The sequence below is a fragment of the Apium graveolens genome, chromosome 7 (genome assembly GCF_009905375.1).
Source record: "Apium graveolens cultivar Ventura chromosome 7, ASM990537v1, whole genome shotgun sequence".
Lineage (NCBI taxonomy): Eukaryota > Viridiplantae > Streptophyta > Magnoliopsida > Apiales > Apiaceae > Apium > Apium graveolens.
This window is the reverse complement of record NC_133653.1, coordinates 172243498-172315586: the sequence shown is the minus strand read 5'-3', so window position 1 is coordinate 172315586 and position 72089 is coordinate 172243498. Positions and strand designations below refer to the sequence as shown.

Below are 72089 nucleotides of genomic sequence, written 5' to 3'. Positions count from 1 at the left end.
TCTACTATAGTCCAACCAATTGCCGATTTGAACTCTCTAAAAATTCTCAAAAGCTTCTCCTCATCGGTACCTGAAAGGTCAGATGTAACAATAACAGGCAAAGTAGATGCATCACCTAAAAATGCATACCTCAAATGTTCAGGTAAAGGTTTAAGCTCGAGAGTAGGAGCTTCCTCAATAGATGGCTTGAGGCGTTTCGGAGAACTTTTCAACTCCTCCAATCCAAGAGATTCAAAAGGCATATCCATCTTTCACTTCTGAGGAGAAGCATTCAAATATTGCAAGTTCTCATCACCCTCGTCATCTTCACTATCAGAATTCCCCAATAAGGCCTTCTCTAAGGCATCGGACCTTAGCAATCGATCGAGTTCAGAATTAACCACAGTATCGACCATTTCTACCTTAAAACACTCATCATTTTCTGTAGGGAATTTCATGGCATTGAACACATTAAAAGTCACATCTGATCCATCACTCGCATGGTAAGCTCACATTTCTGCACATCTATCAAGGTTCATCCAGTAGCCAAGAAAGGTCTTCCCAAGAATATGGGAATTTTCTTATCCTCCTCGAAATCAAGAATTACAAAATCTGCAGGGAAAATGAGTTTATCCACCTTGACCAAGACATCCTCCACAATACCTCGCGGATATGTAATAAAACGATCGTCCAACTACAAAGTCATGTATGTAGGCTTTGGATCAGTCAAGTCCAACTTTTTGAAGATTGACAATGGCATCAGATTGATGCTAGCTCCCAAGTCACATAGACACTTATCAAATGACACATTTCCAATGGTACAAGGAATAGTGAAGCTTTCAGGATCTTTAAGCTTCGGAGGAAATTTCTGTTGCAGCACAGCACTGCATTCCTCCGTGAGAGCAACCGTCTCTAAGTCATCAAGCTTCACCTTCCTAGAGAGAATACCTTCCATGAACTTTGCGTAACTAGGCATTTGCTCAAGAGCTTCAGCGAAAGGTATGTTGATGTGAAGTTTCTTGAACACCTCTAGAAACTTCGTAAACTGCTTATCCAGTTTCTTCTTTTGTGTCCTCTTAGGAAAAGGAGGTGGAGGATAGATCTGTTTCTCCCCTGTATTATCCTCAGGAGGAGTGTGCTCAATAGTAGTCTTCCTTGGTTCCACTTCGGCTTCCTTCTGCACATCTTCTTCATCAGCCTCCACTTCAACATCTGGAGTCTTAGTTTCTTCAGGATTCGCAACCTTACCAGACCTCAATGTGATTGTTTTAACATGCTCCCGAGCTTCCTTCTTGCCTGGCACTTCAGTATCACTCGGAAGCGTGCCAGGTTGACGATTCAGTAATGCATTAGCAATTTTCCCAATCTGATTTTCCAAGGTCTTGATAGAGACAGCTTAGCTCTTGCACATGAGTCTCAACTCCTCCAATTCAGATTTTTCATTGGCTTGAGGTAACTGCTGCAGTTGAAGTTGTTGCTTCGGGGCATATTGCGGTTGCTGAAAATCGGGAGGGTTATACTGCCTTGATGTATATGGTTGATAAGATTATTGCACCGCATTCTGATTGTTTCTCTAGCTGAAGTTAGAATGATTGCGGTTGTTCGGATGATAGGTGGTTGGAGCTTGTTGTTGTGATCTCTGAAAGTTGCTCACAAATTGAGTTGATTCGGTTAAAATAGCACACTTCTTAGTTTCATGTGCTTCCGCACGAAGCTCAAAAACACTAGTGATCTGATTAACTCCATAATTAGCCAAAGAGTCCACTTTCATCGTCAAAGCTTAAAGTTGAGCAGCTATAGAAGTAGCTTGATCCACTTCCAGAATTCCTGCTACCTTTCCTTGCAACATTATTTGCGTAGGATTCTGGTATTCATTGGCTGCCATTAGCTCAATCAACTCATAAGCTTCATTGTAGCTTTTAGCCCATAACGCTCCACCAGATGTTGTATCGAGCATAGGTCTATATTGTGCACCTAAATAATTGTAGAAACAGTTTATAATCATCCAATCAGGCATGCCGTGGTGTGGGCATTTCCTTAGCATCTCCTTGTATTGATCCCAAGCCTCACACTGAGATTCACCAGTTTGCTGAGCAAACTGAGTAAGAGCATTCATGATTGCAGCAGTCTTCTCCATAGGAAAGAACTTAGCAAGAAACTTTTGAGCAAGATCCTCCCATTTGGTGATAGACCCTGGTGGTAGAGAATGTAACCAACACTTCGCTTTATCCCTCAAAGAGAATGGGAATAATCGCAGCTTGATAGCATCTTCAGACACATCGTTGAACTTGAAAGTGTCGCAGATCTCGATGAAATCCTTGATGTGCATGTTTGGGTCTTCAATAGGAGAACCCCCAAACTGAACTGAGTTATGTATCATCTGAATCATGCTCGACTTAATCTCAAAAGTGTTAGCCGCGATGGCTGGCTTGATGATGCTTGACTGAATATCATTGATCTTAGGATTAGAATAGTCCATCAACGCCTTAGTATTATATGCTTGATCCCCATCTCTAATAAAGGCGGTTCTTCGATCTTCTCTTCTTCAACTACTTTCTCTTCGTCCTCAAAATCTTCCCTACGATCCTCTATAACTTCTTCCTCGTCCTTTTCCATAATTCTCCTACGAACTCGTGAACACGTTTGCATAAACGATCGCTAGATTACCTGAAATATGACAAGAAAAATAGTAGGGAAGTAACAATGTCTGAGTCAATGAACTTTAATGATCACTAATGACAAACACATAAACTAAAAGTTAACACTACAGTCCCTGGAAACGGCGCCAAAAACTTGTTAGGGCTAAACATGCGCTAATAATTCACACAAGTATACGTGTTCGCAAGTAATATAAAATTTTTTCTAGTTCATTCCCACAGAGACTTTCTTTGGTTAACTATGTAATTTATGCACTTATGCACCGATGATATGGTTATTATCTAATGATAAGACGATAACAACTTGGGTTGATTCTAACTATGAATTAAACTAACAATTATAACTAAGAGAGTAAAGGGTTGTATATTATATGAGGCAAACATGGGATTCTACCTTCATTAAATACTTCATTCAATAGCCTTATTGTTCTTAACCTTAGCATGCAATGGTGATGACACTAATCAGATAACACGAAACTGCTAAACGCCAACTTTCGTTGCATGAATAACATACTACCAGACATCCACAAAAGAGATAGAAGCTGAATAGACACCAATTATATTGAGACCCTATATGTCTATAAAATTTGACAACATAAAGGTTTAAAGCACAAGTTATCTATCATGATTACATAGGGCAAGTAAGATGGTTAAAATTACCTACGAATCATGCATAACAATAACACATGAACCTATGCTAGCATGGCAAGTTCTAAATCCTTAAATTCATTATCGTTTCATTAAAGATTAACACGCTATCTTATAAGTTTGCGACTCTTATAAGATGAATAAGCACAACCAATACTAGGTTATCATACAATCACCACATAATAAGTCATCGAAACAATTTAACTAAAGAAATCCATAAGTAAATCCGCTAAAACCCCACCCTAACGATTAGCCCATAATCGGACTCATCATCAATATGGGTTCCGATGAAAGCATGGTATAATAAACGTAGTCTTTATACTGAATTAACAAAACCAAGTACAAAACAAGAGTAAGGTTCATAAATAAGAAAACTAGCATCCAAGTTACAACTTAAAATAAAGATTCACAAGTAAAAACAAGATCTTCTTTGTCTTCGTTGAATCGTGCTAACACGGTCTTCTTACGGCTCTCCTTGCGCTCTGGTACGTCTCTCTCTTGAAAATGTCCTTTATTTGAATATATATAGCATCCCATGCAATCTAGAATTCTTCCAATTATACTTAGAATAGAATCAGGATTTTACAATCCCGACCAAGCACAACCGCGCGCTTGACCAGCGTGGTCGCGCTGCCTTTTTGGCAAACTGGCGCGGCCGCTCGCTTGACCAGTGGGGACGCGCCGTACCTCTGGAAAAAATTTCTGAATTCTTCTTTTTCTTGCTACTTCGAGCCAGCTTTCCTCGAGATTTTATTCCAACAACACCTTAACACCAAATTAGCACCAAAATAATGTTAATTCACCTGATTACCTAGATAATGCCTGAAATGCAAAAACACTAGAAAACACGTTAAAACACTTAACAACTTGTGTACACATGCATCAATTCAAAGCTTAATAGAGCATTATAAAGTGTCGTAAATGCCACTCAACATTATTTAATTACTTTGTGATTTTATTTCTTTACTACTTCCATTCCGAACCATTTCCAAATCAAACACATTTATATGTTCATAGTAGAATTGTTCTTAAAATTTAAAAGAAGCCAGAATTACATTTAACCCCCCCCCTTATGTAATTCTTTGTTAGATTGTTTGGGAATAACAACACTCTATGGACTGAAGCAAGCTCCAAGGGCCTGGTATGAAACACTTACTCTATTTCTGCTAGAAAGTGGTTTTACAAGAGGTTCAATTGATAAAACTCTCTTTTATAAATACCATGGTAAGGACTTGTTATTAGTACAGATATATGTTGATGATATCATTTTTGAATCTACTAATGATAAACTCTGTGAGAGATTTGTAAAGCTAATGCAGTCTAGGTATCAAATGAGTATGATGGGAGAATTGAGTTATTTTCTGGGGTTAGAAGTTAAACAGACTGATGGAGGGATCTTCATAAATCAATCCAAATATACCAGGAATTTACTCAAAAGATTTGGAATGTAAGACTGCTCAACTGCGTCAACTCCCATGGCCACTGTAACCAAGTTAGATTTAAATACTAGTTCTTCAGTGGATATAACTAACTACAGAGGTATGATTGGCTCACTCCTATATCTGACTGCTAGTAGACCTGATATCATGTATACTACCTGTCTCTGTGTAAGGTTCCAAGTTGTTCCTAGAGAACCTCATCTATTAGCTGTGAAAAGAATTTTTAAGTATCTCAAAGGCACCATGAATCTGGGATTATGGTATCCTAGAGATTCAGACTTTAAGCTAATTGGATCTTCATAAATCAATCCAAATATACCAGGAATTTACTCAAAAGATTTGGAATGTAAGACTGCTCAACTGCGTCAACTCCCATGGCCACTGTAACCAAGTTAGATTTAAATACTAGTTCTTCAGTGGATATAACTAACTACAGAGGTATGATTGGCTCACTCCTATATCTGACTGCTAGTAGACCTGATATCATGTATACTACCTGTCTCTGTGTAAGGTTCCAAGCTGTTCCTAGAGAACCTCATCTATTAGCTGTGAAAAGAATTTTTAAGTATCTCAAAGGCACCATGAATCTGGGATTATAGTATCCTAGAGATTCAGACTTTAAGCTAATTGGATATTCAGATGCTGATTTTGCAGATCCTAGGCACTTTTATCTGTCAATCCAAGTATACCAGAAATTTACTGAAGAAATTTGGAATGCAAGATTGTTCAACTGCATCCACTCCCATGGCCACCGCAACCAAGTTAGATAAGAATACTGATAAATCAGTAGATATTACTAACTACAGAGGTATGATTGGCTTATTACTCTATCTAACTGCAAGTAGACCTGATATCATGTATGCTACCTGTCTTTGTGTAAGATTTCAGGCTGATCCAAGAGAACCTCACTTATTAGCTGTGAAAAGAATTTTCAAGTACCTTAAGGGTACAACTGATCTAGGATTGTGGTATCCTAGGGAATCAGATTTTAAGCTAATTGGTTACTCAGATGCAGATTTTGCAGGATGCAAAATAGACAGGAAAAGCACTTCTGGAAGCTGCCAATTCCTTGGTGGCAGATTGGTTTCTTGGTATAGCAAGAAACAAAAGTCAATTTCCACATCAACTGCAGAAGCAGAATACATTGCTGCAGGAAGCTGTTGTGCTCAGATTCTATGAATGAGGAATCAGCTGCGGGATTATGGGTTAGACTATTCTTCTATTCCTATATATTGTGATAATCAAAGTGCTATTGCAATGACAGGAAATCCAGTGCAGCATTCAATGACTAAACAAATCAACATCAGGTACCATTTCATAAGGTAACATGTGGAAGCTGGTATAGTGGAATTGGTCTTTGTTTCAACTGATCAACAAGTAGCAGATATATTCACCAAGCCTCTCTGTGAAGCTACATTCACAAGATTGATGAATAAATTTGGAACAATATCAGGACAATTCTCAAACTCTAATAATTAAGTCTGCTGATATTTTTGAATCATGGTATCTTATTATATGTCATTACTTGTTAGATACTGATTATTATGCTAAATGTTGATTCCATAATAACATGCAAATTATGTTAAATGATCTTATGTGAAAACTGTATGTTGAACTACTGAATATGCTTACATGCTCTGTTATCAGTTAAACTTTCTTTGACTAATAGGTTCTATCAGTAGTTGATACATTCTGATATTGGTCAACCCAGTTTTGACTGATAAGTCCTGATGGTTGTGATTACATGATGATAATGGTCAAACTTTGATTGACTATTTTTTTTGAAGATATTGTTTAAGTCAGTATTGTAATTACAAGGTTGAAGTTCGCCACATATGAGAAATTTTTCATGGTTACGGATGTTTACTCGTTGAGTAAGGACTTGGAACACGTTCGTTTAATGCATAACTTTATTCTCGAGAACTGTGCATGCAGTAACACGCGTTTACATGACTACTTTTAAAGTCAATCGTATATTGCCACGTGTCCTATTAAACTGAATATGACTAAATTAGTGGAGAAAAGTGTTGTATAATATCAATTTTTTATTTTAAATAATACTTTACTTATCTTCACTATCTTCTCTCCGCTACTTTACCCTTCTCAAAATCGTAAACTCTGAAACCCTAAATACTGTTCGTAAATCTTTCTTGAAAATTTAACCATGACTTTATCTCCTGCTTCTAAACCATTTGATTATGGTGGTGCAAAGTTTGTGACTAACAACCATTCAGCTATCCTGACTAACAACGGCGTGAAAGTTGATTTTCACATTTTTTAAGACTTTCTTAGATCCAGTGAGATTGGGTTTGCTCTCACAGCTCCACTACAATCTTTATTGACCAGGTGCTTGCTGTAATATCCCATATTTTCAAATATTATTATTATAATTATTTGGATTTGTTTATATGATTTTTATGTGAATTTTGGTGAATTAGCTGATAATTGGAACTGATGTTTGGGTATTTATAGGTGACATTATTTGAATATTTGAATTTTATATGTCCAGAATAAAATATAGATAATTGTGATATTTTCTGGTAATTTTTGGACGGTTAGATGATTTTATAATGATTTATGTATTATTAATTATTTTCTGAATAATTACCAAAATTATTTTATAAAGTCGGGAATCATCCGACTTCAACCGTTTTTGCATTTTTACAACCCGAAACTCTTCCGAAAACTCCTTCCTAACCAAATCTGATAATTCTGGACATTTTCCATGTTTTGACTTTTTCAATCCGGATTACGGTTTGACCCGTGCGCGGCCCGTCGCAAGATTTTCGATACGATAGTTATTTCGGTAATCAATAAAACCCGTATTCTCGAGAGATGGGATATTTTTACGTTATTTTCTTATATAGTGTTTTATAAAAAGCTCGGTTTTGATAATTATCCAATTCTGGTATTGAATTGTATCATTTTTGTAGTTACTTAGCGGCTAAGCAACTAATTTAACGATCCAAAACGATCCAGAACGATCCAATATTTCATAAATATAAATAGCCTATTTCTTATTTCTTTTATTCCGTTTATTCATTTGCAACCAGTTAAAACACCGTAAATACAGAGAAAAACCTGAGAAACCGATACGTTCCCGAGAATCAAACACACGAACGAAGGCGTTATCGAACTCCGATTCGGGCGTGCAACATATCAAAACGAAGCTCTCGAAATCTTCTTTCTGAATCAATCATCAGTTTCTGCCCAGAAATCATGATGCGAGTCTTTCAAGATGATCAGAACCAGAGGGCATGGATGAGGACTAGAGTTGAACAGTGTGGAATATTAGGTTGCAGCACTGCATGAGCAGCAGACCAAAGAATTAGTAGAAGAAAGATGGTGATGCTTTGAGACAGAATGTCAGAATAGATGCGTGTTTACGAGTGTGACTAACTGCTAAATCTCAAAGGCAAGTATCCCTGACTTCACTTATCGTTCAAGTGACGTTTATTTCAAATCATATTATGCAAGTATCCCTATCATCACTTATTGTTCAAGTGATATTTATTTTAAATCTTTTGATGCAAGTATTGCGTTCCCCATTCTCAGTTTAGAATCGATAAATGTTTTACATATCGCTGAATTAAATAATTCTGTTATGCAAATACTCGTCTGCTGTTCTATGTTAAGAATGGTCAAGTGATTTTACTTATCCAATTATCGGATTTATAAATGTTTTGGATTTTGAGAAAAGTGATTTGGTTGCGAATATTCCTACCCAAGAATTGGGAGAAATAAAATTATTTCGGGTGTCGAGTATCATGACCCCATTTCAATAAAAGGTTTTAAGATTGGATCATAATTGCGTAAGTGACCGGGACGGACGGTCCAGCGGAGGGCTATTTCTAAGTGCCATATGAATATTATGACACCATTTTGCCACAGGCTAGTTATGCCTTTTTATTTGAGTACTCGTGTTTTTGGGGTCACGTTTCTAAGAATCATGACCTTGTGCTATCACACGGGCTGATCAGCATGTGATAGTACTTCCGTCGGAGAATGATCCTAATCTAAATTATCATATCATTTCTGATAATCATAAAATAATGATTTATCAACTGATTCTGTTTTGGATTAAAAGTATTGATTCTGTTTTGGATTAAAAGTGAATTGTGGCTTTGATTCAGTTTCTGATTTTGAGAATACTTAGTTTGTTGTTAAATATCAAAGGTGGTATTAGTATAGATGACTGATGTTGACTTTAGTATGGGTGTTGTGAGCATCAGAGTTCGTATTGATATCTAATTTGATATGATAGCAAAGTAAGTATTAATTTGAAGAGTTCGGTTTTGACTGGGTTTATGATCCACTCTATAATCATTGTTTCATGTTAGCATTGTTTACGATATTTCCGTAACCACTGTTTTACGAGTTTGATTCTTATCAAGATTCAAAGTATTGCTGAAGCCTTTCGCTTGAAAATATTAAGAAGAGTTTTCTGGTTCAGCAATTATGATTTTAAATGTTCTGCTCTAATGTAGATGTCGGTTTTATATCAAACGACCTTATATTTACTATAATGAACTTGCTGAGCATTTCTTCCGCTCATACTTGCCTGTTTTTAAATTTAACCTCCAGTGAGGATTAGTTTGCGCTATTTAGCTGCGTAATTCGAGGAAGCAAGAGGAAGCTTTTCGAAGGTGGTTGGTCCAGGGTTTGCGGACTAGTGTAAGTTTTATTATGTAAAGTTGTTTATATTATATTATATTATAATTGTGTATTGTATTTGGGCCTAGTATACTTGTTTTCGAAGTTATACTAGCGGGTTAAGTTGTAAGGTTGAGAATTATTAAAAGAGTTTTAAGAGAAAGTGAAAAATTTATTTGTGGAATTTGGAATTCTTGTTTCTAGAACTGTAACCTTAAAAGATCTTGGATTAGTTGGGGTCATTTATGTTAATTATCTTCCGCTGGCATTTATTTAACGATTAAACAGGTTGTTTTGGATTGAGGTTTCTTCGTGACGACCAAATCCTCTGACCCCGGATTTGGGGGCGTTACGGGTTGGTATCAGAGCTGAGGTTATAGTAAACTAGAAACGAGAGTGTGTAGGAGTGTGTATAGTTATGTGAGGACGCTTGAGCTCATATCGAGTTCCTGTTGGACTATTGGATATAGTACCAACGAATAAGTTAAGATAGGCGCATTCGTTTGAGATGGTTGTGTTGAGCTGGATGGAACTCCGGGAAGCTGCAAACTTCTATGGTGGAATTTTCCGAGGCTACTACAATTCGACGATGATAAAGATTATCGATATCCTTGGAACGTGGAGAAGTGTCTAGAAGTGGGTGACGATTCAACTGGAGAGTTCAAATTGAAGATAAATATTAAGACTTTGGCAATACCTTCTCTTTCTATAATTTCTTTTGACCTCTCTCAAAAGAGGTATCTGTTAGAGGATATATTCCCTAACACTCGTTTAATCATTTTGTGCCAGAATCTTGTTTTCTTGATTTCATTTCTTTCATAAATATCATCTTTGAAATCTTTTCAGTTTTATTCATTTGATTTTGGATTCCTTTGATATTATTTATTCTGACTGAGATGAACAACCCTAACTATAGGGGACACAAGGTATACCTGTCAGTGTGATAGGAGTTGGATGGGACGCCATCACTTGTGTGTGTTGTGAATACATGAAGGTTAACAACCTTTAGTAGTGTCTTAATTTGGACACGCAATACCAAGTTCGTTTGGTCATATTGATATCTCAGTTATTCTTTTATTTCAACAATATCTTTCTTAAATTCAGATTTTGGTTCTGTTATGGTATCAAAATTCTTTTCTTTTTGAAATTTCATGATTTTATCATTCCAAACATTCGAAGGTATGCCAATCAAGTTAAGTTGAGTTATCCAGGTCAAGTCAAAGCAGGGTTATGTGATGGGATTATCAAGAGCAACAGTGGATTGCAATATGATTAAAATATCAGGGGTGTATAGCGAAGTCAATCTGTTCCTTTATTTCTCTATCTTTCTTTTTCTTTTCTTCCCTCTATCTTTTTCTCTATTCTTCTTTCTCGCGATCAGTAAAAGCGATTCTATTGAGAAATTGGTCAAAAGATGTGGATGGAACAAGATACAAAGTGAAGCTTTCATGATAACCGTGTGGTATAAGGAATTGCAGTATTAATGAAAATTTTGAGAAAAGTTAAGTATGCAAGAATGGAAAGTTGGTTAGAAAACCTTTAGTGCTTTCTTCTGCAGATTCCGAGGACGGAATCCTTATAAGGGGGGTAGATTGTAATATCCCATATTTTCAAATATTATTATTATAATTATTTGGATTTGTTTATGTGATTTTTATGTGAATTTTGGTGAATTAGCTGATAATTGGAACTGATGTTTGGGTGTTTATAGGTGACATTATTTGAATATTTGAATTTTATATGTCCAGAATAAAATATAGATAATTGTGATATTTTCTGGTAATTTTTGGACGGTTAGATGATTTTATAATGATTTATGTATTATTAATTATTTTCTGAATAATTACCAAAATTATTTTATAAAGTCGGGAATCATCCGACTTCAACCGTTTTTGCATTTTTACAACCCGAAACTCTTCCGAAAACTCCTTCCTAACCAAATCTGATAATTCCGGACATTTTCCGTGTTTTGACTTTTTCAATCCGGATTACGGTTTGATCCGTGCGCGGCCCGTCGCAAGATTTTCTATACGATAGTTATTTCGGTAATCAATAAAACCCGTATTCTCGAGAGACGGGATATTTTTACGTTATTTTCGTATATAGTGTTTTATAAAAAGCTCGGTTTTGATAATTATCCAATTCTGGTATTGAATTGTATCATTTTTGTAGTTACTTAGCGGCTAAGCAACTAATTTAACGATCCAAAACGATCCAGAACGATCCAATATTTCAAAAATATAAATAGCCTATTTCTTATTTCTTTTATTCCGTTTATTCATTTGCAACCAGTTAAAACACCGTAAATACAGAGAAAAACCTGAGAAACCGATACGTTCCCGAGAATCAAACACACGAACGAAGGCGTTATCGAACTCCGATTCGGGCGTGCAACATATCAAAACGAAGCTCTCGAAATCTTCTTTCTGAATCAATCATCAGTTTCTGCCCAGAAATCATGATGCGAGTCTTTCAAGATGATCAGAACCAGAGGGCATGGATGAGGACTAGAGTTGAACAGTGTGGAATATTAGGTTGCAGCACTGCATGAGCAGCAGACCAAAGAATTAGTAGAAGAAAGATGGTGATGCTTTGAGACAGAATGTCAGAATAGATGCCTGTTTGCGAGTGTGACTAACTGCTAAATCTCAAAGGCAAGTATCCCTGGCCTCACTTATCGTTCAAGTGACGTTTATTTCAAATCATATTATGCAAGTATCCCTATCATCACTTATTGTTCAAGTGATATTTATTTTAAATCTTTTGATGCAAGTATTGCGTTCCCCATTCTCAGTTTAGAATTGATAAATGTTTTACATATCGCTGAATTAAATAATTCTGTTATGCAAATACTCGTCTGTTGTTCTATGTTAAGAATGGTCAAGTGATTTTACTTATCCAATTATCGGATTTATAAATGTTTTGGATTTTGAGAAAAGTGATTTGGTTGCGAATATTCCTACCCAAGAATTGGGGGAAATAAAATTATTTCGGGTGTCGAGTATCATGACCCCATTTGAATAAAAGGTTTTAAGATTGGATCATAATTGCGTAAGTGACCGGGACGGACGGTCCAGCGGAGGGCTATTTCTAAGTGCCATATGAATATTATGACACCATTTTGCCACAGGCTAGTTATGCCTTTTTATTTGAGTACTCGTGTTTTTGGGGTCATGTTTCTAAGAATCATGACCTTGTGCTATCACACGGGCTGATCAGCATGTGATAGTACTTCCGTCGGAGAATGATCCTAATCTAAATTATCATATCATTTCTGATAATCATAAAATAATGATTTATCAACTGATTCTGTTTTGGATTAAAAGTATTGATTCTGTTTTGGATTAAAAGTGAATTGTGGCTTTGATTCAGTTTCTGATTTTGAGAATACTTAGTTTGTTGTTAAATATCAAAGGTGGTATTAGTATAGATGACTGATGTTGACTTTAGTATGGGTGTTGTGAGCATCAGAGTTCGTATTGATATCTAATTTGATATGATAGCAAAGTAAGTATTAATTTGAAGAGTTCGGTTTTGACTGGGTTTATGATCCACTCTATAATCATTGTTTCATGTTAGCATTGTTTACGATATTTCTGTAACCACTGTTTTACGAGTTTGATTCTTATCAAGATTCAAAGTATTGCTGAAGCCTTTCGCTTGAAAATATTAAGAAGAGTTTTCTGGTTCAGCAATTATGATTTTAAATGTTCTGCTCTAAGGTAGATGTCGGTTTTATATCAAACGACCCTATATTTACTATAATGAACTTGCTGAGCATTTCTTCCGCTCATACTTGCCTATTTTTAAATTTAACCTCCAGTGAGGATTAGTTTGCGCTGTTTAGCTGCGTAATTCGAGGAAGCAAGAGGAAGCTTTTCGAAGGTGGTTGGTCCAGGGTTTGCGGACTAGTGTAAGTTTTATTATGTAAAGTTGTTTATATTATATTATATTATAATTGTGTATTGTATTTGGGCCTAGTATACTTCTTTTTGAAGTTATACTAGCGGGTTAAGTTGTAAGGTTGAGAATTATTAAAAGAGTTTTAAGAGAAAGTGAAAAATTTATTTGTGGAATTTGGAATTCTTGTTTCTAGAACTGTAACCTTAAAAGATCTTGGATTAGTTGGGGTCATTTATGTTAATTATCTTCCGCTGGCATTTATTTAACGATTAAACAGGTTGTTTTGGATTGAGGTTTCTTCGTGACGACCAAATCCTCTGACCCCGGATTTGGGGGCGTTACACTTGCTATCTGGAGGATTGGAGTATTTGATGATGGAGGAGCTAATGGATCTCCAAGCCTTGTTGTTAGACCCAAAGTATCGTTGGAGGGGGGTTGAATACGATACCTACAATCTTTTCGATTCGTTTACAAGTTCTCCGTTAAAAGTACGGATTCAAATTAGATACAAACAATTCGAGGAATATATTATTTTATTAATATAATCTTTGAGGTTGTTACAATCTAATCAATAAATTGATTAGCTACAATAAATTCAGCAGCATAATAATATGTTTACAAGCTTAATAAATGAGGGGCTTTAATGGAGCTCTCGTAAACTAAACTGTATTGTTGAAGAAGATGACATAAATGAATTCAATTCATTTATCTGCTAATGTAGTCTTTCAAATTCATTGGACAGGTGGCATTACTGTGTCCACACAAACCTTTGTATTTGTTGCATTTGATTCACTGAATATCACAACAGTTCTATGGCGACTTGAACATTCTCTGTTTACTCTTCTATGGCGCCCAGTAGCTTGTGTTGCTCTATAGCGACTGGTTAAGCTCTATGGCGACTGATTGAACTCTATGGAGACCACTGGTTCCTTAGAGTGATTCTCTATGGTGACCACTATGGTGCTTTAGAGTAATTCTCTATGGCGACCAGTTGTTGCCTTGGAGTAATTCTTTATGGCGGCCAGTTGATGCCTTAAAGTAATTCTCTATGGTGACTGCTCTGTGGCGACCATAGAGATTACTTGTAGTAGTACTTACACTTCTATGGCGACCAGAATGAAGAGTATTCTGCCTTAGAATGTTTTTGCTTCTGTTTTGCCATCCTTCACTGTATCAACGTTTTCTTATGTAACTGAATCAAAATTCCTTCTTGAATACTGATGTTTGGTGCACTGGTCTGATTCACAAACAACTAGTATTGAGAGAACCTAATTCAATTTGTCTTGTGTGTCTTAGCTGATACAGATTGGTAATTATCTATTGCTTCTTCCACTGAACCCTTGATCTATAACACTTGAAATCAATTCATGTAACTGATGCTTAAAGTCCCTTGATGTCTTATTCTTCATGGCTGCTTGAATATGAAAATGACCTTCTTCCCATGATCTATTTGAGGACTTAAAGAGTCAATTGCATCTTTTGGTTCTTGGTGTTTATCCTGTCTTCATCTGTAGGGTTCTTGTGCTTCACAGTTTAATATTTTTTATCTGTTTATGTTTTCATGTTGAGTTATAATTCCTCGATTACATGTTACATTACATTATGCTTTACGATCTCCCTTATTTGATTGTTAGAGTTCGACAAGCAAATCCCTAAGGATAACTCAACTGATAATAAGAAAAAGTACAATCTCAAAACAGATAAAGATATTAAATACATTCCGGATTACATATTCAATTCCAGATATCTTAAGTGATTAAGTGGTGTGTGGCGACCAGTGTGTTAGGGTTATCCTGTGGTGACCAGGGAATAGAGTATACTCATATGGCGACCACGGGAGAGACACAGAATTTACGAAGACCCTCTGTGGCGACCACAGGAGAGTCACTTAGAATTTTCTAAGTCAAAACTCTCTGTGGCGACCACAGGAGAGACACTTAGAGTTTTCTAAGTCCAAGCTCTCTGTGGTGACCACAGGAGAGTTACTTTGAATTTTCAAGTCAAAACTGTATGTGGAGACCACAGGAGAGTCACTTAGAATTTTCTAAGTCAAAACCCTCTGTGGCGACCATAACACTCTTTCATTTCAGATTTGTCACAGAATTCATTTTATTTTCGAGGAAATAAATTTTGTGCTGATATTATTACAAATTTAACATATTCTTTTAAATATTTGTAAATTTAAAAGATGTTAAAATTAATAAATCATAATTATTTTTCACCACTTATACAATTATTATCATTACAATGATAATACCATATTTTTGTGAAAAATGATTATGCTGCAAATTAAAATTAATTTCAATGGACCGCTTTAAATATTAATTATTTAAAGTCCATTGAAATTAAATTTCATAGCTTTATCAATATGAATGAGCTAAAACATATATATATTATTGGATGTAAGCACATAAATGATTGAATTACGAGAAATAATTACTGGCATGTAAATTCAGATGTCCTTGAAATATTGAAATTTAATAACAAGTGAATTCAACCAATACAAATTACAGTTTCTGACTTCTAATATATTAATTAGAAAGATTTAACATCCCAAGTTCAGTAACCAACTTAGAGAAAGTATTTTCATCAAGTGGTTTTGTGAAGATGTCTGCAATTTGATCCTCTGTGGGTACAAAATGTAACTCCACAGTGCCATTTGTGACATGCTCTCTGATAAAGTGATACCTGATATCAATGTGCTTTGTTCTTGAGTGATGAACTGGGTTGTTTGAGATTGCTATTACACTTATATTGTCATAGAGTATTAGAATCTTCGATACCAACAGACCATAATCCCGGAGTTGGTTCCTCATCCACGAGATTTGGGCACAACAGCTTCCAGCAGCTATGTATTTAACTTCAACAGTTGATGTGGATATTGAGTGCTGCTTCTTGCCATGGCAGGATACCAATCTTCTCCCAAGAAACTGACAGCTTCCTGATGTACTTTTCCGGTCAATCTTATAACCTGCAAAATCTGAATCTGTATAGCCAATTAGGTCAAAACCTGTACCTTCAGGGTACCGAATACCAAGATTTCGAGTTCCCTTATGATACCTAAATATTCTTTTAACAGTTATAAGATGAGACTCTTTTGGTTCATCTTGAAATCTAGCACATAAGCATGTTGCAAACATAATATCTGGCCTACTTGTTGTGAGATGAAGTAAAGAGCCTATCATACCTCTGTAGCTTATGATGTCAACTTTCTTACCAGTTTTGTCCTGATCAAGCTTAGAGGTTGTTGGCATGGGAGTCTTTGCTGGAGTTGAATCTTCCAGATTATACTTCTTGAGAAGTTCTCTGATATACTTGGATTGACAAATGAATATACCATTTTTTCTTTGACTTACTTGTAATCCAAGAAAGTAGTTCAACTCTCCCATCATGCTCATTTTGTACTTACTCTTCATTAGCTTAGAGAATCTCTTGCAAAGATCATCATTAGTAGAACCAAATATAATGTCGTCAACATATACTTGAACTAATATCATATCAGATTTATACATTTTATGAAACAAAGTTGTAAAGCATAATGTAATGTAATATGTAATCGAGGATTTATAACTCAACATGAAAACAGAAACAGATAAACAATATTAAACTGTAAAGCACAGGAACCCTACAGATGAAGACAGGATAAACACAAAGAACGAAATGATGTGATTGACTTATTAAGTCATCCAACAGATCATGGGAAGAAGCTTATTGTCATGTTCAAGAAGCCATGAAGAATAAGACATCAGGGGACTTTAAGCATCGGTTACATTTATTGATTTCAAGTGTTACAGATCAAGGGTTCAGTGAGAGAAGCAATGGATAAACATCAGTCTGTATCAACTCAGAAACATAAGACAAATTGAATTAGGATCCTCTCAATGCTACCTGTTTGTGAACCAGACCAGTGCACCAAACTTTAGTATTCAAGAAAGTATTTTGATTTAATTACAGAGGAAAAATGATTGATATATTGAAGAATGGTTTGACAAAGAGTTAAAATACTCTAAATCATGAAAGCTCTATATATCTAGTCGCCACAGGAGTACTTGTCGCCACAGAGCTGTTATTAGAGTTATGCACAAGACAACTGTCGTCATAGAGCTGTCGCCACAGAGCTGTGACCACAGGGATATGCACAAGACAACTTTGTCACCACAGAGCTGTCGCCACAGAGAAGGCACAGGGGATGCTATCGCCACAGAGCTGTCGCCATAGATGTGTTGTTCAATGTTTTGAAGTACAACAAATTTAATGAAATGAGTGGACAAGAATTGGCCACCTGTCCATTGAATTTTAAAAGACTATAGAAGCAAATTGAATGTATTTTCATTCAGTTAGTTATCTTCTTCAGCAAACACAGAAAGTTTACGAGAGCTCCATTAAAGCTTCACATTTATTATCTTTGTAAATATACTGTTATGCTGCTGAATTTATTGTAGCTAATCAATACATTGATTAGATTGTAGCAACCTCAAGGTTTATAATAATAAAACAATATATTCCTCGAATTATTCTATGTTGTTTTTTATTCTGTACTTTTAATGAAGAACTTGAAAAGAATCGAAAAAGATTGTAGGTATCGTATTCAACCCCCCCTTCTACGATACTTTGGGACTAATAATTGGTATCAGAGCTTGTTGATTGACATACAAATCAAGATCCGGAGAAAGAAACAAGTTCTTGAAAAATTTCTTGAATTATTTAATTTTCAAAAAATCTCATTTCTTGAAATTTTTGAACTTTAAATAATTTAATTCCCCCAAGATGATGAACAACCAAAGAATTGGAAGTATAAAGGTTCCCCCATTCTATAGAGATAATTATAACCTATGGAAGAAAAAGATGATGTTGTTTATGAAAGCTTCGAATCCACTTTACATTGGGATATTACCGAATGGACCTTATGTTCCGATGGAAGTAGTTGCTGAATCCACAACCACAACTGGTGTGAGAATTCCTTCCTCATCCACTCTCAGGGATCCATCTAAATATACGGAAACCGATATGGAGTTGATAAATCTGGACACAAGCCTTCAACTCATAATTATGGAATCGACCGATAATGATATGAGTCATCAACTTCTAGGATGTAACAGTGCAAAAGATATGTGGGATACCATTGAGCTTTTGATGGAAGGAACAGAAGAAGTCAAAGAAAACAGGATGGATATTCTGACGACTCAGTATGAGGCATTCAAACTTCAACCCGGAGAAGCACTGTCTTCACTCTTTGAGAGATATACAAGACTGTTAAGTGAATTAAAGATGTAAGGGAAAGTTTACCCTATACGAGAGTCTAACAGAAAGTTTATGTTGACGCTCCCAGTTCACCTGGAACAAAAGAACACATCAATCAGGGAATGAGCAGATTTTATTACTGTCCCTGGATGTGATCTATGGTAAGCTAAGAACACAAGAACTGGAGCAAGAGCAGAGAGTTATAATCTATGGACCTGGTTCTATTGATAGTAAGAGTACGCCACTTGCAAAAACCACTGCACTTGTAGTTCGTGAACCTGAATCTCAAGAAAATAAGGTTGCACCCTCCTCAACAATTAAAGAAATTGTCGTAGCTGAAATTGCTCATGATGAGCCAGAAGATGAAAGTGAGTTTTATACTCAAGAGGAACTTGAACAGTTGGAGGACAAATCTATGGCATACATGGCTGCAAAATTTAGTCATGTTTGATTCAGAAGAAAGCCCAACTACAAGCCAAGGGGTTCATCAGGGAGATTTCAGAAAGGAAGCTACTCGCCAGGGTCAAGCTCCAGAGGAGGCTACAAGTCAAGTTGGATAGATAAGAGAAAAACCAGATGCTACAACTGCAATGAGTTAGGGTACTTTGCATCTGATTGCAGAAAGCCCAAGGCAATTAAATCAAATAATTCTTATGAAAAGAAGGAAACTTATGAAGATCTGAAAAGAAAGAATGAGATGCTGAAACAGAAGCTGAATGCTTAAGTGGTAAAGGAAAAGGGAAGAGCGTACATTGCTGAAGGAAAAATCTAGGATGATACTGATTCGGATGAAGAGGAAGAGTATGTAAATCTGGCTCTTATGGCAGACTCTGCAGAGGAATCACCGCAATCATCTCAGGTTCCTGAACTTACCACTATAGATATGTCTGTATCTGAACACAAATCTACTGTGCATGAACTTACTTTAGAATTGTATAATGTTCATACTAGCATGCTTGCATATAAAATGGAAAATGATAAGTTAGTTCTTAAATCTGAGAGTTTAACCTCTAGAAATGAAGAACTAGAATTGCTAGTAGTTGGACTAGAAGACCTTAAGAAAAAGAATGAATATCTAGAAAATAAGGTTAAGTGTAATGCAGACATAGAAGCCATTCTTAGAACCCAAATTGTTGACCTAGAGAAGAAGTTACAGGCGTTTAAGAATGCAGCTTTGACTCAGAAGGAGATAATAGATAGTCAAAGATTTAAATCTAAGACTACAATAGGACTTGACTATTCTAAGATGAATAGTAAGAAACATAGTGCTATATCTGAGATAAACATGTTTGTCTCAGAAAAGGTTTCATATGTTATTAAGGATACTGTATCTCCGTTATCAAATGAGTCTATTTCAGAACCTTTGGATGAAGTAAGTTTGCTAATCAATGAGGAATTGATTGCTGAAGATAGAGAGAAGGTAGAGGAATCCCCTAAGACTCCTAAGGCTCCAGTTAGTAAAGCCAAACCCATAACTGACCTAGGTGCTAAGGTGGATAGAAAGGAACCTGATACACTTAAGAAACCAGAACCAATAGTCAACCCTAAGGCTGGTGAGAGTGCTAAGGTTAAGACTAAAAAGAACAAGAATGGAAAGGTAGGTGTTAATAAGAAATCTGATTTTGCATCTTCCTCATCTGTATCTAGGAAGCTTTGTAATAATTGCAATTCTGCTACACACCTTACACATGCATGCACTAAAGATAAAGTAGAATCTATTGCAACTTCCAATATGCCTGCCATGCCTAACATGCCTAGTTTTCATGAATCTTGTGGTATAGTTGGATGTATGCCATGTGCATTTCTTACCATGTCTGAATACTTTAAAGATTTTCATGCAACTGCTAGCACTTGCATCAACACTAAGACAAGCATGAGTAATAAGCACACACAAAACAAGACTGTTACTCCTATTTCTAAGTCTGACAACTCTTTTGAGACTAACACTGAGAAGGAGCCAGTCAAAGTGAAAGCTAAGCCTGTTAAGGTTTCAATTATTGATTCTGTTTCTACTCCTAAACCTTCAGGACCCAAGAAAGCTTGGGTACCAAAGTCTTCTTAATCAATCTATGTTTACAGGGTAAGGTAAGAAAAGAAAAGATCATGTGGATTCTGGACAGTGGGTGTTCTAGGCACATGACAGGCTTAGCTTTGGAGATGAAAAACTAAGGGATCATGTGGATCATCCATGCTTTGGAGATGACAGCAAAGGATTTACTAAGGGATATGGCAATTTGAAAATTGGCAATCTCATCATTGAAAACATCTCTCTTGTGGAAGGATTAAAACATAATTTTCTGAGCATGAGTCAGTTTTATGACAGGGGATACAATGTTGATTTTAGAACAGAAAGATGTTTGATCTCTCACAGGATAGATGAGAAGCTTTCTTTACAGGGGGTAAGGAAAGGTAATCTGTACGTAGCTGACTTGAAGCCTACCTGTGATGGAGTAAATAGATGTTTCTACAGCAAAGCTTCATCAGAACTAAGTTGGGTATGGCACAAGAAACTCTCGCACTTGAACTTCAAGACAATAAACTCTCTGACCAAGAGAGAACTAGTGAGAGGACTACCATATATGGAATTATGTCAAGAAGGACTCTGTGAAGCATGTGAAAAAGGGAAATCAATGAAAGCATCACACAGAAGCAAGGAAATGACAAGTATAACTAAACCTCTTTAGTTGATTCATATGGATTTATTTGGTCAAGTGAACGTATTATCACTATCAAGGAAAAGATATGCTTTAGTGATGGTCGATGATTTTCCAAGTACACATGGGTGTTGTTTATACAATCCAAAGATGAAGCACCTCAGTTGATAGTGGATCATATAAAGAAGAATGAGTTAGAAGCGAAAGTACTTGTTAGAAAGTTCAGATCAGATAATGGGACAGAATTCAAGAATGCATTTCTAAATGAATTTTGTACGGAGAAAGGTATTTCGAGATATTATTCAGCTCCAAGGACTCCACAATAAAAGGGGGTGGTAGAAAGGAAGAATCGTACCTTGGTTGAAGCAGCAAGGACTATGCTAAGTGAATCAAGACTTCCTACCTACTTCTGGGCTGAAGCTGTCAACACAACATGTTATACTCAAAATCGTACCCTGATTAATAAAGATCATGACAAGACTCCTTATGAGATAATGGCTGACAAGAAACCAACACTGAAATACTTTCATGTGTTTGGTGCTAAATGCTTTGTGCGGAAGGAAGGAAATGAACATCTAGGAAAGTTTGATGCTAAAGCAGAAGAAGGCATATTTCTTGGCTATTCTCTGGAATCTAAAGCTTACAGGGTTTATATGATTGCTAATCAGAAGGTAAATGAAAGCCTTAATGTAACATTCGAGGACACCAAATTGGCAAGCCTGCAGAGAGAAAAGGATTCTGAATCTCTGGAATTTCAAAATCTATCAGATGAACCTTTGGATATAATAGAACCTGAGATTGATAGAACAGTGCTTGTAGTACATGACAATGCTGATTCAGGATCAAGTGGTATTAATGGTGGAAACATTGATCATGATAATCATTCAGGAACCCCATCAAGAACCACTACAAACAGATTAGAATCATCCAGTCATGGTGACAGCAACTCAGGGGGAGCTGGAAGAGGATCTACAGTTCACACTCAACATCAGACTAAACAAGGGGAAACATCAAGATCATATCTTCCTCGTCAAAGAGTTTGGAATAGAGACCATCCCTTTGAATAGATCATTGGTGATCCTGACACAGGAGTGAGAACTAGACATACCACTCAGAATGAATGTAGCTTTTCAGGGTTTCTTTCAGAAATGGAACCTAAGAAAGTGGATGAGGCACTGGAAGATCCAGATTGGGTTATTGCCATGCAAGAAGAACTCAATTAATTTCAGAGGCAGAAGGTATGGAAGCTGGTACCCCGACCAAAGGACAAGTCAGTGATAGGCACTAAATGGGTATTCAGGAACAAGCTAGATGAAGATGGCATTGTAACGAGAAATAAATCCAGACTGGTAGCTAAAGATTACTCTCAATAAGAGGATATAGATTATGATGATACCTATGCACCAGTGGCTAGACTTGAGGCAATCCAGGATGTTTCTGGAATTCGCAGCACATTCAGAATTCAAAGTTTATCAAATGGACGTGAAGAGTGCATTCCTGAATGGGGAGCTAGAAGAAGAAGTGTATGTTCAACAACCACCAGGTTTTGAAGATCCAAATCCGGCTGATTTTGTATACTCTCTATTCAAAACTCTTTATGGTCTTAAGCAAGCTCCAAGGACATGGTATAACACTCTCTCTGAGTTTTTACTTGAAAATAGTTTTACTAGAGGTGTCATAGATAAACTCTGTTTCATAAAATGCATAAATCTGATATGATATTAGTTCAAGTATATGTTGACGATATTATATTTGGTTCTACTAATGATGATCTTTGCAAAAGATTTTCTAAGCTAATGCAGAGTAAGTACGAGATGAGTATGATGGGAGAGTTGAACTACTTTCTTGGTTTACAAGTGAGTCAAAGGAAAGATGGAATATTCATTTATCAATCCAAGTATATCAGAAAACTTCTCAAGAAGTATAATCTGGAAGATTCAACTCCAGCAAAGACTCCCATGCCAACAGCCTTCAAGCTTGATCAGGACAAAACTGGTAAGAAAGTTGACATAACAAGCTACAGAGGTATGATAGGCTCATTACTTTATCTCACAGCAAGTAGACCAGATATTATGTTTGCAACATGCTTATGTGCTAGATTTCAAGCTGAACCAAAAGAATCTCATCTTATAGCTGTTAAAAGAATATTTAGGTACCTTAAGGGAACTCCAAATCTTGGAATTTGGTACCCTAAAGGTACAGGTTTTGACCTAGTTGGCTATACAGATTCAGATTTTGCAGGTTGTAAGATTGACTGGAAAAGTACATCCGGAAGTTGTCAGTTTCTTGGAAGAAGATTGGTATCCTGGCATAGCAAGAAGCAGCACTCATTATCCATATCAACTGCTGAAGATGAATACATAGCTATTGGGAGTTGTTGTGCTCAAATCTTGTGGATGAGGAACCAACTCCGGGATTATGGTCTGTTGGTGTCAAAGATCCCAATATTTGGTGACAATACAAGTGTAAAAGCAATCTCAAACAATCTAGTTCAGCACTCAAGAATAAAGCACATTGATATCAGGTATCACTTTATCAGAGAGCAAGTCACAAATGGCACTGTGGAGTTACACTTTGTACCCACAGAGGATCAAATTGTAGACATCTTCACCAAACCATTTAATGAAAACACTTTCTCTAAGTTGGTTAGTGAACTTGGGATGTTAAATATTTCTAATTAATTTTAGAAGTCAGTAACTGCAATTTATCCTGGTTAAATTCACTTGTTGTTTAATTTCAATATCTTAAGGACATCTGAATTTACATGCCATTGATTATTTCTCGTAATACAATTATTTATGTGCTTGCATACTATTTATATATATATGTTTGAGCACATTCATATTGATAAACCAATTTAATTTAATTTCAGTGGATTTAAGTAATTAATATTTAAAGGGGTTCATTGAAATTAATATTAATATTGCAGCATAATTATTTTTCACAAAAATTAGAGTGTTATCAATAAAATGATAATATTTGTAAAAATAGTGAAATATAATTGTGATTTATTATTTTTTTTAAACATTCTTTTCATTGAAACTATTTTAAAAAAATGGGGGTGTTTAAAATAAATTTCAAGCTGGGTCGCAAGAAAGAAAGACTTAGAATTTTTTTTAAGTAAAATCCCACTGTGTCGCCACAGAGAGTTTGTACTTGGAATATTTCTAAGTGTGACTCTCCTGTGTCGCCACAGAGTGTGTCTCCACAGAGAGTTTGTACTTAGACTATTTCTAAGTGTGACTCTCCTGTGTCGCCACAGAGACACCACAGTGCTCTGTGGTCGCCACAGAGAGATATCGCCACACAGCACTTGGTGCGTGTGTCTTTGTTATTTGTGTTACGAATATATATACATACATTGCATTATAAAAATTTATATACACACAACATCATAAATCACAGGAGAATAGAAATTTTATTTTGATCAAATCAGTAACAGAACTCTGCCAAATTTTATATTTTTTATAGATTCTGAAAGCCCATAACCTAAGGATCATTTTAAGACCAGTCTCAAAAAATTCCACCGGCTATTTGTTGAAATCGACTTGCACATTATTTTGTGTGTTTAAGGTTTTGTTTGGCTTGTTAACTAATTGATTTGATTTTAACCTAATTTCAATTTAAGGCCTTGTTTGGTTAATCTTTTAAAAAAAGTGTGTTTTAAAGAGTGGTCAATTTATCTCATCTAATAATTTGAAGGGCAAAATTAAATTTGTTTTAAATCTAAATTTTATTCTCATTTTAATTAAATGGCGACACAGGTAGACTTCAAGTCAGCTATGTACAAATTACCTTTCCTCACTCCCTTAAAGCAAGCTTCTCATCTTTCCTGTGAGTGATCAAACATCTTTCTGATCTGAAATCAACATTGTATCCTTTGTCACAAAACTGACTTATGCTCAGAAGATTATGCTTCAATCCTTCCACAAGAGAGATGTTTTGAATGATGACATTGACAATTTCCAAATTGCCTTATCCCTTAGTAAATCCTTTGATGTCATCTCCAAAGGTAACTATAGGGCCAGCTTTCTCAACCACACCTGTGAGCAGGGACTTTTCTCCCGTCATGTGCCTAGAACACCCACTGTCCAGAATCCACATGATCTTTTCCTTTCTTACCTTACCCTGCAAACACAGATTGATTAAGAAGACTTTGGTACCCAAGTTTTCTTGGGTCCTGAAGGTTTAGGAGTAGAAACAAAATCAACAAATGAAACCTTAACAGGCTTAGCTTTCACTTTGACTGGCTCTTTCTTAGTGTTAATCTCAACAGAGTTGTCAGACTTAGAAATAGGAGGAACAGTATTGACATGTGTGTGTTCATTACTCATGTATGTCTTAGTGTTAATGCAAGTGCTAGAAGTTGCATGAAAAGATTTGAAATATTCAAACATGGTAACAAATGAACATGGCATACATCCAACTACACCACAGGATTCATGAAAACTAGGCATGTTAGGCATGACAGGCATACTGAAAGCTGTAACAGATTCTACTTTAGCTTTAGTGCATGCATGTGTAAGGTGTGCACCAGAATTGCAATTATTACATAACTTCCTAGATGCAGATGAGGAGGATGCAAAATCAGATTTCTTATTTACACCTACCTTGCCATTCATGTTCTTCTTAGTCTTAATATAAGCACTCTCACCAGTCTTAGGGTTAACTATAAGTTCTGGTTTCTTAAGTGTGTCAGGTTCCGTACTATCCACCTTATTACCTAGATCAGCTATGGATTTGGCTTTACTAGCTGGAGCCTTAGGAGTATTAGGGGATTCCTCTTCCTTCTTTCTATCTTCAACAATCAATTCCTCATTGATTAGCATACTTACTTCATCCAAAGGTTCTGAAACAGACTCAGTGAATAACGGAGATACAGTATCCTTAATAACATATGGAACCTTTTCTTAGACAAACATATTTATCTCAGATGTACCACTATGTTTCTTACTGTTCAGCTTAGAATAGTCAAGTCCTATTGAAGTTTTAGATTTAAATCTTTGACTATCTATTATCTCCTTCTGAGTCAAAGCTGCATTCTTAAACGCCTGTAATTTCTTTTCTAAGTCAGCAATTTGGGTTCTAAGAATGGCTTCTATTTCTGCATTGCACTTAACCTTATTCTCTAGATATTCATTCTTTTGCTTAAGGTCTTCTATTCCAGCTACAAGCAATTCTAGTTCTTCATTCCTAGAGATTAGACTCTCAGATTTAAGAACTAACTTATCATTTTCAAGTTTATATGCAATCATGCTTTTATGAACATTATACAATTCTAAAGTAAGTTCATGCACAGTAGATTTGTATTTAGACACAGAATTATAGTGGTAAGTTCAGGAACCTGAGATGATTGTGATGATTCCTCGGCAGAGTCTGCCATAAGAGCCAGATTTACATACTCTTTCTCTTCATCCGAATCAATATCATCCCAGCTTTTTCCTTCAGCAATGTATGTTCTTCCTTTTTCCTTCACCACATAAGCATTCAGCTTTTGTTTCAGCTTCTCATTCTTCATTTTCAAATCTTCATAAGTTTCCTTCATTTCATAGGAGTCATTTGATTTTGCTGCCTTGGGCTTTCTGCAATCAGATGCAAAGTGCCCTAACTCTTTGCAGTTATAACATCTTGTTTTGCTCTTGTCTACCCAACTTGACTTGTAGCCTCCTCTGGAGCTTGACCCTGATGAGTAGATTCCTTTCTGAAATCTCCCTAAAGAACCCCTTGGTTTATAGTTGGGCATTCTTCTGAATCTAACATAACTAAATTTTGCAGCCATGTATGCCATAGATTTGTCCTCCAACTATTCAAGTTCTTCTTGAGTGTAAAACTCACTTTCATCCTTTGGCTCACCATGAGCAATTTCAACTACGACAATTTCTTTAATTATTGAGGAGGGTGCAACCTTATTTTCTTGGGTTTCAGGTTCATGAACTACAAGTGCAGTAATTTTTGCAAGTGTCGTACTCTTACTGTCAATAGAACCAGGTCCATAGATAATAGCTCTCTGCTCTTGCTCCAGCTGATGTGTTCTTAGCTTTCCATATATCACATCCAGGGACATAGTAATAAAATATGCTCTTTCCCTAATTGATGAATTCTTTTATTCCAGATGAACTGGGAGCGTCAGCATAAACTTTCTTTTAGACTCTCATATAGGATAAACTTTCCCTTGCAGCTTTAATTCACTTAACAATCTTGTATATCTCTCAAAGAGTGAAGACAGTGTTTCTCCGGGTTGAAGTTTGAATGCCTCATACTAAGTCATTAGAATATCCATCATGTTTTCTTTGACTTCTTCTGTACCTTCCATTAGAAGCTCAAGAGTATCCCATATATCTTTTACACTGTTACATCCTAGAAGTTGATGACTCGTATCATTATCAGTCGATTCCACAATTATGAGTTGAAGGCTTGTGTCCGGATTTATCAACTCCTTGTCAGTTTCTGTATATTTGAACGGATCCCTAGGAGTGGATGAGGAAGGAATTCTTACACCAGATGTGGTTGTGGATTCAGCAACTACTTTCATCGGAACATAAGGGCCATTCAATAATATCCCAACATAAAGTGGATTCGAAGTTTTCATAAATAATATCATCTTTTTCTTCCATAGATTGTAATTATCTCTATCGAATGGGGGAACCTTTATACTTCCAATTCTTTGGTTATTCATCATCTTGGTGGAATTAAATTATTTAAAGTTCAAAAATTTCAAGAAATGAGAATTTTTTAAAATTAGAAAATTCAAGAAATTTTCAAGAACTTGTTTCTTTCTCCGGATCTTGATTTGTATTCCAATCAACAAGCTCTGATACCAATTGTTAGTCCCAAAGTATCGTAGAAGGGGGGTTGAATACGATACCTACAATCTTTTCGATTCGTTTAAAAGTTCTTCGTTAAACGTACGAAATCAAATTAGATACAAACAATTCGAGGAATATATTGTTTTATTAATATAATCCTTTATGTTGCTATAATCTAACCAATAAATTAATTAGCTACAATAAATTCAGCAGCATAATAATATGTTTACAAGCTTAATAAATCAGGGGCTTTAATGGAGCTCTCGTAAACTAAACTGTATTGTTGAAGAAGATGACTAAAATGAATTTAATTCATTTAGCTGCTTATGTAGTCTTTAAAATTCATTGGATAGGTGGCATTACTGTGTCCAGACAAACCTTTATATTTGCTGCATTAGATTCACTAAATATCACAATTATTCTATGGCGACTTGAACATTCTCTGTTTGCTCTTCTATGGCGACCAGTAGCTTGTGTTGCTCTATGGCAACTGGTTAAGCTCTATGGCGACTGATTGAACTCTATGGCGACCAATATGGTGCCTTAGAGTAATTCCCTATGGAAACCAGTTGGTGCCTTAGAGTAATTCTCTATGGCAACCAGTTGGCGTCTTAGAGCAATTCTCTATGGCAACCAGTTGGTGCCTTAGAGTAATTCTCTATCGCGACTAGTTCTATGGAGACCATAGAGATCACCTGTAGAAGTACTTACACTTCTATGGTGACCAGAGTGAAGAGTATTTTGCCTTAGAATATTTTTGCTTCAGTTTTGCCATCATTCACTGTATCAAAATTTTCTTGTGTAACTGAATCAAAATTCCTTCTTGAATACTAATGTTTGGTGCACTGGTCTGGTACATAAACAACTAATATTGAGAGAACCTAATTCAATTTGTCTTGTGTTTCTGAGCTGATACAAATTGGTGATTATCCATTGTTTCTTCCACTGAACCCTTGATCTGTAACACTTAAAATCAATTCATGTAACTCATGCTTAAAGTCCCTTGATGTCTTATTCTTCATGGCTCTTTGAACATGACAATGAACTTCTTCCCATGATCTGTTTGAGGACTTAAAGAGTCAATTACATCTTTTGGTTCTTTGTGTTTATCCAGTCTTCATCTGTAGGGTTCCTGTGCTTCACAGTTTAATATTGTTTATCTATTTATGTTTTCATGTTGAGTTATAATTCCTCGATTACATGTTACATTATATTATGCTTTACACTTGTATTTGAATTTGACAATATAACAAGGGTTGCCACTCCTCAAACTGTAAGGGATGCATTACAGTTGCCTACTCATAACTCCTACTCAAGACTGATATATGATATTGAGATGAGGAAATTCTTTACTGAGATTGGTTATGCCAAGGATTTGAAGAACCTTGGTCAATTAAAAAGGAATGGGCTAAGGAATGAATGAAATTTCTTCTTTGATTGTATCAAAAAGGCCTTCAACAACAAATCTTCGAACTTTGATGCCTTGCCCATTATGACACAGCAGATAGGGTACTCTCTAATTCATGGTTCACATTTTGTTTATGGTAGAGTAGTTTTGTCTTTTATTGCTGATAGAATAAATGCTGATAGAAATATAGTATATTATGCTAGATTTTGTCAGTTGATTTTCAATTTTTGTTTTACTAATATCCCTATCCCTTCTAATCAAATAGTGTCAGTGTTTAAGTTGACAAAAAGGGCTTTTTCCGACTTAATTTCACAAGATGAAAAGTGATTGAATTTAGCTCCTTTGAGGTTACCATTAGTTGCAAGAAACTTGCTTTTAGCACGGCTTCCTGAGACTTATGGTTTCTTAATAGTCAAAGTGCTAAGCTGCAGGAAATAACCATTGGAAACCCCCCTGTAGCTTACCTCAGCATCACAACTCAAACACAAACTCATCCACCAGAACAATCTCAAACAGAAGACACCTCAGGTGTCTCTCAAAAGACACTTGTTGTGAAAAGAAAGAAAGATTTGGTAAAAAGAGCTACAAATGTTGTTGTAGCTAAGTCAAAAGATGAAGCATCTCAAGTTCCTCATTCTTCAAAACCTTCAGAAATTGTAAAGAGGAAACTTGTACTTGATGGATTAGAATCAGATTCAGATGAGGACAATGCTACCTTATCTTCCAGATTTCCAAACCTTTCGTCTGATTCTTCTCCAAGACCAGTTGTTACATCAACTGAAAAAGGCACAACTACTGATACTAATCCCATACCAAAGAAAAGAATATTGGTCAAAGACTATTACAATCAGCATTTGCTCTAGCTTAAACATGAAATTGCTGAGGAGACACAGAGTGTATCAAATCTAAATTCTGACATCCAGTCTACTGCTGAGGCGCTTATGGAACTGTCTGAAACTCCAGTCATACAATATCACAAGAGAGCGAGGGAAGTCTCACATGAGCAAGTAGAAGCTATTGTCAAGAGGCTGCAAGGGAAATGACTTTTTCCTAGATCAAGCACATAAGAACCTGTATCTCAAAGGGGTGCAATAGCTAAATCTCCTGATCTAATCCTGCAAGAACCCACACCTCAAAGTGGTGCAACAGATATTGAAGAACAAGAGCCTCTGATTGAAACTGCTCAGGAGTCTATTACTGTAATCGTGGAGAAGAGTACACAAGAACCTGGTTGTCAAAGTCATCCAGCAACTCTTAATTCTACAGCTACACAAGAACCATTACATCAAAGTTACAATGCAAGCCTTACTCCTGCTGTAGTGACTCTTATTATTGATGCTAAAGGCAGAGTTCATCCATCTCAACTAACTATTGATATTTTATCAGTACCACAACTGAATGTTCGCAAGGAATCTGCATCTTCAGATTCACAAGGTATAAATATTGTTATTACTTTATCAGCATTTATTCTAAATACTGATTTAGTTCTTTCAGCATTTATTATATTTTTCATGATATAAATCATGTTGGCATGATTACTTCTAGACCTTATTTAAGGACTACCTCTAGTTGTATGACCACATATCACCCTTCTTTAGCCACCTCTTATTTCTGTAGGACAATCTTTCTGAGCTTTTTTCTGTGAGATGTGTGAAAAGATTGAGAGAAAAACAGAATTTAAGAGAGGCAGGATCCTTCATGGCAAAAGGAGAGGTAGATGAGAAATAGGATTTAGTAATCCTTGTGAGGAAGCTCTGACTATTAAAAGTCATGAGATGTGTGGTGTGAGGAGTAGTGAGACTATTATAGAAGAATAGAGAGATTAAGTTTTATTTTCTATATGCTCAGATTTCTAAAGAAATAGATGATGAACAACAGTCTGTTGAACCTCAAGTAAATTCTGATGTACCATGGGCTATTAATCTCCATGTAGGTCTAAGTACTGATACTTTCTTGCAGTCCATACATTATACTATTCCACCACATGAGACAATCCATGTTTTTGTTGAAAGTCCATTTACTCTCTTTACCATCACCTGAGGAAATCCCTGTTGTTACTGAAGATGTAGTAGCACAACAGTCCATTCATAAAGTTTCATTCATTTCAGAATCACCATAGCATTTTACAGGAACTGAGGTCCTGAAAGTTAATTTTGAAGCTCCAATTCATTTATCTACAATACTTGAAGATGTGGAGTGAACTACTAAAGGTGTGGAAGGTTCTAAAGCTATTGGATCATATACTGCACCAATTTCTAATTTTATTCTACATGTTGAAGTTGGTGATAAAGTTCAGCAATTAGTGCAAAATCCAGTTGTTATTGAAGAATCTAATGATGGTGAAAAAGCTACTATTTCTAATGTTATTTTAGATCATGAGGATGATCTTTTCTTCCCTGAAGATATGCATATGCATGTGAGACAAATGAAAGAGTTAGATGCTAAGAAGAAGCATGATTATTCCGATAATCCCTGGAATGCTCATTAGAAAGATGATATATATCTTATCCAGAACACAAGCTGTTGCACATCTGGAAATAACAGAACAGAAGATTACAAATCTTGATATGCTGAATCATCTAAAAGCATCAACTTTAGTTGTCAGATCCTTACACACAGCTCATGAAGCAACTACTACTCAAATCAATCAGATTAAAGAATCATTGATTGCTTCAAAGCTGACTACTCATTAGGAAATTCAGAAAAAAAAATTCAGCAATAGTTGTTAGGAAAACTGCAATTGAAGCCAGTCAAGCTAGATTGGAAGCTAAACAAACTCAAATTTATGATAAACTTTCAGAAGTATATAATTCAATGGAGCTGATTTTTTCTCTACTGCTTGGTGATGCTGTTAAAAAGGGGGAGAAATTGTTAAATCTAAATGCAAGCAGCTGACATTGACAAGTACTGATGATGAAAATCCTGATGGAGGTAAAAAGGAGGGACATAAGGACGGCAAAAGGAGAAGAAGTGAAGAGCTAGTTGGAGTTAGTGGTTCGTCAAAAGCAATCACTAGATTTCAGTCTAGACAAGAAGGAGAAAGTAAGAGGAATGAAAGAAGAGTAGAAGATTTGACTGTGACTATTAAAATGCAACAATCTTCACAAGTCACAATTGCTGCTGATGAAGACCAAGGTATTCTGGAGAGAGAAGCTGGTGCTGAAGCAAGTCAATATCTTCAAACTCTGAAAGTTAAAGGAAGAAAGACAACTCTGTTCTACAAGGATCCAAAGATTCAATTATTTGACTCTGAGGGAAGTAGAAGAATATTTGCAAAAGAAAATCCTGGAGTTGATCTTGAACAGCTGAGGCAAATGGAGGAAAACTTCAAGAATTTTATGAAGACAGCAAATACTGATATTGTTGTTATTTCTCAAGTACTTTATGAAGATGATCCTTCTAATAGACCAACTAGAGGTATAGTTATAAGGGAAATCAGTCAGACAGAACATGAAAGATCTCTCAGATCACAAGTTATTGGAACTGCTGACAAGAAGGTCAAAAGAAAAGAGAAGATAGAAGAAAAGTCAAAGATTTCAAAGCCTAAAGCCAAAGCTATTACAAAGAAGAAGTCAGTATCTAAGGAATCTAAATCTCAAACACTGATAGATCCAATCTATACAGTAGTTCAAGCTCATGATACTGAAAAAAATATGAAGAAGAAGAAATCAGCCAAGCTCTCCAACGAAGGAAGATTTATGGAGCTAACTGAGCTAATGAACTGAAGTTAACCTCTGATATTGCTCAAGTTAAAGAAGCAGTTCACAATAAAGAGTAAAGTCTGATATTCACTGAAGCAAGATTGAATATGCATACTTGATTCCTGAATTTAGACAGTTTTGACATCATCAATTGGAACTTGTCCATATTTCCATAATGAACAGATTGGGGGAGATTGTTAGGAGCAATTGATGATATCAAGCAGAAACTATCAGAAGTTCACTTCAGAACTTATATCAACGGATGATGATGATGTCAATGGATGATGATATCGACAGATGAAGATATCAACGGATATTGTTGTCAACGGATGATGAAATTAGTATTTGTCACATCAGTTGATCTTCGATAAGGAAAAGGAAAAAGGAACTCAATAAAAACCAATCTAATTTGCTACATTTCCCCTGAGGACCAAACCAAGTAAACATGTCATTTACCAATCCAATGTCACATAAATTATTACTTTTGATTATGCCTCCTGAGCCAGAGTCTGTCGCTTAAATGCGGTTTATCTTGGTTCATGTGGTTTGCAGGCTATTGTGTGAGCCTGTAGGGTTTACCCAGTGCACACCCGAAGGGTAGCGGCTGCGGGTTACCTACGATAAAAAAATTATTACTTTTGATGAAAGAATTAAAACCTTGAATATCCATCCTTCTGTAGGTACAATTAGTACTTTCACTATTGTCCTTGATACTATTGAAAACCCCCCATTAAACAAACCAAATCATTATTTGATATGACTAAAGCATCTGAAAGCTCCTCCCATAACTTCCTTTTACCAAGTAAGCTTAGAGGACCATAAATATTCAATATATGAAAGATGTCATTGGAAACTTTATTTCTAAACTGTACCAATTGCCAATTTCTACATGAAGCAATTCCCAAACATTGAAAGTAAAGCTCATCCCATGCCATTAGCAGACCACCTGAAAGACCCTATAAATTCTGAATTAACCATCCAAGCTGATCATTAGCCTAAATTTATTTTTCCCAAAATCTATTCCAGCAAGTACATTTTGTTTCCTGTAAGCATAAATATTAGCCTCCTCTGACTTAAGCAAGTCCTTAATCATCCTTCTTATAATACTATTGTTGATGCCTCTACAATTCTATGACACTACTTTAATATTGTTGACTAACATTTTAAAACTGACTAGACCACACACCACACAACCAATCCTTATGGCCTCTATAAGTCCCCCTTCTTCAACTGATCTGCTACCTTCTCCAAAATATCTTACTTACTACCTAATATTTGCAACCCCATTTGATCTACACAATTAATTATCTCCCTAGCTACATCCTCAACATTCCAATCTTCCTTTTCCTGAATAGTATCCAATTTATTATTAGAGCTAAAGCATGGCCCCAACCTTTTACACCTACCCATTCTATTACCATGCCCCTATCCATATTTACACTTCAAGTCAAAAGGATTCCTAGTCCTCCTGCAGCTTTTCCTAGGTCTACTCACCCATTTAACTTTGAGTTAAACAAGATCTTTACAAAGGGACCCATGAGAATAATCCACCGAATCAACAAATTCAATACTAGAAGATTTCTCAGCCACCACCTCATGGCAAGAAGATATAGAGCTTTGATCTGACCCCCTTCTATAATTCAGAGTCACTAGCCCTTTACTTTCAACCACCACTTTATTCTTCTCTGGAAACAACTTCTCAACCACACCTCCATCCAGCTCAACAACCTCTTTACTTTTTAAATCTTAAATATCCAAAATGAATCCCGAATCATCAGCTTTCTGTCCATAAAATCCGTTTTATTCGAGGTGAATCAAATCAATTTTTGGATTTTCTTGATTTTTAATTGATTAAAATTGGGTGTTTGCTATGTGATGATTTTCAGCTATTTTGGATGATGAACGTAGCTTTGCCTTGTTTATTACAGTTTATTAACACCATAATAAGTGAATTTGTAATTCGGGAATGGCCAAGTCGAGTTATGGTGTTGCCCGTTTATAACTTTTGATTTTTCTGAATTATATGTTCATCATTTGTTGTTTAGGATGTTACAAACAGATTCTCCGCGTTGTAAGCTTGGACTTCATACCGAGCTTGTCAAGTTTAGTTGTCAATCGCGTGTTTTGCAATTTTTCGATCATGTCGCCGGTTTTTGGTGTTAGATTCGTTGGAATCGACGAAATACTAGTCATTTGAGGTTGTTGTTGTTTGATTCGTAGTTAAAAAGTAATTTGGGATATGTTGCACCGAAAAACCGAAGGAATCGGAGATGTTTGGATGTTATCTGAGCTTCACGGGGACTTTACTGCGGCTCGCCGAAAACGACGAAGCTCGCCGGATTCTACGTTTGGTCTGGCGAGTTCTTCGTGTTCTTGGCAACCCGGGTGAATCCCCAACCCGACCCGTTTTCATTTATAAAAGACCCGGTTTTAATCTCATATTCCCCAAATCCGAAATTAAAACATGTTTCTGCTATTTCTTTTTACTTTTATTTTAAAAATTCATTTTCTAATTTTTAAAAATCATTTCTTTTAATTTTAAAAATCATTTAAGTATTATTTTAAAAATTCTAAAAATTATTTACTTAATTTGTTATGGATAAAAAACCAAGGTTATTACTTGCTGTATTTAATACTAAGATTCGGGAGCTCAAGGCCTTTTAATGGCTGCTCTCGTGTTTCGTGACTCAATCTGCCTTTACGAGATGCCTACGTATCTCTGTGAATTAGAGAATCAAGCCAAAAAACGTAGTTCTGATTTGTGGGGTGAGGCCCCTTATATAGATGTTGGGAGTCCTTGAATTGGACTTGGTATAGGAGACTTGGTGGGCAAGTCTCATAATTAGAATGGACTTTGGAGTCCTAGATAGTAGGAAACTGATTCCTTATCCTTTTAGGTCCCCTTGAGGCTAATCTCCAAGGATTTATATCCTTATCGGGACTCTTTTCAACATCTGATTTGTCCCTTATTAATTAATTATGAAATTAATTAATAATCAGGGCTTTTGGGCCTTTTTTATTCCATCAGACCTGATCTGGTCCATCAGGCTTAACCTTTCTGGTCTGAGTATCATATATCTTTTTATTGGGCCTGGCAGCCCACAGTTTGTACAATTAATGCAGTATTTAATTATACAAACATAATTTATTTATCCCTATCATTTGCCCCCCAACTTTTGGGAAACATTGATTAGGTTTCGCAGAAGTTAAGTCTATTTGTTCCCTTACAGGGTTTCATTTTTCCGTAAAGTGTGGAGCGACCTACACATTTACAACGAATTTTTCCTTTTATTCAGGAATTATCTTAATTTCCAGGAATTTTTCCCTTATTTCCGGGATTTTTCCCTTATTTTCTGGAATTTTTCCCTAATTTTCTGGGATTTTCCCTAATTTTCTGGGATTTTTCCTTATTTTCTGGAATTTTCCCTAATTTTCTGGGATTTTTCCTTATTTTCTGGAATTTTCTGGTATTTTTCCTTATTTTCTGGAATTTTCAAATTTCCAGCCTTTTTTTCGACCAGGATCCAGGTCGAAATTTCGACCAGGATCCTAGTCGAAAAATGGGGCCAGCCTTGTCATCCTGGTCGAAGGAATTCGACTAGGATCCACGACCTGGAATTCGACCAGGATCCTAGTCAAAATTTTGACCTAGATCTAGGACCTGGAATTCGACCAGGATCCTAGTCGAAAATTCGACCTGGATCGAGGTCGAAAATTCAACCCCTTTTTTTTTTTCATAAGCCTATCGACTAGAACTTCGACTAGGATTCTAGTCGATATTTCGACCTGAATCCTGTTCGAAAATTCTTTGGTTTTCTTGCTTCCTGGTCGAAGGATTTCGACTAGGATCCACGACCTGGAATTCGACCAGGATCCTAGTCGAACTTCGACCTGGGTTTTTAATCCCTGTTTTTTGAAAGATGCTTGGTTTTATTCGACCTCATTCCTGGTCGAAGCTTCGACCTCAATTCAGTTCCGTTATTCCAGCTATTTTCGGGTGTCTGCTCGAAAGATTTCGGGCAGGATTCACGACCTGGAATTCGACCTGGATTCTGGTCTTTTTTACCCGCTATTTTCGGGTGTCTGCTCGAAAGATTTCGGGCAGGATTCACGACCTGGATTTCGACCTGGATTCTGGTCTTTTTTACCCGCTATTTTCGGGTGTCTGCTCGAAAGATTTCGGGCAGGATTCACGACCTGGATTTCGACCTGGATTCTGGTCTTTTTTACCCGCTATTTTCGGGTGTCTGCTCGAAAGATTTCGGGCAGGATTCACGACCTGGATTTCGACCTGGTTCCTGGTCTTCCACTAGCCTTCTTTATTTAGCTTTAATTTAGGGTATTGTATTTTCCAAATCCTAATTGGATTTGGGCCTAGCCTTTTTTGTTGGGCCTTATTAAATTTTTCTGAGCCTCTATTATTGGGCTTTTCCAAATCTTATTGGGCCTCTTTTATTGGGCCTTTTCAAATCTTATTGGGCCTCTTTTATTGGGCCTTTTCAAATCTTATTGGGCCTCTTTTATTGGTCTGGGCTTAATACACCCTGTTAAGAATGCTCTAGACTTCCTTGGAATATTCTGGAATATTCTTTTTTCTGGGCTTTTTCTTATGGGCTTTTGTCCTCAATGGGCTTTTCGTCCCTTCAACTTCCTTTTCCTCTTATATAAAGGAATGAGGAAAGGCTATTACTCCTCACTTTCTCATTTCTTAGTTTTCTTCTTCATCTTCCTGCTAAGATTCTCAGAGGAATAACAGCAAGTCGGAGCTCAAAGCCTTTTTTCAGGAGCGCTTCTTCAGGTAAGATTCCTCCCTTTGCTTTTCATTATTTTTCCATTGTGTGCCTTTTTAAGATAGCCTATTTACATGCCTCATACTTTTTTTCAGATGGCTGACAAAAGAATGACTCGTTTGGCCAAGATGAACGTGGCTAGAAAGTCCAATGATTTTCCTATTCGATCGAGGTATACTTCCTTAATCGACATGATCAACACTCGAGGGGACGAGTATCCGTCTGATGCGCATCTGGACGCGCACGATCATATCAGTGCTTTACGGGATCCCAAGGAGCTGGAAAAGTTGAGCAGCTGCTTCAAAATCAAGGAGCCTTTTAAGCTGGTTCTTGCGGGTCCGGCCGACAGGGCCTGTCAGTGGAAGAAGGACGCGCTATGCGTCTATAGGGATACTCTGAGGGCAGGTATTAGACTCCCTTTTCATCCATTCATTCCTTTGCTACTGGCTGATGTGGGCATCAGCCCTTGCCAACTTCCCCCTAATTCCTGGAGGTTGATTCTGTGTTATCTGTCGCAATGCGCCAAGCACAACGTCCCCACATCTGTTGCTGTCTTCAGGAAGATTTTTCAGTTTAAAAACAGCCCTGATAAAAGTCCGGGTTGGGTTTCTATCAACCAGCGCCCCACTATCCCCCATATCGTAAATGGGAAGTCCATCCCTGACAACAACTTGGGGTGGAAGAAAGATTTTTTGTTTGTTATTTGGGAAGGTGGAGATTGGGGCTCCCTGTTTCGATCATCCTTTGGGCTGGCCGTAGACGGGAGCCCGAATGACATAACTTTGTCTGAGGAGGAGGCTAGAGGTTTCAACCTCCTTACGCAAGACAACGGCACTTCCCATTGTTGGGACCTTATCCGGGAGACCGTCCTGGTAGAACGCGGCCTTTCGCCCGTTAATAAGAAAAGTAAGTTCCCTTTCTTATCTCCTTTATTTCCTGCACTTTTATTTCATTGATTTTCAACTGACTTTGTTTGTTGCAGTGGCTGAGAAGATTGAGGAGGCTACCAAGCCGAAGGACCTGGAGACAACCAGGATGAAGAGGGCCGGGAAGATCCACAAGGACCCTCTTAACCGGGCTATTTCCTATTATTGGTGTTATGACCAGCGGGTCGTCATGGGGAAACTTCACACCCACCTTATCCGGGAGACCGTCCTGGTAGAACGCGGCCTTTCGCCCGTTAATAAGAAAAGTAAGTTCCCTTTCTTATCTCCTTTATTTCCTGCACTTTTATTTCATTGATTTTCAACTGACTTTGTTTGTTGCAGTGGCTGAGAAGATTGAGGAGGCTACCAAGCCGAAGGACCTGGAGACAACCAGGATGAAGAGGGCCGGGAAGATCTTTAAGGACCCTCGACTGGGTGACCGCTTCCCGGAGTTCCTTCTTCAGGCGACGGAGCCAGATGAGGAAGGCCCCAGCCAAGTTCTGCGCACCAAGCAGAGGCCAGGTGCCTACTTTCAACCTGCTTGGGGGATCCGGGGCAAGGACTCAATTGTGGGCAGCACGGCCCTGTCCAAGGAATGGTCTAAGCATTTCATTTCCCCGGTGGATTATCAAGATTTTGTCCTTCAACAGGACTTGGAGGGGAATGAGCTGTTTGGAGCCCAAGCTCTGGCGACGGTATGTACTTTACTTATGCTTTTTACAATTCTCTTTTCTTTCTTTTCTAAACCTTTGCTGTTTTCTCCTGCAGGCTAACGCCCATTTTCAAGGGGCTATTCACCAAGCCAAGGCTTGGAAGGTTGGCCTGGAAGATGCCAACAAGAAGTTGGAGGAGGCCAATCAAAAAATTGAGGCCCTTGAAGCTCAATTGGCCTCTTCCACTTCTGACCTGGAGACGGCCCGGGCTGAAAATGTCATCTTGAAGGCGCAGAAGGAAAAAGCCTTTGATGGCTGGATGGACACTCAAGAATTCAAAGACTTGATGGTGGAGCATGACGCCCTTCTTCATCCTGTTAGCTATAAGGAAGGCTGGGACGCTGCTGTGGAGGCCATCCAGGATGAGTTTCCCGAGGTCCTTGAGCAGTTGCCCTTTCCTTGCCCAGTGCGGGTTCCAGAGCTTGGAGGTGTTACTGAAAAGCTTGCTGGTATGATCAAGGATGGAGAGGAGGAAGATTCCCCCGAGGAGGAATTCGAGCCTGTTGCTAAGAAGGCCAGGGTGGAAGAATCTCCCAAAGCAGCGCCTCAACAGCCATCATCTTCTGCCGAGGGAACTTCTACAGGGACTTCGGAGGGGACGACCGAGACATCCGAAGAAACGACTGAAACTTCCGAAGAGACTTCGGATAGTGGTTCTGAGGAATCTCATCCTTCCAAGGCCTAGCTTTTTGTATATCTTCTTTTTGAACTTTATTTATATCAGAACTTGTTACCCTTCGCGGTTATGTTTTATACGTTGCTTTTCTTGCCTTTTTCTGTTTTATCTTTACAATCTTAATATGCATTTGAACCTTAAACATCCTTAGATAGAAATAATTTCAAACTCTTTAATATGAAGTCTGGTTTTCCAAAACCTTACATAGCATGGGTTCGACCCTAATCAACAATAACTAGACAATGTAAATTTTACTGGAATATAAAATCCTATGCAAGCAAAGCTTCAAGGTGCTTTTAAACCTACTTGTCAATGACAAGTGAGAATCGTACTTCTCCTATCTTACACATAGTAAACCTTCAGGTTTTGTGCGTGCCAGGTCCTCGGGACTTCAAAACCTTCCATAGTTTCCAGCTTGTAGGTTCCTCTACCCTGAACGCTCTTGACTCTGTATGGCCCTTCCCAATTCGGGGCAAGCTTTCCTTTCTGTCTAACACCAGAAGCCTCTATTTTTCTCAAGACTAGATCTCCTTGTTTAAAAAATCTCTCTTTAACCCTTAGGTTGTAATAGAATGAAGCCTTTTTCCGATATTCTACTATCTTTGCATGTGCCTCATCTCGCACTTCATCAATTAGATCCAGGGCTAACATCTGCCCTTCCTCATTTTCTACAGTATTGAAAGTCTGAATCCTTGGAGAGGAATGCGATATCTCCACGGGAACTACTGCTTCTGCCCCATATGCCAACATGAAAGGAGTTGCTCCTGTCGTGACTCTACAGGTAGTCCTATAGGCCCATAATATTGGAAGTATCTCATCCACCCAATTATTTCTTGACTTCTCGATCCTCTTTTTTAGTCCATCCAGGATTATCCGATTTGCTACCTCTGCTTGCCCATTGGCTTGCGGGTGAGCCACAGAGGTGAATCGTAACTCAATTTCATTTTCTTCACAATACTTCTTGAATTCCTCATTGTTGAATTGTGTTCCATTGTCAGTGACGAGGATACGGGGAATTCCATATCGGCACATAATGTTTTCCCACAGGAATTGTGCAACCTGCTTAGTTGTGATTTTGGCCAAGGGTTTGGCTTCGATCCACTTGGTGAAATAATCAATGGCTACAATCAGAAATTTCCTTTGTGCCGTGGCCATAGGAAAAGGCCCTAGAATATCCATCCCCCACATGGCAAAGGGAATAGGCGAGTTGATAGAGGTCAGCATCTCGGGGGGTTGTCTAACAACTGGTGCATGCTTCTGACAGCGATCACACTTCTTCACATATTCTTTGGCATCAGCCATCATTTCTAGCCAATAGAAGCCTAAACGGGTTATTTTATGAGCCAAGGCCCTGCCCCCCAGGTGTTGTCCACAAATACCTTCATGCACTTCTTCAAGAGCCAAGCGTGCCTCATCGGGCCTGAGACACCTCAGGTAAGGAACCACGAAAGATCTTTTATATAGAATCCCATCTATCAAAGAGTACCTTAGTGCTCGAACAGTTAACTTCCGTGCCTCAATTGCATCGCTTGGTAACCAACCGGTCTGAATGTGAGCCTTGATGGGATCAATCCATGACGTCCCCAAGCCTACGGGAGCCACAAGCTTAACATCTATGCTTCGTGTCTTCAAAACACGGAAGTACACACTTCCTGAACTTTCTTCAATCTCAGATGAAGCAAACTTTGATAGCGCATCTGCTTTAGCATTTTCTTCCCTTGGAATGTGTTCAACATGGCATTCATTAAATTGGGTCATCACAGCCCTTACTAGGCGAACATACTTAGCCATCGTATCATCCCTTGCCTCAAATTCTCCCTTTACCTGGGATATGATCAGCTTCGAGTCTCCACGGACCTTTAAGTTTTTGACTCTAAGTGTCCCAGCTAGACCAAGGCCAGAAATCAGGGCTTCATACTCTGCCTCATTGTTTGTTGTTGGGAAGTCTAGCTTCATGGCATACTCAATTAAGAATCCATCAGGGCTTTGCAAAACCAACCCTGCTCCACTGGAATTTGTTTTTGATGCTCCATCAAAATAGAGAACCCAATATTCTTTCTCCTTGTCCCCATTGTCGACTCCCTTGTCTTGAGGTATGGTATCTTCCTGCCCCCCGACTTCTTGGTTGGGTATGGTACATTCCACCAGGAAGTCAGCTAGTGCCTGGGCTTTTATGGCCGTACGTGGCTTATACTTGAGATCGAACTCTCCCAACTCTATTGCCCACTTAATCAGTCTCCCACTTGCCTTGGGACTGTGAATGATATTTCTCAGTGGCTGATTTGTTAGCACTTCAATTTGGTGAGCTTGAAAATAAGGACGCAGCTTTCTTGAAGCCATTACCAAGGCTAAAGCGAATTTCTCAATGGCTGAATAATTCAACTCAGCACCATGCAAAATTTTGCTGACATAGTATACGGGTTTCTGGACTTTCAGTTCCTCCTTAACCAACACGACGCTCAAGGCGCTCTCTGAAACAGCCAAGTACAAAAATAAAACTTCATTCAGAACTGGCTTGGCCAACAACGGGGCCTGGCCCATATACTTCTTTAACTCTTCAAATGCCTTCTGATTTTCCTCATTCCATACAAAGTCTTTGATGTTCTTCAGTGACTTGAAAAATGACAAACACTTGTCTCCTGACTTGGAGATGAATCGTCCTAACGCAGCAACCCTTCCTGTGAGCTTCTGAACATCCTTGACAGTTTTGGGGGGTTCCATGTCCAGGATCGCCTTTATTTTATCGGGATTTGCCTCAATTCCCCTCTTCGAGACCATCAATCCCAAGAATTTTCCAGATCCTACTCCGAAAGCACACTTCGTCGGATTCAACATCATCTTGTGGTACCTCAGGACCTCAAAAGCTTCCCTTAAATAAGCTATATGATCAGTCTTTACTAGACTCTTGACTAACATGTCATCAACATAGACTTCCATAGTCTTACCAATAAGATCCTTAAAAATTCTATTCACCAACCTTTGATAGGTGGCTCCTGCATTCTTGAGACCAAACGCCATAACAAGATAACAATAAACACCAAAGTCAGTGATAAATGATACCTTTGGAATGTCATCCTTATGCATTTTGATCTGGTTGTATCCGCTAAACCCATCCATGAAACTCAGCATCTCATGTCCAGCGGTAGCATCAATCAAAGTATCAATTCTAGGCAGCGGAAAACAGTCTTTGGGGCATGCATCATTCAGATCGGTGAAGTCTATACACATCCTCCACTTTCCATTAGCCTTCTTCACCATTACAGGGTTTGCTAACCACTCCGGAAATTGAATCTCCTCAATGAATCCAGCCTCTAAGAGCTTTTCCACTTCCTGCTTTATAGCCTCTTGTCTTTCCGGGGCAAAATTTCTTTTCTTTTGTTTCACTGTCTTCCGGCTTGGATCTACATTTAGCTTGTGAGTAATTAACTCCGGGTCTATGCCTGGCATATCAGCTGCTGACCATGCAAACACATCACTATTTTCTTGCAAAAATTTCACTAACTTCCCTTTAAGGGGCTCCTCTAATGTGGCTCCAATGAAAGTCGTCCTCTCAGGATTCTCGGGGTATAAAGGAACCGAGACCAATTCTTCTGCTGGCCTTCCTCTATTCTCATCATTTTCTCGAACATCCATATCTTCAATAGGAAGAACCTGCCCCCTGACTCCATCTGCCCTCAAAGGTGTCGTTATACCCCATCCTTAGAAAGGTGTCGTGGAGCAAGATATCCACAGAAGCACCATTATCCACAAGGACCCTCTTAACCGGGCTATTTCCTATTATTGGTGTTATGACCAGCGGGTCGTCATGGGGAAACTTCACACCCTCTAGGTCGGAATCATCAAAAGCCAATGTTACTTCTGTCCTGGCCCTCTTCGGGGCTTCTCCAACAATATGCATAACCTCTCTAGTATATGCCTTTCTGGAATTTTTGGACAATCCAGCAGCAGTTGGACCTCCAAAGATCGTGTTTATCACAGGCCCTCGAGGTCTCGGCCCTCCATAAATGGTGTTTATAACTGGTCCTCTAGGCTGGGGGTTTCGCCCCTGATCGTCTTGGTCCCTCCTACGATCTTCAAAGTTCTTCCTTCCATTATTATTTCTGTCCCCTCCATCTCCAGTATACTTGTTCAATCTTCCTTTTCGAATCAAAAACTCAATTTCATCTTTCAATTGCCTACACTCATCGGTGTCATGGCCAACATCTTTGTGAAACCTGCAATACTTGCCCTTATCTAGCTTGGCGGGATCAGCCTTCAAGGGCTTAGGCCAGCGAATATCTCTATCTTTCTCAATCTCCATCAAAATCTGACTTCTGGGAGCATTCAACTTAGCGTATTCAGTGAACTTTTGCCCAGGTCCTCCCTTCTTGGGGGTTGAATCAGGGTTTTGTTCGGTTCTAGGATATTTGTCCTTAGCGATATACTCCAAATCAGTTTTTCGTTTCTCGCCTCCAGTGGGCTCATTACTTACTACGGTCTTCCTCATACTTTCTTCAACCTTGATATACTTCCCTGCCCTCTCTTGGAGCTGCAACATGCTCTCAGGGGGTCGTTTGGCCAAAGACATCTTGAAAAACTCATCCCTAGTTCCTTGTTGCAGTGCTATCATGGCTACCTTATCATCAAGGTCTGGGACTTTTAAAGCCTCCTTTGTAAAACGATTCAGGTAATCTCTTAAGGATTCCTTAGCTCCCTGCACAAGACTCATAAGAGATGCTGAACTTTTCTCATGGACTCTTCCACTGATGAATTGCTTAATAAAAGCCTAACTTAATTCTCTGAATGATCCAATAGAATTTGGGGGTAGGCGACTGTACCATCTTTGAGCCATACCCGACAGGGTTTGAGGAAAGGCCCGACATTTTATAGCATCGTTCACGGGTTGCAGCAGCAGTGCATTAGAGAATGTCCTAACATGATTAGCGGGGTCTCCCGTGCCATCATAGGCTTTGATAGTGGGCATCTTGAATTTCCTTGAGATATGGGCATTCATTATCTCTTCTGTGAAGGGTGGAGTTGGATCATCAGGATCTCCAAGGGGAAGGAGATTGCTTGGATCAGTTCTTGGGACAGCAGCCCTTCTTCTTACCGGACCATCCAGGTCTATGATAGGAGGAGGATTTCTCCCCCTAGGAGGTATGTGGGTTCTGGTGGCTTGGTGAGCCTCCAAGTCACGCCTCAGCCTTTGGATTTCAGCCTCATGAGCCCTGATCTTTTCCTGCACTTCTTGGGGATTCGCCCCTGGGGTGCTTTGGGGGCGTTGCCTTCCATCGGCCATTGGCTCTTTTCCAGGACGCCTCCTTCTCGGGGCCACTTCATCATCCGAAGATTCGGAGTCTCTCTCAGTGTATGGACCATAAAATTCCCGATCCTCAGGGATAGGATCCAAACCTCGTATATAGGGGGCGACCGCCCTCGTGCTTCGCTTCGCCCAGCATATCCGCTTCCTCCAACCTCAGGATGAAGGGGCATCCCATAAGGGGGGTTAGTAGTAACAATAGTTGAATATTCATACCCGACGGGTCGAGAATTCACAGGTATATGTATTTGTTGAACTTGAGGATTCGTACCTTGAATAGTCGGGGGAGTTGTCCCTTGTGGCTGAGGATGAGTTGCCTCTGTCTGGGCTTCCCCCTGAGTAGATGCATAAGTTGAATGGGGAGGAACCTCCACGGTTGATGAAATCACCTGGGTTGCCTCTAATGGTGTTCCTTCCTCTAGAGCTCCAATTGTTCTCCGTGTTCTCGACATGGTTGTTGTTGTGTTTCCCACAAACGGCGCCAAATGTTATGGATAAAAAACCAAGGTTATTACTTGCTGTATTTAATACTAAGATTCGGGAGCTCAAGGCCTTTTAATGGCTGCTCTCGTGTTTCGTGACTCAATCTGCCTTTACGAGATGCCTACGTATCTCTGTGAATTAGAGAATCAAGCCAAAAAACGTAGTTCTGATTTGTGGGGTGAGGCCCCTTATATAGATGTTGGGAGTCCTTGAATTGGACTTGGTATAGGAGACTTGGTGGGCAAGTCTCATAATTAGAATGGACTTTGTAGTCCTAGATAGTAGGAAACTGATTCCTTATCCTTTTAGGTCCCCTTGAGGCTAATCTCCAAGGATTTATATCCTTATCGGGACTCTTTTCAACATTTGATTTGTCCCTTATTAATTAATTACGAAATTAATTAATAATCAGGGCTTTTGGGCCTTTTTTATTCCATCAGACCTGATCTGGTCCATCAGGCTTAACCTTTCTGGTCTGAGTATCATATATCTTTTTATTGGGCCTGGCAGCCCACAGTTTGTACAATTAATGCAGTTTTTAATTATACAAACATAATTTATTTATCCCTATCATAATTGTTTTAAATTTCAAAATATATTTCTTTTATTATTTTCAAAAATCCATATTTATTTTAATTATTTATAATTTATTTTAATTAATTATTTATAGATTTAATTAATTGGTTAATTCATTTAATCAATTAATTTTATTTATAAATAGTTAAATAAAATACAATTACTTATAATTAATTCAAATAAATCCTAAAAATTGTTTTTTTTAACTTTTAAAAATTATATTTTGGTATTTATAAATCAATTAATATATTATTAATTGATTTATTCCCATTTAAATCTTAATTTATTCATAATAAATGAACCGTTCGTCCATTTAATATGAAACGAATGCGTACAGACTCAGAAAAACATTACGCTTTCAATAAAAATTCTTTCAAGTCCTAATTTCTTTTGTAATGTATTGTAATTTGAATAATGTATCATTCTGAGTCGGTATGTGATCAATAAGCACTGTTTTTTACCTGATTTTGATTCTAATCGTACTGAGACTTATGTTTTGACGATCTGAGTTATGTGTTACATGAAATATGTGATTATGTGTTATACGAATACCATGATTACGTGCTATGTGAAATGCATGCTATCTGTTTACAGTTTTAAAATGCCATGATTAGTTATAAATGATCGGGTAGACGTCAAGACGTATAGTTACGTCAATTGAGTTTGGTTCTATCAATTAAGATAGTCCTTTTGTTTATAGAATCAAGTATCAAGGAGTGCATTCAAGGGTTCGATAGAGTTAGTAACCAGTAGTTATAAGCCAGGGTTTAGTGAAAGGTTTCCAAGCATACCAGGCAAGTATCCCTACTTTCACATATTGTTCAAGTGATGTTTATTATGAATCTTGTTATGCAAATATCTATATATTCACTTATCATTCAAGTGATATTGATTCTGAAATCTATTATTTCAGTTTCTATATTAATTTAAGTTCAGAATAGTTAAACGTTTTATACTTCGCTACAAATTACTCTATATAGTGGAACGTTGAATTGAGATTAGCGAATAACTAATTGTTCTGGTTATTTCTCCATCAGTTATTGAGATAGCTATGGACCATGAGAAATGGTAAGTTATATTGTTAAGGATGTCATTTGATTCGGCTCCTTTGATCAAAATGTTTTATGGATTAGATGAATGCGTAAGTGACGGGGACGGACGTTCCAGCGAAGGGCTATGCATCATATAAAATATTATGATATAATTTGTGCCACAGGAAGATATATTGCCTTTTTATTTGAGTACTCGTATTTTGGGATATGTTTCTACGAACCATGATCCAGTGCTATCACACGGGCTGATCAACATGTGATAGTACGTCTGTCGAAGTTAGATTCCAATCTAAAAATTTTCTTTTATTGTTTGCTTGTTTAGCTTTTATTGTTGATCAAATATCACTGGTTTTATCCTGTTATTCAGTTATTATCAAAATTTGGTTTATCATTTCAAGCACACCTTATACTGCTTGCTGAGCATTTCTTTCGCTCATACTTGTTTATTATTCTGATTCTTTCAGCTAGGCCAGAGCAGGCCTGAGTTCCAGGTTTGATCAGAAGTCGAGTGCTTGTAAATAGTGTGGTGTGTTTTCCAGGTAGACTGTTTGGGATGTTGAATAGTCTAGAGGGTTGTAATAAAATTTGAAGAGTTTCTAAAACTAAATAGACTTATGGCTTATAACAACATTCGGTTTGTTTAGTGCATGTTCCACACAATAACCTGTGATCGATCCATTTGCATGCAAGGGGTCATATCTATTATTTTATTCCGTTGTGTTTATTTTATTAGTTAGTGATCCCCAAATATAGACCCCGGGTTTGGAGGGCGTCACAGGTTGGTATCAGAGCTACAGGTTATGGTCACTGAACCAGGCTTAAGATTGTCATAAGTGAGTCATAGGAAGATCACATAAGATAAGCGCGTGTAGTTTAGCTCTTATAGGGTTAAATTTAGGTTATTGGGCTGGTTTATAGCTAAGTTGTTCAGGTTTCCTGTTTTGTGTTCAACATTAGGATTTTGTGCCATTGTGTTGCTATTTTGTTGATTTCTGAGGATAGTAAGAAGTGATGAAAGAGGGTGGAAGGTTGTGTTGCAACCCTATCCACCGTTTGTTGGTTTATTTGAGATTTTAAGCAAGAGTTTAAGAGGTTTGGATAATCCTTCGTAAAAAATTTCTTTGTGTTATTATTCTTAAGATAATAAGCAGGATTATGTGATAATCATGTCGCATGTGTTAATATGGTAGCAAGTTTATGATATTTTGAAAAGAGATAATGCTTGAGAATTTTTATATGGTAAAGGATTGCTACATATTTGACACTTTGCTTGATAGATTATTATACATGTTGCTTGTTTCTTACCAGAATAATGACACCAAAGAGGAGAAGTAATTCAGGAGAGGATCGTACCGAGAGCCGTACAGATCCGGCGATTGTCCAGATGTTGGGACTGATGCAGCAACAGATGTTGCATCTTACGCAGGAGCAACAATAGCAGCAACAGCAACAGCAGCAACAAGCAGCAACATCACCTGCGGTAACTTTTAAGCAATTTCAAGCTGTGAAACCACCTGAGTTCAAGGGAAGTGCTGACCCCGTGGAAGCCAATGCATGGGGTTGAAGAGATTGAGAAGGCTTTTGACCTAGTCGGACAGGAGCTGAACAAAAGACCAAATTTTCCAGCTACTTTCTGAAGAGTGAGGCAAACTACTGGTGGGAATCCACACGAGCGTGGGAAGGAGGTGAGTTTTTAACTTGGGAGTGATTTATAGAGTTGTTCCTGGAGAAGTATTTCTCGATGTACATGAAGAATCAAATGGAGATCAAGTTCTTGAACCTGACCCAGGGTGATCTTACTATTGTTGAGTATGAAGCTAAATTTACTGAGTTGGCGAGGTTTGTGCCAGATCAGGTTGATACAGATGAAAAGAAAGCAAGAAGGTTTGATCAGGGATTGAAATTTTGGATTCAGAATAGAGTGGCCATGTTTGAGTTGACTTCATATGTGGTAGTGGTTCAGAAAGTGATGGTGATCGAAAGCAGGAGCGACATGTCTCAGAGAAAAGGATGGAAAGAAAAGGAAAATAGAAACATCAGGAGGAGGCCAGCAACAAGGTAATTTTTAGGGTCGTTTCAATAGAAGGCCAGAGTTTCAAGGTAACAAGAATGTGGGATTCAGAAGAACATAATCAGGAAATGGAGGACAAGGCAACCATTTTCAGAATTTAAATTAGCAGAGGCCCAATCATCCACTAATACCGGATTGTCAGTTTTGTGGTAGAAATTACTTTGGGAATTGTAATGCCAATGTGACATGTTTCAAGGGTGGCAGGAAAGGACACTTTGCTAATGTGTGTCCGAATCCGACCCAAGGCCAGAATTTGGGAACTATTTGTTATAAGTGTGGGAAGCCAGGGCATATCGCCAGAAATTGCCCAACACAAGGTACAACAAGTAACACACCAAGGATTACAAGTGTTCAATCTCAGGGTGTGCCAAGGATTGAAAGACCACAAGCTCAACCCAAAGCCAGAACATTCAACATGACAATGAAGGATGTTGTTCAGAGTTCTGACGTTGTTGCAGGTACGCTTTCAGTTAACTCCATAGATGATAAAGTTTTAATTGATTCTGGAGCTATGAGGTCATTTATTTCTCAAGATTTTATCGATAAACTGCATTGCGAAGTTGAATTGTTTGAACAAGCGTTAATGATAGAATTAGCTAATAAGAATCAAGTTCCCGTCGACCGAGTGTGCCCGAGGTGTGACATTGAGATAGCTGGACATCATTTTTATGCCAACTTAATACCTTTTAAGTTGGGAGAATTTGATGTTATCTTAGGAATGGATTGGTTGTCAGAGAATAACACTCAGATTGATTGTAAGAATAGAAAAGTAAGACTTCAGACCTTGGATGGTAAGAAGAAGGTAATATTTCGAGGGAGTAAGTAAGAAAAGAAGTTCATAACGATAGCTCAAGCAAAGAAGTTGTTGCGTCAGAATTGTGAGGCATATTTGGCCCATATGATAGACACCAACAAAAAATTTCCAACACCAGAAGTAATTCCAGTTGTCAATGAGTTTCAAGATGTCTTTTCAGACGATCTTCTAAGGTTACCTCCCGATAGAGAGATTGAGTTTGCGATTGATTTAGCACCCGGAACAGAACCAGTTTCTAAAGCTCTGTATCGAATGGCACCAGTGGAGATAAAGGAATTAGAAATTCATCTGCAAGATCTTTGGAGAAAGGATTTATAAGTCCCAGTGTATCCCCGTGGGGCGCACTAGTATTATTCGTCAAGAAGAAAGACGGGAGTATGCGGCTATGTATTGATTATTGGGAATTGAATAAACTGACCATTAAGAACAAGTATACGTTGCCAAGGATTGATGATTTGTTTGATCAACTGAAAGGCACTGTATGGTTTTCCAAGATTGATTTAAGATCCGAATATCATCAATCGTAGATTAATCCAGAATACATTCTGAAGACAACATTCAGAACCAGATATGGGCATTATGAATTTTTGGTAATGGCATTTGGATTAACCAACGCACCAACAGCTGTTATGGATCTGATGAATCAAGTATTCAAGAAGTATCTGGATAAATTCATAATTGTGTTCATAGACGATATTTTGATCTATTCCAAGACAGAAGAAGAGCATGTGGAGCATTTGAGGATAGTTCTGAGGACACTGTGATAGGAGAAATTGTACGCGAAGTTTTCAAAGTGTAAATTTTTGTTAAAAGAAGTACGATTTCTTGGGAATGTGATAAGCAATAAAGGAGTGGAAGTGGATCCGTCAAATATTGAAGCTATAATCAACTGGGAGAGACCAAAAACACCAAAAGAAGTAAGAAGTTTCATGGGATTGGCAAGTTAATTCAGGAGATTTGTACAAGATTTTGCGAAGATAGCTATGCCATTGACAAAGCCCACCAGAAAGAACCAGAAATTTTAATGGAATGAGAAATGTGAGGAGAGTTTCCAGGAATTAAAGAACATAGTAGTATATTCTCCAGTGTTAGTCTTACCGGATGATCGAGAAAACTTCGTGATCTACAGTGACGTGTCGTATAAAGGATTAGGATGTGTTTCGATGCAACATGACAAAGTGATAGCCTACGCTTCAAGACAACCGAAACCACATGAAGAGAAATATCCAACTCAAGATCTGGAATTGGAAGCTATAGTATTTGCATTGAAGATATGGAGGCATTATCTGTATGGAGAGAAGTGTGAGATCTACACGGACCACAAGAGTTTAAAGTATATCTTTACCCAGGAGGAATTGAACATGAGGCAAAGAAAATGGCTCGAATTGATCAAGGACTACGACTGTACCATCAACTATCATCCAGGCAAAGTAAATATGGTGGCAGACGCTCTGAGCAGGAAAGAAAGATTAAATATGATCACTTCATATGAGGAATTGATCAAGGAATTTGAGAAGCTTGAAATAGAGGTCAGTATTTCAAGCATGTCTACAGATATATTATATGCAAAGTCTTTTCAACCACAACTGCTGGAGAAAATAAGAAGATGTTAGAAAAAAGTAATGAGCCATGAACAGGATGAGTTGACAGGAGAAGAGAAAGGGAGTCAAAAGGATGATAAAGGAATCTTAAGATTTTCTTCAAGGATATGGATACCCAATGTAGTCGAGCTGAAAGATGAAATTATTCGAGACGCTCACAACTCTAGATATTCAATTCATCCCGGAAGTACGAAGATGTACAGAGACCTAAGAGAAAACTTTTGGTGGCCAAGTATGAAGAAAGAAATTGTGGAATGGGTGAGTAAGTATTACACTTGCCAGCGAGTCAAAGCAGAACATCAAAGGCCCAGTGGACTGTTATAGCCAATGGACATTCCAGAATGGAAGTGGGAATATATTACGATGGATTTTGTAGTCGGATTACCAAAGACAGGATAAATCATGATGCTATTTGGGTTATTTTTGACAGATTGATGAAGTCAGCGCATTTCTTCCTATCAACGAGAGATACTCACTGGATAAATTGGTTCAGTTATACCTGAAGGAAATTGTAGTTCGACATGGAATTCCAGTATCCATATTTTCAGACAGGGATCCCCACTTTAATTCAAGATTTTGGAGAAGTTTTCAAGATTGTCTCGGAACGAAGCTGAATATGAGTACCGCGTATCATCCGCACATAGATGGGCAAAGTGAAAGGACAATTCAGACTATAGAAGATGCAGACCTCCAATATGTTGGGAAGAAGTTGGTGAGAGAAAGATTTTGGGTCAAGAATTCATCCAGCAGACGAAAGAGAAAATAGAACTCATTCGAAAAAGATAAGTGGCAGCTCAAGATCGTCAACGCAAATATGCTGATCATGCCAGAAAGGATATGGAATTTGAAGTTGGTGAAACAGTGTTATTGAATATTTCACTTTGGAAAGGTTTATCAAGATTTGGAAAGAAAGGAAAGCTGAATCTGTGTTATGTTGGCCCTTTTGAGATTTCGAGGCATGTGGGAAAAGTCGCTTATGAGTTAGCCTTACCACCTCACATGCAGCATATCCATAATGTGTTCCATGTGTCAATGTTGAAGCGTTATTTGCCTGATTCGAATCATGTGATAGAATACGAGCCGATCGAGATTCAGGCATATTTGTCTTTTGTAGAGCAACAAGTGCAAATTTTAGATAAGAAATAAAGAGTGCTTAGGAATAAGTTTGTGTCTTTAGTGCGAGTTTTGTGGAGGAATCCCAAGGTTGAAGAGTTGACTTGGGAATTGGAAAACAAAATGCGAACCAAATATCCTCACTTGTTTTCCTAGGCTGATTCTGAGGACGGAACCCTGTTAAGGGGGGAAGGATGTAATATTCGGGAAAATTATATGAATAATATATGTTAAATGAATAAATATTATGTGTTTATATAAGTTAAAATGTTCATTGCCATGATATTACATGTTTTAAATGCTATTTGTGTTTCCGTGCGAACCAGAAAATTTTTCGAGTGATTAATATGTGTTAAACTGCAATTATATAAATCGATCTGTGATCGGGACACGTGTTTATTAGCGTCTTTATCGAGGTACTCGTTTTATTTCGTTTTATGTGCACTTGAATGTATTTTATGTGTGTTCGGGTTTTTCAGATTAATTTTAGTATCATTTTTGCTTTTCGAAAACAAACAAACCGGGACCCCACCGGGACGTCAAAGCCCACAAAAAATGTGTTTTTTATAGAATTATTTGTATTATAAATACCCTTTATTTTTGTATTTTTGCATTATTCACAATTTTTGGGAAATTTTGATACAAATTTTATATTTTATCCCTTTTAAAATTATTCCCAGTAATTATAATTTTGGGGCTTAATTATTTTAATTATGGGAATAAAAACACCCTTAATTTATTTTGGGGATATAATTTTAGATTTAATATAAATAGTTGCAACAAATTTATTTTATTCATTTTTTTATTTAACAAAAATCAGAAAATAAAAACAAAATCAAGAAACTTGTTCTTGGGGGTGTTCTTGACTTGAAGAATCAATCATTTTGTTCCTAGTGATTTTGATTTGGTTTTTAAAGCTTAAATATCCAAAACGAATCCCGGATCATCAGCTTTCTGTCCATACAATCCATTTCATTCGAGGTGAATCAAATCAATTTTTGGATTTTCTTGATTTTTAATCGATTGAAATTGGGTATTTGCCATGTGATGATTTTCAACTGTTTTAGATGATGAAGTAGCTTTTCCTTGTTTATTACAGTTTATTAACACCATAATAAGTGAATTTGTAATTCGGGAATGGCCAAGTCGAGTTATGGTGTTGCCCGTTTATAACTTTTGATTTTTCTGAATTATATGTTCATCGTTTGTTGTTTAGGATGTTACAAATATATTCTCCATGTTGTAAGCTTTGATTTCATACCGAGCTTCTCAAGTTTGGTTGTCAATCGCGTGTTTTGCAATTTTCCGATCATGTCGCCGGTTTTTGGTGTTAGATTCGTCGGAATCGACGAAATACTAGTCATTTGAGGTTGAGGTTGTTTGCTTCGTAGTTAAAAAGCGATTTGGGATATGTTGCATTGAAAAACCGAAGGAATCGGAGAGGATTGGATGTTATCTTAGCTTCTCCGGACTTCACCGCGGCTCGCCGAAAATGACGAAGCTCTCCGAATTCTGCTTTTGGTCCGGCGAGTTCTTCGTGTTCTTGGCAACCCGGGTGAATCCCTCACCCGACCCGTTTTGTTTTATAAAAGACCCGGTTTTAATCTCATATTCCCCAAAATCCATAATTAAAACCTGTTTCTGTTATTTCTTTTTACTTTTATTTTAAAAATTCATTTTCTAATTTTTAAAAATCATTTCTTCTAATTTTAAAATCATTTAAGTATTATTTTAAAAATTCTAAAAACTATTTTCTTAATTGTTTTGAATTCTAAAATGTATTTATTTTATTATTTTCAAAAATCCATATTTGTTTTAGTTATTTATAATTTATTTTAATTAATTATTTTTAGATTTAATTAATTGGTTAATTCATTTAATCAATTAATTTTATTTATAAATAGTTAAATAAAATATAATGATTTATAATTAATTCAAATAAATCCTAAAAATTGTTCTTTAAACTTTTAAAAATTATATTTTGGTATTTATAAATCAATTAATATTATTATTAATTGATTTATTCCCATTTAAATCTTATTTTATTCATAATAAATGAACCGTTCGTCCATTTAATACGAGACGAACACGTACATATTCAGAAAAACATTATGCTTTCAATAAAAATACTTTCAAGTCCTAATTTCTTTTGTAATGCATTGTCATTTGAATTGTTTATCATTCTGAGTCGGTATGTGCTCAATAAGCACTGTTTTTTATCTAATTTTGATTTTAATCGTACTGAGATTTATGTTTTGACGATCTGAGTTATGTGTTACATGAAATATGTGATTATGTGTTATACGAATACCATGATTACGTGCTATGTGATATGCATGCTATCTGTTTACAGTTTTAAAATGCCATGATTAGTTATAAACGATCGGGTAGACGTCAAGACGTATAGTTACGTCAATTGAGTTTGGTTCTATCAATTAAGATAGTCCTTTTGTTTATAGAATCAAGTAGCAAGGAGTGCAGTCAAGGGTTAGACGGAGTCAGTAACCAGCAGTTATAAGCCCGGGTTTAGTGAAAGGTTTTCAAGCATACCAGGCAAGTATCCCTACCTTCACTTATTGTTCAAGTGATGTTTATTATGAATTCTGTTATGCAAATATCTATATCTTCACTTATCATTCAAGTGATATTGATTCTAAACTCTATTATTTCAGTTTCTATATTATTTCAAGTTCAGAATAGTTAAACGTTTTATATTTCGCTACACATTACTTGTAATAACCCCAAAAAAAATTGAACTTTTTGTAACCCTTATGAATAGTGATTTTGCTGATTATGCTGAATAAGAAAACTTTTCATGCCACACTATGTAGGGGTTCTTTTATTGATATTATGAGATCTTATTACTACTCTATATGGTATATAAGTGTATGTAAAGATCGTCAGAATCCAAATTCGAACACTTTGATTTTTCCCGAAAACCCACCAGACACAGAAATAATTGAGTATAAGGTAACATGATTAAAAGGATTTTAATTCAAGGATTATAAGAGAGGATCATAAAAGGAATATAAAATATTGAGAAAGGTTTAAGGGAACCTAAGTAATGAGATCCCGGGTATGATCCCTCAAACGATAAACGAGAACGAAAGTTAAGTGAACCGTATAACAGATAAGCGGTCATTAGCCAAGTAATTAGGGGTTAATCAAAGAGGTTAGTGGGAGATGATGTCATCATACCAATAAGAAGAAAACATGTGTAAGAAGATGACATAAGAAAGATGACATATGCATGGTGACATAAGCATGACAAATAGAAAGGTTAGTTGGTTGATTGTGAGCCATGTAATTTTTACCGTGGTAAATTTAATTAGCAAACAAGAGAAGCAACCAAGCCAAAAGAAATTATAACACAAAAATTGAGAAGTTGACTTTGTTTTTCCACAAGAAGCTCTCGGCCAAAACCAGAGCAACAACTTTAAACTACCATATTTCCTTCAATACTCACTCAAATAGTATGTTCTATAGCTCTTTGGAAAGGTATTGAGATGGCCTACAACTCTTGTTCACAAGTCTTATCCAAATAAGCATGGAAAGACCCTCGTTTTGACAGTTCTTTCAATCTGACTTTTAGAAACTTCAAAACCTAACTTTGTGTTCTTGATTTCTTTGGAAAGATCAAGCTTGTAGGAGGCTCCCTAAGACTTCCTAGCTACTCTAATCACTCCAAGGAAGGTATAACACCTACAAACCCTAACTTTACTTTGAGTATTAAGATGGTTTTGATGGTTATAGTAAATGAGAAGCATGATGCTTGTGTGTTTAGAGTTTGGATTGGATTTGTAGTGATTTGGATATTGAAATCTTGTTTATAGTTAATGAAACTTAAGTATAGCTAGTAGTTCATGTGTGGAGTTGTATAAATTGGAAAATCTTGAGGTTTGGGGACTGATGTAGTAAGGTTTGGATGAGGGTTGGTTGTATTGTTAGTTGTGAGTTGAATGGTGGTTGTTTGGAGTGGTTTAAAACTTGGTAATCGCGTAAACATAGTCGTCGTAATGCCCAATATCATACAACTGCTTGTTCTTAGTGTTCGGGACAGAGAGCTAACTATTGAATCTGTGACTTTTCCATGTTTAGTTAGATTATGTCATAAGCTTCATTTTGATATGTGGTTCGCTTGAATACGATGTACGGTTTAGGAGAAACGATCGTTTAACGACATTTCGCGAACGAACCATTACCCCTCGCCTTACTTTGAAACCTTGGTTAAGGCCCTTAAATGACTAATTGGAGTATGAAATAATTATGTAAAGTGGATTAGGCAGTTGGTAGAGTACTCGCGAAAGAATCGCCTTAAAATTCGTAATGGTTAATTTATTAAAAATGGTGGAGCCGAGGGTACTCGAGCGACTTATGTAAATCGCTAAGCGCAAAAGCGAACGTTAGGGTCTAAGTGGTTAAAAAACTAGTTTCTTAAGCGACCGTGGTCTAATTCCAGATTATGTTATTGTTCATAGGTTACCGGACCCAGTCTAAGCTTAAGTCTATCCCGGGAACACTCAGGCAAGTTTTCTACCTGTTATACTATTGTGGTGATGTATATATGTATATGCATTATCTTGTGATAGATGCATGATTATTATTAGCAAATCTTGCGATATATTGGAGCATGCTGATATGGTTTATATGCATGCCTGTTTCATAATATTGATATCTAACTGTTGATTCAAATGCTTATAATTTGCATAATACCTATGCTAGAGATAAGCGGTAGTTGCGTATACCCTTAGTGTAGGGGACCCAAAGGTGAACATTTTCTAAACCGGGAGTCGATATTCCCGAGTATATTATATATATATATATATATATATATATAGTTTTCAAAACTATTAATCGAATAAGGTTTATTCGATAACTTTATTCTACTTAATGAATATTAGTTTGAATATTCATTCAAGGACTTATGACTCCCTTTATTTTATTTAATGAATATTATTTTGAATATTCATTCGAGGAATTATGACTATGCTTATTTTATTAAATAATATTCTTTATTTTATTAAAGAATAATGTTTCGATAATCAAACTTATTTTCGATTATTCAAATAAAGATCGTACTTTCGTATAAGTATATCTTTGGTTATTTATTATTCATTTCAAGTATGAGTTTTAAAACTTTTACTTCAATTATTTTTATAAAGATTATCCTTATGGGAATATTATTTAAATAATAATATTCAGATATTTTCTAATATATCGGGACTGATTTATTTCATTAAATCAGCATTACTCCAAACATTCTTAAAAATGTTTTCGAGTCTTCAAAATGATTTTTAAAGGTTAGAGCGGATCCCAAAACTCGTTTTCAAATTTAAGATCTTCCTTTTTGAAGGGGACTTGAATACTCGCTCAAAAATCTAAAGGATCCGGCTCTGTGGTGTATTTTATATTGGCAACGAGGTTGTTGTTTTGATAAATGAATTGATTACTTACCCAACGTTCGGGAAGTAAGTCCATCTATTTGAGTCGGCATAAGCAACATGGGCTCAGTGGGCGTCCATGAAAGTGTAAGTGGCTCAGTGGGAGTCCATCAAATGCGTAAGTGGTTGAGTGGCAGTCCAGCATAAGGTCCTATTGCGGCCAGGGTGATGACTAGTGGGGAATTCGTCCATCTACTAGTATAAAAGGTTACTTATTAGTAACTTTGCCTGATCAGCAAGATATCAGGTTTATGCCAAGGTTTTCTCCTTTCCAAATTCATTGGATATTGCAACTCTGTTTATAATTTTCATAACAGAGGTTTTCAAGGAGTGTATGAAATGTATATATATAGGTGTATATATATATCGGGACTTAATGAAGTATCTCGTAACTTCATTTCTTTCAAATGATATTTCAAAGATTGAATCTATTCAAGTCTTATCTTGTAGTCTCATCAGTGTGATGAACTTTTGAAACTAATTATAACTTGAACGGTAGTAGTTCAAGCAGTATTCGGAAAAGATATAAGTATATTGGAGTATCTTGTAACTTCATCTTTTCAACTTATATCTAGTTAATAATTATCTTATGAATAACAAAGGTTTTCAGAAAAACGTTGAGACAAGGTTAGATATATGAGATCACCTTGCAACGATATTTTTATACAATTATAAACTGGAACTCTGTGTATATTATACATGTCAGAGGATTTCAAGGATTGTGAAAAGTATATAGGTATATATATACTGAATATTTTGTGACTTGGTCGTGTTAAGATATCAACTTGGTTCATTTCTTCTTGACCAAGACTTTCATGAGTACTATGAGAATGCTCATATATTATAAATTATTATACATATTATTGTCATAAGTGAGTCATAGGAAGATCACATAAGATAAGCGTGTGTAGTTTAGCTCTTATACGGTTAAATTTAGGTTATTGGGCTGGTTTATAGCTAAGTTGTTCAGATTTCCGGTTTTGTGTTCAGTATTAGGCTTTTGTGTCATTGTGTTGCTATTTTGTTGGTTTCTGAGGATAGTAAGAAGTGATGAAAGAGGGTGGAAGGTTTTGTTGCAACCCTAACCACCGTTTGTTGGTTTATTTGAGATTTTAAGTAAGAGTTTAAGAGGTTTGGATAATCCTTCATAAAAAATTCTTTGTGTTATTATTCTTAAGATAATAAGAAGGATTATGTGATAATCATGTCGCATGTGTTAATATGGTAGCAAGTTTATGATATTTTGAAAAGAGATAATGCTTGAGAATTTTGATATGGTAAAGGATTACTATATATTTGACACTATGCTTGACAGATTATAATATATTGCTTGTTTCTTACCAGAATAATGGCACCCAAGAGGAGAAGTAATTCAGGAGAGAATCGTACCGAGAGCCGTACAGATCTGGAGATTCTCCGGATGTTGGGACTGATGCATCAACAAATGTTGCATCTCACGCAGCAGCAACAACAGCAGCAACAACAACAGCAGCAGCAAGCAGCAACACCACCTGTAGTAACTTTTAAACAATTTCAAGCTATGAAACCACCTGAGTTCAAGGGAAGTGTTGACCCCGTGGAAGCCAATGCATGGGGTTGAAAAGAAAGCAAGAATACTTAAGCAGGGATTGAAATTTTGGATCCAGAATAGAGTGGCCATGTTTGAGTTGACTTCATATGTGGCAGTGGTTCAGAAAGTGATGGTGATCGAAAGCAGAAGCGACATGTCTCAGAGAGAAAAGGATGGAAAGAAAAGGAAAATAGAAACCTCAGGAGGAGACCATCAGCAAGGTAATTTTCAGGGCCGTTTCAACAGAAGGCCAGAGTTTCAAGGTAACAAGAATGTGGGATTCAGAATACCACAATCAGGAAATGGAGGACAAGGCAACCATTTTGAGAATTCAAATCAGCAGAGGCCCGATCGTCCACTAATACAGGATTGTCAGTTTTGTGGTAGAAAGCACTTTGGGAATTTTAATGCCAATGTGACATGTTTCAAGTGTGGAAGGAAAGGACACCTTGCTAATGTTTGTCAGGATCCGACCCAAGGCAAAAATTTGGGAACTGTTTGTTATAAGTGTGGGAAGCCAGGGCATATCGCCAGAAATTGCCCAACACAAGGTACGACAAGTAACACACCAAGGATTACAAGTGCTCCATCTCAGGGTGTGCCAAGGATTGAAGGACCACAAGATCAACCCAAAGCCAAAACATTCAACATGATAATGAAGGATGTTGTTCAAAGTTCCAATATTATTGCAGGTATGCTTTCAGTTAACTCCATAGATGCTAAAGGTTTAATTGATTTTGGAGCTACGAGGTCATTTATTTCTCAAGATTTTATCGATAAATTACATTGCGAAGTTGAAATGTTAAAACAAGCGTTAGTGATAGAATTAGCTAATAAGAATCAAGTTCCCGTCTACCGACTGTGCCCGAGGTGTGACATTTTAGATAGTGGGACATCATTTTTATGCCAACTTAATACCTTTTAAGTTGGGAGAATTTGATGTTATCTTAGGAATGGATTGGGTAGAATAATGCTCAAATTGATTGTAAGAATAGAAAAGTAAGACTTTAGACCTTGGATAGTAAGAAGAAGGTAATATTTCGAGGGAGTAAGTAAGAAAAGAAGTTCTTAATGATAGCTCAAGCAAAGAAGTTATTGCGTCAGAATTGTGAGGCATATTTGGCCCATATGATAGACACCAACAAAGAAGTTCCAGCACCAGAAGCAATTCCAGTTGTCAATGAGTTTTCAGATGTCTTTCTAGATGATCTTACAAGGTTACCTCCCGGTAGAGAGATTGAGTTTGTGATTGATTTAGCACCCAGAACAGAACCAGTTTCTAAAGCTCTGTATCGAATGACACCAGTGGAGATGAAGGAATTGGAAATTTAGCTGCAAGATCTTTTGGAGAAAGAAGTTATAAGGCCCAGTGTATCCCCGTGGGGCACACAAGTTTTGTTCGTCAAGAAGAAAGACGGGAGTATGCGGCTATGTATTGATTATCAGGAATTGAATAAGCTGACCATTAAGAACAAGTATCTGTTGCCAAAGATTGATGATTTGTTTGATCAACGGAAAGGCGCTGTATGGTTTTCCAATATTGATTTAAGATCCGGATATCATCAAATAAAGATTAGTCCAGAAGACATTCCGAAGATAACATTCACAACCGAATATGGGCATTATGAATTTTTGGTGATGGCATTTGGATTAACCAACGCACCAGCAGCTGTTATGGATCTAATGAATCGAGTATTCAAGAAGTATCTGGATAAATTTGTGATTGTGTTCATAGACGACATTTTGATCTATTCCAAGACAGAAGAAGAGCATGCGGAGCATTGGAGGATAGTTCTGAGGACACTGCGATAGGAGAAATTGTACGAAAAGTTTTCAAAGTGTGAATTTTGGTTAAAAGAAGTACCATTTCTTGGGCATGTGATAAGCAATAAAGGAGTGGAAGTGGATTCGTCAAAGATTGAAGCTATAATCAACTGGGAGAGACCAAATACACCAACAGAAGTAAGAAGTTTCATGGGATTGGCAGGTTACTTCAGGAGATTTGTACTAGATTTTGCAAAAATAGCTACGCCATTGACAAAGCTCACCAGAAAGAACCAGAAATTTGAATAGAATGAGAAATGCGAGGAGAGTTTCTAGGAATTAAAGAACAAATTAGTATCTTCTCCGGTGCTAGTCTTACCGGATGATCGAGGAAACTTCCTGATCTACAGTGACGCATCGTATAAAGGATTAGGATGTGTTTTGATGCAACATGCAAAGTGATAGCCTACGCTTCAAGAAAACCGAAATCACATGAAGAGAAATATCCAACTCCTGATATGGAATTGGCAGCTATAGTATTTGCATTGAAGATATGGAGGCATTATCTGTATGGAGAGAAGTGTGAGATCAACACGGACCACAAGAGTTTAAAGTATATTTTTACCCAGAAGGAATTGAACATGAGGCAAAGAAGATGGCTCGAATTGATCAAGGACTACGACTGTACCATCAACTATAATCCAGGCAAAGAAACTGTGGTGGCAGACGCTCTGAGCAGGAAAGAAAGATTAAACATGATCACTTAATCTGAGGAATTGATTAAGGAATTTGAGAAGCTTAAAATAGAGGTAAGTATTTCAAGCATGTATACAGATATGTTATGTGCAAAGTCTTTTCAATCAGAACTGCTGGAGAAAATAAGAAGATGTTAGGAAGAAGTAATGGGCCATGAACAGAAAGAGTTGACAGGAGACGAGAAAGGGAGTCAAAAGCATGATAAAGAAATCTTAAGATTTTCTTCCAGGATATGGATACCCAATGTAGCCGAGCTGAAAGATGAAATTCTTCGAGACACTCACAACTCTAGATATTCAATTCATCCCGGAAGTACGAAGATGTACAGAGACCTAAGAGAAAACTTTTGGTGGCCAAGTATGAAGAAAGAAATTGTGAAATGGGTGAGTAAGTGTTACACTTGCCAGCGAGTCAAAGCGGAATATCAAAGGCCCAGTGGACTGTTACAGCCATTGGACATTCTAGAATGGAAGTGGGAACATATTACGATGGATTTTGTAGTTGGATTACCAAGGACAGGACAAATCATGATGCTATTTGGGTTATTATTGACAGATTGACGAAGTCAGTGCATTTCTTCCTATCAACGAGAGATACTCACTAGATAAAATGGTTCAGTTATACCTGAAGGAAATTGTAGTTCGACATGGAGTTCCAGTATCCATAGTTTTAGACAGGGATCCCCGCTTTAATTCAATATTTTGGAGAAGTTTTCAAGATTGCCTCGGAACGAAGCTGAATATGAGTATCGTGTCTCATCCGTAGACAGATGGGCATAGTGAAAGGATAATTCAGACTATAGAAGACAACAAAAATTATCATGCCAGTATTGGAATGCCGCCTTACGAAGCCTTGTACGGGAGAAGATGCAGATCTCCAATATATTGGGAAGAAGTTGGTGAGAGAAAGATTTTGGGTCCAGAATTGATCCCGTAGATAGAAGAGAAAATAGAACTCATTCGGAAAAGATTAGTGGTAGCTCAAGATCGTCAACGCAAATATGCTGATCCTACCAGAAAGGATATGGAATTTGAAGTTGATGAAGCAGTATTATTGAAGATTTCACCTTGGAAAGGTTTATCAAGATTTGGAAAGAAAGGAATGCTGAACCCGCGTTGTATTGGCCCTTTTGAGATTTTAAGGCGTGTGGAAAAAGTCGCTTATGAGTTAGCCTTACCAACTCACATGCAGCATATCCATTATATGTTCAATGTGTCAATGTTGAAGCGTTATTTTCCTGATTCGAATCATGTGATAGAATACGAGCCGATCGAGATTCAAGCAGATTTGTCTTTTGTAGAGCAACAAGTGCAAATTTTAGATAAGAAAGAAAGAGTGCTTAGGAATAACTCTGTGTCTTTAGTGTGAGTTTTGTGGAGGAATCCCAAGGTTGAAGATTCGACTTGGGAATTGGAAAGCGAAATGCGAACCAAATATCCTCACTTGTTTTCCTAGGCTGATTCTGAGGACAGAATCCCGTTGTGAGGGGAAGGATGTAATATTCGGGAAAATTATATGAATAATATATGTTAAATGAATAAATTTTATGTGTTTATATAAGTTAAAATGTTCATTGCCATGATATTACGTGTTTTAAATGCTATTTGTGTTCCCGTGCGAACCAGAAAATTTTTTGAGTGATTAATATATGTTTAAACTGCAATTATATGAATCGATCTGTGATCGGGATGCGTGTTTATTAGCATCTTTATCGAGGTACTCATTTTATTTCGTTTAATGTGCGTTTGAATGTATTTTATGTGTGTTCGGGTTTCTCTGATTAATTTAAGTATCCTTTTTGTTTTTCGAAAAGAAACGGACCGGGACCCCACCGGGACGTCATAGACCACAAAATTCGTGTTTTTATTTTATAGAATTATTTGTATTTCAAATACCCTTTAGTTCTTGGATTGCTTTTAAAGGTTAGAAATCGATCCCATATGTTTTAATCACAATTTGTATGCTTTTATTTGGATTTTATATGTGTAAAATTGGTTTACCATGTTTCCGTGATGATTAAAATCCTACAAAGATTTGGTGTAACTAAACAATCTTTACATAAAACAAAAGAATATTCAATTAACCCCTTGAATCCGGATCGTTTACAGGTTATGGTATGAAACAAGAATCTAATCTTCCACAACTTACAACAACTAAAATACAAATGGAAATACCTTTGTACTAATTCTCTTGTCATATTCCTCTAACATCTTCAACCTCTCGCAGCGGTGATTTTTCTAACTTCGGCTGTTAATCAAAGTTATTCACTTTTATCCTTATCTGTTTCTGGCAGAAATAAGAATTTACAAAGCAAGAGTGAACCAAAAATGTCCAGCAAGTATACAATTTGAGTTTCAAACATTAATACCAAAAGAAAACTTCCGGACAAAAATTTAAAACAGTTTTAAACAATTCCATTTATTTGATTGAGTTGAGCGAATAAATGTTGGCTGTCACCAGCCTTTAACTAAAATCCAAAAATGACAAGCGCCCCGATTCATCTCCTGAATTAGGGTTTTGTCCGGTTTTGGAATCATAAAACCATTCGAGAGAGAATGTCGTTAATGGCGATCAACAACAAATTAGACTGGACACTAGAAACCAACATATGCACTATGCCCTGCTGATCAGTCAGGATACAGTGCGGATCTATACCCAACTATATAGGTCCATTCAGGTACCTAGGCACTACGGCCCATTTCGAGGCACCAGTCATATCCCGGTCCTCCGAATTAAGACACACTTAATCCCCAAAACATCATCATTATCCAGCCCATGGAGTATTTTAATGTCAAATCATTTTGAATTTAAAACATCCCAACTCAGGGTTCGCAAATAACCCGAAAGAATGGGTATTTGCTCACGAGAGAAATCGAATTACAGGAACAAGAATAAAAGAACATGCATAATAAGAGTAATTGCAGCGAAATATAAAACATTTAACTATTCTGAACTTAAAATAGGAACGAAGAAATTATTGCAGTAATTTAAAAGAAAATCAGGAATGCTTGCATTAATTAAAAGAATGTTCTGTATTGCCTCGATCAGCTTTAACCGCTATTACTAGTTGACTTCGGTTCAACTTGAATGTTCGGCTTTATCGTCAAACTACTATCTTATTCTGGATACGTCCCAGCATTCAGACTCTTCGGTTGGAACTTCGTAGATCTCGACGTCTAATCACTAGATCGTTCCTAGTCTGATGTCACGTCTCGGTCTTCCGTCTAAAACCTACAGGGTTGAAATACCCTAATTCAGATAACCGCTTAAGCTTAACATCAAATCGTTACCCTATTCTACCCATACGATTTCATATCCCATCTCGTATTTATAGTTATTATCGAAATACACATAGCAAATATGGTTTGCATCTTCAAGGCTCGGTTCGGTATTTATTTTCGGAAAATACGTATATCTGTCATTTTGGAAAATAGGGTGATCAATTATTCATAAAATAATTTTTCTTGACACGTAATTTGGGTTCATGTAATGTAATTATATTTCCTCGTTCGTCGTCTCCAATAATTACAGGGTACGTTCCCATATTTTTTTCGGAATTAATTTCCCGAAAATCGGGCAGCGTCTCCTTTGTTTATCGGCCTACCCGTCGAACATCCCGATGTCAAATCTATCACAACCAAATTCAAACCAACTATAATCCAATTCCCAACCACCGATTTCAGTTCACAATATTAATTCGCAAATTCACAATCACCAATTAAAAACAATTATCAATTAATACTCACATTTTTATTTTATGTTTTAATTCGCATTTTATAAATTTTATTCGTATTTTGTATTTTAAATCATAGGACTCAGATCGTATCATCATAGTCCACCGTCGGCTCGCCGAGGCTCATCGCCGACAACGATAAAATTTACGGGTTCCCGTTATATCGGGCATCCTACGTAAATTTCACCGATTAATTGTATAATTTCCCGCACGAAATTCATTTTTTTATTTCACGAATAATTTTTCAATAATTTCCTGCAAGAAAATAAAATAATAAAATTTAATCAATCAGCAATAGTCAAACAGAGCAACAGAGTCACAAACGCGCGCCACGCGCCAAACGGAAGGAAACAAACACGGTCGCACAGCCACTAACAGGCGGCGACCACCACACCGGGCAGACAATCACAGCCTCTCGGCTACACACACACACACACCATACCACACAAATACACGAATACACACATGAACACACACACACAGATACACACACAAACACAAATACAGATACACACACAACACGGGGGTATATGTATATATATATATATATATATTGAAATAACTGAGATGGGCCGCCGGAAACCAACCGGAAAATATGGCAGTGACCGGAAAATCATGGGTGCAGAAGGCAGAGAAAAGAAACAGGGACGACCGGAACAAGTGTCAAAGCAAGGGAGGGGAAATTCATGAAAAGGGATGAAAGGAAAGGGGGAATTAATAGAGAAGAAGTAGAGAGAATTGAAGAGAAATTGGGGGTAAAGAAAATGGATACGGGGAATGTATATTTTCGGTTATGTATATCTATGTCTTGATTTTATTTTCTTTTTAATCTAAAAACTCAGCAATCAGACACGTATCTTTTTATTTCTAGCCCAATTCCGATCCGCACTTTACCTTTAAACGAACCAAATTTTGGTTAAATTAATAAAAAAAATCACCAAAATACTTTTAAAATTCTCGGTATATTTTAAAACTAATAAAATAAAATTTTTATAATTTCCAAAGTATTTTTGAATCGCACGCTTTACCCGTATTTTCCAATTGAACGAACAACGCGCGCTTAAATAAAAGCCAGGAAATTTCTGAAACAATTTTAAAATTCTCAAAATATTCTAAACTTGATAAAATAAAATGTTCGTGATTTTTGTAGCACTCTGGAATTAAATACTGATTTTACGATTTAATGAAATCAAAAAATCTTTTAAAATTGAATAATTAATAAAATATTAATTTCCAAATTTTATAAACCCCTAAGAATAATAAATAAAATTATAAAATAATAAAAATAATTTTAGAAACAATTTTAGCATTTTTTAGAATAAATATTTAATAAAATTACTTTAAAATGAATTAAATGCATACAGCTCGATAATTAATTATATACATAATCTTCGTACCTAACAATTTACACAAAATTAATAATAAGGTAACACACAGCTCACAGAACCATCACATATTTTATTTATTTAACATTTCAATAATTACATTTACATATCGCACTAAACCATAGATGGCCAATAACAACAGCAAGAAAATGTTACAACAGGCCCAAAAAAATGTTACCACAGCCAAAAAAAGCCCTAAGATAACATAAAAATTAAGCTGCTTTTTTTCGAGTTACCTTTGACCCCTAAGGTAACATTCTTTTTGCCCTGCTGCAACCTTGAATTTTGTGTTACAATAGGCTTCAAAGGTAACACCAATGTATATCTATAGTATCACACTATACATGTTACCTTTGCACTTAGATTTTGAAAAAAAAAATGGGCCCCACATGTAAGGCCACTGTGAGCCCCACATGTGGGTCACCAAATCATTATAACAATTTTTTCCCTGCTGTAATAGCTTTTTAATCATTTGTATTATATTATACTAATTTGTATGTAATATTGAAGTACCTAATCTAACATATTTCTCAAAACAAATTGACATGATTTGTTTGTAAATTGAACATGACATAAACTTGTTTCTCATACAAGTCAATAAAATAAACAATTCAAACCACCAAACTTCAAATCGGTACAAACCCCCGCCAAATACTACTTTAGTTTTCACACAATCACCATCAACTCCACATAATCCAAAAAATAGGTACATAGTCTATAATCTAGGACGATATCAACTAAAATTTGACAATCAGTTTGACAATAATTTAGCAAGGCATGAGCTATTCTGATATGTTCCTGCTCATCATTATTTCCTAATTCAGAGGATAAAGTAGCATCCTGTTTAGCCACTGCAGGAAACAAATCAGTGAATGTAAATCCTAAGTAAAAGAGTGCACTGGAATAAATTAAAGACTAGATATATGAGACTGAAAGAAAAATCCAGGATACAAAAAAACTTTTTTTAGAACACATTAACATTACAAACACATGTTTATTAGACTAGATTACAAATAAAATACACAGGAGTATTTTACATTGAAGTGTTCCAAAAAATATTTGCTTACCCAGAAAAATCAAGAATCTCAGCAACCTGATCTGCCAAGTCATCACAGCTAACACAGGGTCATCAGGCCTCATAATAGCAGCTCCCAGCTGTACATTTATATCTAAGCTGATCACCTGTACATTTATATCTAAGCAGATCATATAATCAAAACCAAAACTAAAACAACAAAGTCATCTTGGGACAGTCAAACTCATTGATCAAGCCATTTAACGAAAATACAACAGAATTTGCAACAAAAACTAATTAACACGAATTAACACAAAATTACTAGTAATTATCTTGTTGTATATCCAAACTTCATATGATCCCCAGCATCATACATTCCTTTCGAATGATCCACTCATGCTTCCTTCCCATCAGTAAGACCCGAGTCTCCCCTCCACTTAATTTGATTATCAATCAACTTCTCCACTTCAAAAACCAAAACATCATTCTTAGAAATTTATAATGATGTCCATACAAGTATCCTCCAGTAAGGAAGTAACATTGTTATCGAAAAGGAACTACATGATTAGCATTTTAGCATTTATAGCAAATTGATTGAGCCTAGTTTTGGTACGATTCCTAATCTAAGCATACTAGGGAATTCTATGCAAATGCTTAGCACATAAAAACTGGATACGGAAACAATAAAGATCTTCTTGATTGCAATCTAGAAAACAATGCAAGTCACAACAATAACATACATCAACAACAAATGAATCAAAAGAGAGAAGGAATCAACATACATTTCTGCACATCGAAAAACTGCCAAGTCAAAAAACATTAGTCAAATTGAACTAATTAGGTGTCAAACTATTTTCTATTTTTATATATGAATTTACTTTTTATTACGCACAGGTCTCCTAAATACTCCGAGACAACCCTTAAATTACATGGATCATCTTTAATTACATGGATCAAAGTTTCAAGCTTAACATGTTTTTTACCAGTGAAATCTAAATCTTGATGCGCTCTTGTAATTTGATTCAAGTTAATACCAAAACTAAATAACCCACGGCAAGTAAATTATGTAAAAAGTTGTAATTTCGGCAATGTGCTCTGTGCAACTGCATTTAATAAAGGTTGCAACATACTCTGCAACTAAAATGCATTAAATTTGGGAAAGATGCTTACACTATGCTCAAAATGCTTTAGAATGAGAAGAGGCACTTACACTGCAAAAAGGAAAGTCTTCTGCCTCAAGCATGTGGACAACCTGCCCCCATCTTTGGCCGTTTCAGGGGATCAAGTAATTATTTCCATTAGCTGAACCAGTAATTATTTCCATTATCAGAACTCCAAAACTATGTACATCACTTCCTTCATTAAGCATCCTTGTACTTGCATAATCTGGAGAAACATATCTGCAGACAAATACAGCGGTAAGCAGGATGAAGAACAAACTTTTCACAACATCATTACATTGTGAGCATATGATACTTTGGGGAAACATACCTGAATGTACCCATCACTCGTGTAGTCACATGGCTTATTTCAGATCCTAACAATTTGCTAAGGGCTAATAGGTTCTACGTCACCGTGTAACCACTGCTCCAAATTTCCATTGTCAACATACTCATACACAAATAACCTGAGTGGACAATTTTTTTTCAGAGTCAATTCAAAAACTTTTGAGGTAATTTTACTATTACGTCAAACATAACGACAATAAATGATCAAACAGATACGTAAGCAAGAAGTACCTTTGCAAACCTTCAGCACAGTAACCAATCAAACCTACAAGGTTCTTATGCCTTACTTTTCCAATAGCTTCCACTTCCACCTTGAACTCCCTTTCTGCCTGACCCCTACAAACAAATTAAGATGTAATTTTAGTTGCAGATGGACCACCACATCAATACAGCATTTAAGTTCAAATAAGCTAAATCCAGCATTGCTCCCACTGTTCACTATACCCCTGCTCAAAACTAAGCATTCAAAGGACCTCCACCGATTCAATGTTTTGACCCCTTAAGGCCATTTAATCGCACTAAGCATCTTAAACTATCAAGTCTCTGTCAAGCATTACAAGAAACTCTCGACTGTTTGACCTTTTCGACCCCTTCAACCATTTAATTGACTTAATTTAAAGCGTGTGTAAAACTAATCACAGTACAAAATACAGACAGGCAGATTGCTCAACAGGTACACTCACAAATACAAAAGGCAAATAGGAGACAATTAAATTCAACTAAAAATAACATTACATTTCAACATACATTAATAAATCAAATATCATTTAAATTAACAATAAAAATATTTGTCTCCAAGCACAACATAATTACATTTCATTACACGTTATAAACCATCACTATAAAATAAGCTACATAAACATAAATTAGGAAATGGGCTTATCAGGATCATATCATATCGAAATTACAAAAATTATAGTCATGGCAGCAGAGAGATTGAACTCGCCTTGGGAACACCTGACAGCCTGAGATCAGACTTGACATGGTCGGCCGGCGAAATGGCAGATCGGAAAAGTGAAGAAATGGCCATTTCTCAATCGACCGGTCCCACAAAGAACTAAAAAAAAGGAACTAGGGTTTGTTTGGTTATTGAAATACAAGAAAAAGCAAATAGGAGTTAAGGAGAGAGTACTTATAAAAGCGTTACGGCGGCGGAGATCCCTTACAGCTATAGGTTGTGCGATTTTACGTACCATTCCGATTTGAGACAGTGAGATTGGCGAAGCGGTGGCGAAACGAGACGATGGAGAAGATGTGGAACCTTGTCGCTTATACCATTGAAACAAACCACCAATCTACGCAAGAATCTACAAACAAATAAACATATAAAAAACAATAACATTCAAAAACCCTAATTGTAAGACCCAATTTGGAAAAATACCCTAATTGAGAAATCTGATGGCAGAAAAAGGACCGATTATAAAACAAGAAGACCTGATATTAGTGAAGCCCCAAACCAATTATGTTGAGAAACAAGAAGACCCGGTTGAATCCTTCTGCGGTGAAGCCCCAAATCCTAGCTAATCTATAATTCAGTTCAATTGAAAAGTGAGAGATACCGAGAGAGAGATATGTTTAGACTGATAGAAACCCTAGCTCGAGTCCAACTAGCGATTGGGAGAGAGAATGAGAGAGAATGAGAGGGAGAAAAGAATATGTCTGAATTTTTACCGCTTCTCCAAAAATTTTGACCCGCCTGATTGAAAGCCTAGCT

At 36.9% G+C, this 72089-nt stretch overlaps 1 non-coding gene across 1 annotated transcript; it reads left to right on the top strand.

Annotated features, from left to right (window-relative positions):
* Positions 1-1994: 1994 nt before the first annotated feature.
* On the top strand, positions 1995-2101 carry LOC141676316 (small nucleolar RNA R71). The gene has a single exon (XR_012556914.1). It is a non-coding gene; the product is annotated as a small nucleolar RNA R71 (small nucleolar RNA).
* Positions 2102-72089: the final 69988 nt, after the last annotated feature.